Source organism: Neltuma alba, unplaced genomic scaffold (genome assembly GCF_004799145.2).
Source record: "Neltuma alba isolate B1F8T4 unplaced genomic scaffold, ASM479914v2 tig00011972_pilon, whole genome shotgun sequence".
Classification (NCBI taxonomy): domain Eukaryota; kingdom Viridiplantae; phylum Streptophyta; class Magnoliopsida; order Fabales; family Fabaceae; genus Neltuma; species Neltuma alba.
In genome coordinates, this window is record NW_021636547.1 from 478860 (window position 1) to 540927 (window position 62068).

The window sequence follows — 62068 nt, forward strand, 5'->3', positions numbered from 1 at the left end:
TCTAAGAACATCTAAAATATTTATTAACAAGATAACAACATCCAAAAGTTTTATCTATAGTGTAATAATGCAATAAATAAACACTATCATTAATCTTTTGAAACTTCATCATCACTATAATCAATTACTCTTCTTCATAAATATGCTTTTCTTTCGTAACAAAAATATCAAGTTTTTCTTCTTTATAGAAATTTTACTTTTAAATTTTGTTGCAATTTAGCTATTATTTTACTTTAAAGTGAGAAACATTGTTGTTGAAACTCATGAATTTCTAATTCAAATTATAGAATCACAAGTTATATAAGTATAAAAATACTCTATTATCAAATATATATATATAGTTTCAAAATATCAATGTATATAGTATAAATCAAATCATTATTAAAGTCCAAATTAACCTATTTTTTAAAAATTTAATTGGATAAATTATTGTTTAAAACTAAATAAATCAAATCATTCTGTAAAATTTAATTATAAAATGATAATAATAACTAAATATTTGAAATATTATTAACAATGTAAAAAATTAATAATATTAGAATTATATAAAAAATTTAAAAAAAACAAAAAAAATTATAAAAGAGCATAAACGGCCCAGCCCTCAGCCCTCCAGGGCTGGCCCTTTTAAGCCCTCGGCCTTTCAGGGCCAGCCCTCCAGGGCTTATTTCCTATTTGAAGGGAAAAATTTCAAACCCGGTCCTCATAATTTCAGGGTCTACGTGTTCAGCCCGTTTTTCTGGCTCTAATAGGAAAACACAGACATATCACTGCCATTGATTGTATCCTATTATAGACTTCAGAAAAACCTGTGGCTATCAAAGGAGAACACAAAAACATGTCCCTGCCATTGATTATATCTTCTTGTAGACTTCAGAAAACTTGTGGTTATGTTTTCTTTTCTGTTTTGTTTATGTTTTTTTTTTTTGGGACATCCAACTTGACATGATGAAACATAGCATTTATATTTCCCTCGCTGAAAATCCTTGACAACATGGATCTAACATCTAAATTTTTATAACTTTTTCCAAATTTCTCCTCCATGATTGGTGCAATTACGTTGCAGGAAAAAAGATCCAACAACCCAAAACACAGTGCACCAATAAACAAACTAGTTTAATACAGGCTTCAAAATTGGGATATAAAATAAATAAATGAAGGTAGAAATTCATTTTCATTTTTTTTTGAAAAAATTTACTCCTTCAGCCCTAAATATATGAGTTATGTAATTAAGGAGTTGATTTTGATATTACATGTAAGACCTTCATTCATTTGATTTTTCATATTTAATTATTTATCATTTTGATCTCAAAATAATTTATTTAATTTATAGGGTTAATATAATGTTTGGTCCTTATAGTTTATATTCATTTTGGTTTTGGTCTTTATACTTTCAAGCAATAGGTTTTGGTCCCTCAAGTTTTATTATGTTTATAATGTTAGTCCTTGTAGTTTAATAAGAACATAAATGGTGTTAAATTTGCTAATGTGTCACTAACACAATTTATTCCACTGACATGGCATGCTAACTAAGCAAGAAGACTGGATATGTGATTTTAATTATATATATATATAAAAAGCCATCATCTTCTTCTCACTGTACATCGGCGTCATCATCAGAATTGCATTAAGCATTTCCTCTGCTAGCTCTAATGGCGTTCTCCTCCCCTCTCCTGATTAAAACTCACTCCTTCGATGGTGCCCTCCACAGATCACGTTGTCAAACCTCTAGTGAAGAAGAGGATTCAGTCTAGTCAACAGCGTCTCTGTCTAGCTCTTCCCAGCTTTCTCTCCCTCCTCTTGATGAAGAAGACGATCCCCCGTGACTCCTCAACCCTCCTTCACTGTTTCACTTATAAAAGGGGAAGCCAGAACAGAGAAGAGAGCAGACGTGGAAAAGAATCGGTTACTTGGGGAGGGAAGTGGAAAAGGGTAAAGAATGTTTATGCTTTGAAGATATCACCATTGTTTTGAAATCATATGTTCATATGAGGCGTTTTTTGCGAGTTGGAGGCGGAGACTACAGAATTTGTTTGAAATTTATTATTTTATATGAAATATATGTCACCTAGCTGGGAAAAAAAATCAATCAATTGGGAAAGCCAAAATCACGTGGCACATAGATATCTTATCTAAGTTATCATTAATTTATAAGAGTAATATTATTGGGAAAAAATAAACAGAATTGAAGAATACGAGGACCACAAGGTCCAATTGCTCTGCCATTGTAAAGATCTTTAGGCTTGCAACTTTCAGATTCATGGCTATGTTAATCTCTGTTTTTTGAACAAAAAACAAAGGTGGCTCATGGAGCAAGTACTTGTCTTTCTAAATTTTTCCCTTTAAATTATTGATCATTTAGAGATTGAGTAATTAAGAATGTTCATGTTACATTACTAATCATCATAAAGATGCATATAAAAAGCCTGAAAGCAGATTTGATCTTGAACAGGACAGCGGAGGAGCACATTGTAGAATCAGCCAATGATGAGGTAGAGATCATGCATGAGTCTGAGATTGAGCTTACACTTGGCTCCTCAAGTTATTACAACTGTACAAGAAAAAAGCGAGATGATGACAATGAATCAATGGTTTGCAGTGAGAATGCCCCATTACACGAAGAAGATGATGGCCTTTATATATATATATATATATATATATATATAAATATATATAATTAAAATCGCATATCCAGTCATCTTGCTTAGTTAGCATGCCATGTCAGTAGAATAAACGGTGTTAGTGACACATCAGCAAACTTAATACCGTTTAGGTCCTTATTAAACTATAGGGACTAACGTTATAAACGGAATAAAACTTGAGTGACCAAAACCTATTGCTTGAAAGTATAGGGACCAAAACCAAAATGAATATAAACTATAAGGACCAAATATTATATGAACCCTAATTTATAAATCGATATATTACTTCTGGTCCTAATTATACGACCTCATTTGTAGTCTATAAATAAGATTTATTAAATAGGACCGGAGGTAGTAGTAATAATCTAACATCACATAGGAATATCTTAGGGATATCATGTCATGTTTGCTAAAATTAAATAATTTATATAGCTTTTTTAATTTACTAGAATTAGTTAAATACCCGTTATATTAAGTATTGAAAGAATATAACTTGGCAGTAGAATCACCTTGAATGAGATTGATAAGAAGGGGGGGGGGGAGACATTTAGATATTTTATTAATTAATCGTACTATCCAATCAAAGTTCAAATTGCTTCATCGTGATCTCTCCTGTCTCTTTCCTAAATAGATGTTTATTAATTTCTGATTGAGGCGATAGGTGAGATGAAGACTAGTATAAATGGCAAGGCACATAAGTAACATCTTCAAACTAGGCCAAAGAAAAAAGCATTCGCAGTTTTATACCCAAAAATGTCTTCCGCAAGTCAAACATCTCAAATTATGCGTCCCATGGCCCATTTTAGTCCCAATATTTGGGGATACTATTTCTTCAATTCTGCCTCTCTTCCTCTCCTGGTATTTCTTTTACTTTCACTATTTTCTTTCTTTTGCTTAATATTTACGATCCATGAAATCATTTTACGTACTTTGACCCAAGTGTTGGGTGTCGGTATATATGAGTGAAATTTGAAATAACTTTCGTATCTATATGAAATAGAATTGAGTTACAGGAAGGATATATATATATATATATATATATATATATATAAACCAAAAAGAAAACTATTAACTTCAAAAAAAAAAAAAGGAACAGAAATATTTTCTTCTTTTCGGTGCATAGAAGACCCTCATTAATTTTTGAAGGTGCAGAATAGAGAACCGGAAGTCCTACAGCGATCACAACGTCTGACGGGGAAAGTTCGAAAATTGATAGTAGCACCAGTTGATCAGGATCTTACGGAAAAGCTGAACTTGATCGACAACATCAGACGTTTAGGTGTGTCTTATCATTTCGAAGGTGAGATTGAAGAGATATTACAGAATATGCACAACAACCCTTCACCTTCCTCCACCTTTCAAAGGCAAAGATCTTCATACCATTTCCCTCTGGTTTCGGTTGCTTAGGCAACAAGGTTTTCACGCACCATGTGGTACGTTAACTGACTAATGCTGTTCATATTTTGTTTAAGTTCTTATCCACTCTATCAGACCTTCTCATTTCTAAAAGTGTATGCAGATATATTTGGCATCCATGGAGAAGATGTTCTTGACCAGGCTATACATTTCACTTCCTATCACCTCAAGTCAAGGTTGGGTGCCATGAGCCCAAACCTCGAACGAAGAGTTAGTCGTGCGCTGAACTTCCCCATTCGGAAAGGAATCCCACGATTGGAATCCAGGTATTACATTCCCATGTACTCAGCAGCGGCTTCTCCAAACTACCAACTGCTAGAATTGGCCGTCCTGGACTTTCATATTGTGCAGCTTCTGCACAAAGAGGAACTTCAACGTGTGACAGACCTACTTTCTGAATCATATCTAGGCAAAGTCAGATATCATGTTATTAAAAAGAACTGGAAAGCTTAACATGCATATATTATATTGCATTGCAGGTGGTGGAAGAAGTTAGACTGTGTGACCAAGGTGCCATATGCAAGGGACAGAGTAGTTGAAGCATATTTTTGGCCCTTGGGCGTATATTATGAGCCTCAGTATATAATTGGAAGGACAATAGTCGGCAAATTAATTGCGGTTATTTCTGCCGTTGATGATACATGTGCATATGGCACCCTTGAAGCACTTGAACTCTTCACTGAAGCAGTCCTGAGGTTAAATTAATTGATCAATAATTTTAATTTTTCTTGAAAAATTAAATCCTTCAAATGCTATTTTTCTCATTTGTTGTTAATTAACAAAGCTAATATTGTTAATTCAAACTGTTTCTCAGATGGGATGCTAGTCCTTTGGATCCTGTTCCAGAATGTATGAAAGTGGTGTTTCATGCCCTGTTAGATCTATTCAATGAAATGGAGTTGCTGACTGAAAAGGAAGGAAAATCATGCTTTGTTCCATTTGTTAAAAAAACTGTAGGATATTTACTGCCAATATCAAATTCTACATATTATGTTTAAACTGAATTGGAAAGTTTGACTAATGAAGTTAATGTATATGTTAGTAGTTTCAAAAACTTGCAGAAGCCTATCTGGTTGAAGCCAAGTGTTGCAACCAAGGTTACACCCCAACATACGAAGAGTACGGAGTAGTGACATCTTGTTACCCTTTGCTCGAGATGGCTTCTTTCCTTGGTCTCGGGAACTTGGCAGCCGAACATGTGTTTGATTGGGTTTCCAGTGTTCCCAAAATTGTGAGAGCCTCAGCTATTATCGGCAGATTAACAGGTGACATGAGTTCTCACAAGGTACAGCATTAACAATTCAAATTATAGATCGTGATTAATTTTTATGATGCTCTTATAGGTACTGAGTTTATTGTCTTCTTGAATTGGTAGTTTGAGCGGAAGAGAGTACATGTTGCTTCTGCAGTGGAATATAATGTTTGATGAATCAACATGGGATTTCAGAAGAAGAGGCCTATCAAATTCTGCAAAAGGATTTAGATAATGCATGGAAAGATATAAACGAAGAATACTTGAAGCCAGATGTTGTTCCAAAGGTTGTGCTCGATTGTGTTGTGAATTTCACAAGCATAATAGAGCTTGTGTATGGAAACTTTGCAGACAGATACACACATGCTGAACTGCTGAAAGATCATGTTGCAGCATTAGTGGTGGGCCCCATTGATAATTTACAGTAATACAAATGGATATGCTTTAGAGACGCATGGCTTGCAAGTAGTTATTAAGGTTTATGTGGTGTGTGTATCAACAAGTGGGAACCATAATGCTGTGTGATGGCCGGAGGATTAAGATTTTCTTTTAATAGTTGAGTATGGAACTATATTTAAATACAAGGTATCGAGATCGAGAGTTCTGTGAGCATTTCGCAGCACTTAAAAGTAATTTTCTCAAATTATGTGTCTCAATGTGCAACTAAATCATGATTAAGGGCCTACTTAGAATATTTTATATGTAGCTTTTAATCATAATTTACGAAATACGAGATGAATATGTCAAAAAAATTTCATCTCGACTTACATAAAATGAGAACCAGTTTCGATGCTTATCATTGTGATAAGCACCCTAAACTTATCAGATCTAAGTCATCCATATCTTATGTGGATGGTCCAAATTTAATTTATTTTTATTTTTATTTATTTAAAATAATTATTTTAATATGTATAGAATTTAAAAAAAAAAGAAAAATTTCTTAACTATCATTCTTTCAAAAAATAATTTTTTCTATTTAAAAATAATTAATAAAAAATTTTAAATTTGGACTCTTAAACAATCGAGATTTAATAACTCTGATGAGTAACAAAACTGGTCCATATAAAATGTGAATACAAGCACTTTTCAACGCCATTCTAAACAGTCCCTAAAAAGGAAAGGATAATGCGGTGCGCCTTTGGAAGCTTTAAAGCCATCCAAATGCGCAGTGCCTTCCGTTGGGTCTCTGTCTCCCATCGTGCCGCAAGGCCCCACAAAGCCCTACTTGGATTTCGCTTTTCATTTCTCCAAATATCTAGAGATCCATCCTCCGTCATTGTCTCCACCAGCACGTCAAACCCATAATTCCTTGGTCAATTCTCCACACACACACGCACGCACATATTATGCATGATAACACTGGTGGAAAAAAATGACAAGATGAAAAAATGCAAGTGAAAATGATTAAGCGTAATTTGGCGTAGTTGCCTCAGTTGGAAATTAAGCAAAAAAAGACGTTGAATATAGAAAAATTGTAAAAAGACAACTATTACCATATTACCATAGGTTTTGATGACAATTAATAAGCAAATGACAATAATTTTTATGAAGGAGTTCCTATATGTAATTTTTTAATTTTCAAAATCTTTTTTAGTGATTTTCGCAGTATAATAAGTTGCCTTGGGAATAAAGCACAGTGTGTTTTTCCTTTAGGATTTCCTTTAGTAAGAAGCGTGCAACTTTCTATATATGTCAATTATTCCTTAGTCCTCAATAATGTTTAAGAAATTTGCATTGGAGCTTAATATAAATTGCGTGGGAGGTAACAACTAACAACATCACTTATATAAGGTGACAACAAAATGTTTGTGCCAGCTTAAAAATTCTATTGCTTATGTATATATTTTGCCACCAATTCCTTTAGGGTATTTTATTCACATTTGTTCCAAGTAAATCTTCTTTTGTCCTCTTATTTTCTTTTCTTTTTAAATTTTAATTTTATCCACTTCCATTGATATTGAGTGTCTTTTTTTTTTTTGCTCAATATTTTTATTGTTTTCAGCAGCTATATATAATTATGTGATTATGAGTACGATTCTAAAGGAGTATTATTTCTTTCTGGCCAGGTTCTGAAGAAGTCTTTAAAGTAGAAATGGCAAATCTGGGATGAAGGCACATGTCCGACGATTTCCTTTGGGAAATTTGGGACGAAATTTTCCGCAGTCTACCCATATCATATGCATCTCTGTTTGCAAAGCTTAAACTAACGATTTCTGGGGAATATCATTTTTTAGGTGGGATATAAGGTGCTCAGAATTCTTGGCAGAATAGGCGAGATTTTGTTACCAAGCACTGTTGGATGTTTACGATGAAATCAAGCAAGAAATGGTCAAGGAAGGAAGACAATTTTGCATCGAGTGCGCCAAAGAAGAGGTAAGACGTGATGATGTTCATTTTTGAAGACGTGATGATGAACAACGAAGATAAAGAACTCAATCTCTTTAATTATGGTAGGAGGCGCAGATGAAAAGCTTAGTGCAAGCGTACTTGGTTGAAGCCAAATGGTACAACAGCAATTACACACTAACAGTAGTGGAGGAGTGCATGTGCAATCGTTTGGTCATAGCCATAAGTTTCATTGGTATAGGTCCTATTGCTACTGAGCAAACCTTCCGGTGGTTATCAGATAACCCCAAAATTGTTACAGCGTCACAGACCATCAGCAGGCTTATGGATGACATTGTTTCCAACGAGGCACCCACAATATTGTTGGAAATCTAAATCATTTAAATGTTTGATATATATATATATATATATAGAGGCAAATAATATATAATTTGTGTTTGTGGCGTATGTAATTGGTTAGGATGAGCAGAAGAGAGGGGATGCTTCTTCGGCCGTAGAGTACTCCGTGAAGGAACATGGGATGATGAAGAGAGAAAAAGCGATTGGGGAGGCCGAGAGGGGGGGGGGAGCCTGACGGGCGGATGAACTATCTAGTTTCTCTTGGTGCAAACAATCTAGTTTCTTGAGCGAACCCAATACGGGCCGATGCATTTGGGCTTTCGTTATTATCAGCTTTTCTTAACGTGAAGGTATCATAAGCTTGATCCAACATAGCACGTGAAATCATCACCCCTTGCGTTTGTTCGGAGCCGGATCTTCTCAGAAGCCATTTTCTCAGCGTCCTAAAATCCAGTCCGTTTAGATGATCTAAAAGCTTACAGTGCGCCAAGTCATCAAGCTGTCCGGTCCCACAAACTCTAGCACTGCGTCTTCAATTTCTCTCTTCTCCTTCGACCCCCTAACTTTTGGCTGCTCTCTCCTCAGTGGCCACATGAACTATATAGCTTTCTTACGAATTTCTCATTGAGTTGAAGCATCCCCTGAATTATTTGCATTGCCCATAATACATAACATGATGGGAAGATGAAACCACGGCATGTGGGAGACTCTAGTACATGCGTTTGGGTTCCTATATCAGAGACAAGACTTTTGTTGAGGGTCAAATTCGGCTGGTGAAAGAGAACCATGCAAATGCAATGTTTCTACATTTCGTGACCCCTCAAGTCCTGTACTTAGATATCCTAAAGACAAGTTTTGTGTTAAGACCTGATTCTTTGAGAGCGAATTGTTGTCCGTATCATGCTTGCGAGGGACTTTTTCACATCTGTAAACCAAACTTCATTCTCTATTTCTTTTTTTTTTTGTCCGCTTAGCTTTCAGCTTATGTAAATTTTTTTTTGGCCGGATCAGCTTATGTAAGTTAACTCCTAATCTATATATGAATACGGTTGATAGCATCACCATGAAACAGTACTGAGATTTTCCAGCGGTGTCATGGCGTAATAATTTGACGCATGAATTCATGACCCATCACTGAGTGTTGATGATTAACACCAATTATGGCAAATCCTCACTATATAATTGAGATTAATTCTTGTCAGAATGTTTCTATTTTTCTTGTTACGTTAGAATAGAATGTTTCTATGTTGTTCAGTGAGAGTTACGGACTGGATTTTAGGATGCTGAGAAAATTGATTCTGAGAGGATCTGGTTCCCGTTTGTTCGACTTTCAATCCTATAAATACCGCCGCCGCCGCCGCCATGCCCTTGGTGGCCATGGAAACCCCCGGTGGCTAGGTGTACGAGATCTCTGAGGCCAACTCGGCCTACACCACGGGCAAAATTCACGGTCTCAAGGCTTTCTGTGCTCAGTTCAGCCCTTCCCAGGCATCAGAATCACCTTCACTGCTTCCATCGCCATGCCCATTCAAACCGCCGTTCTCAACGAATGCCTTATAAAAGATTAATTTGTTCGACCAGTTTGAGTATTTTTAGATTAATTTCTTTATTTGGTTAAGGAAAAAAATTCAAAGACATGAGCAAACTGGGAAAGAATCAAGAGGCATTCGGGAGAATGGAGAAACGAGGAGGATGGATGTCGTTGTACACAATACAGATGGATCAGTCTCCATCAGGAAGCTGTCAATCATCCTCGTCACTATTGGCATAATGAAGCTGACCCACCACCTCTCCAACTTCATTCGCCAATAACTGCTTCATTCACTAATAATTAGTGCTGATCCTTAATAAAAAAAAATTAATAGACTAATTTGAGTATATTATGAGAGTTTGTTAAGTTAGTGTATGTAATAAATATGTGTTGTTTTTCTTAAAATACTTTTAGTAATCATGTGTATCACCTAAAACTACTATTTGATGAAATCTTTAATGGGTCTTCATCCAGTGCTAATCAGCATTATGTGCTCATTACTGTAATGCAATTTAAAACCATTTAAAATTGACATAGATGGTTCATATTTAAAATTTTTAACATACAATTTTTTCAATAATAAATTTATTTTTTAAAGATATGTTAGTTGTGATATTATATTAATTTTAAATTTTGTATCTATTGAAACAAAAAGTCGATTGAGATATATAAAAAATTTAAATTCAATTTGAACTATCTAAAATAAATATGGATGGTCCAAATTATGATGAGCATGAAATGTACTCTCATCTTTGATATGTGTATTTGCTATAAAGACTACTTTAAGAAAAATGAATAAATATAAGAGATAAAGTGCATTTAGATCTTATATTTAGAATCAAATTAGAAATCAAACTAGTTCTTATAATAAGTACAGAAGGTAGTAGGTAGCACGCAAGAGCACGCATTTGTTAAGTTCAAACCTACCTGTCATCTATGATCACATTTTTAAAGGGGAAAATCGTGTACGAATAAAGCAGAGATGAGATGTTTAGTTGAGTTTGTGGAATGAGTGTAGCCATCAGAATCCTTGTAAAGCACATCTATTACGCGACTCAGGTTCAGAATTCGCATCAACAAAGGCCTTGGCACTTGCGTAGGTTCACGCAGTTCCTCATTTAAATGCTTCCACGCGCTCACCACCTGCCTCTTCAACTCCTCAATCGCATTTTCTCTCTTCATCACCCCATGTTCCTTCATGTAGCACTCTATGGCCGAAGCTACATCCCCTCTCTTCTGCTCATCCTAACCAATTACATACGCCACAAACACATAAATTATATATTATTTGCCTCTCTCTCTCTATATATATATAAATCAAACATCTAAATGATTCAGAATTCTAACAATGTCGGTACCTCGTTGGAAACAATGTCATCCATCAGCCTGCTAATGGTCTGTGACGCTGTAACAATTTTGGGGTTATCTGATAACTTCCGGAAGGTTTGCTCGGTAGCTATAGGACCCATCCCAATGAAACTTATGGCTATGACCAGGCCGTATCCTGAAGAGACAAGTGCGTTGCCCATGTACTCCTCCATCGTCGGTGTGTTATTGCTATTATACCATTTGGCTTCAACCAAGTAAGCTTGGGCCAATCTTCTCATCTGTGCGTGGGTCGTACCATGATTAACAACTTGTGGTAGTAGAGTAAGAAGAAGTAGTGATAAACTCTTGCAATATATATACCGACTTTAAAGAGACTGGGTTCTTCACTCTTCATTAGTCACGTTTCTTCATATTATTTATTATATTAATTTGTAGACAATTATTCATTCACTAACATTTGATTGACCATGGAATAAGAAGAATCAGACAAATTATGTTCACATTAATTATTATAAAATAATCAATAATCTAAGTGTTCAAAATAGAAAAAAAGTGGGTGAGTTATTTAGTATAAAAGTATGTCTTACTTCATCTTTGGCATACTTAATGCAAAATTCTCTTCCTTCTTTGGTCATTTCTTGCTTGATTTCATCATAAACATCCAATAGTGCTCGGTACCAAAATCTCATGTACTCCGGCAACAATTCCAGACAGCTTATATCCCACCTGAAAAATGATATTCCCGATAAATCGTTGGCTATTTTGACAGTAGAATTTCTAATTTTAAAATAAAATTTCTTAATGGGATGGTAATTTAGACTCAAGTGAACTTAAACCTCTCAATTGTTGCCGTGAGAAGCTGTAGTTCTTCAAGTGTGCCATGAACATCATATATATCATCAAGGACCGAGGCCAAACATATCACTTTGGTGGTTATCCTTCTCGCCAAAGCATAGCAAGGTTCGTAGAACACTCCCGACATCCACAAGTAACATTCCACCAACCGGTCGCGAGCAAAAGGCAACTTGCTCCTAAAACCCAATTCTTTCCACCACCTATAGATTAAAACAAAGTTCAAAAACAATATGACTTGGGCGAGTCACTTGGATACAACGTAAATATATATATATAGAGAGACTATTAGTATAATTTAGAAAAACATACTTGGAAATATTTCCGAGTTCATTTTGGTGCATCTTTTGAAGCATATTGAAATCTAACTTTGCCAGGGCAAGTAGAGTTTCATCGTGGGAAGGATCACCGTGGTAAGAAGATATGTAATGCCAAGCTTCTAGCCTAGGAAGATTCTTGCGAAGTGGGTGCCTTAAGCTGTGCTTGACTTTTGCGGCAAGAGAACGATTCAAATGGACGATCATAGACTCCAGATGAGTGGAAGTGAAAGCAAGAGCTTCATCTAATATATCTTCTCCGTGAACTCTAAGATGGGCAGCTTCATATAAGCTCAGCATTCCTTCTACATCAGTGGTTAGTCCTTCACTGATATTACCTTGCTGATCCTTGAACTTTTCAAACACATCTGGTTTATATGAAACAAGGTGATCAGATGTTTTAATTTATCATGTCACGTTGATTATGTATGTTGGGTGGTTGAGAGAGCAAAATGGTGTTTGAAGTGGCTAGGCAGAGAGGCTGAGACATACCAGGTGAGATGCGATGGCCATGTTGCCTTAGTAACCTAAAGAGAAGTGCAAGAGTATGGAGATCTTCTTCCAAAGTGATTTGACCATTTTCAACGTAACTATCATGAATCCACTGCAATATATCATCAATCTCAAGTTCAAAATGGTAGTTAACTCCTAAACGTTGGATTGCGTCGATCGAGTGCATTTTTGCTACGAGATTTTCGGTTGGAAGGATGAGCATCTTTCTCACTTCTTCCTTGAGCGTTTTGATATGCTCCTCCATTTTGTCAGTAACTTTCTGCAGATTCAACTTTGTGTTATTACTCTTGATAACATAAAAATGCCGGGGAACTATACATGCATATTGTCTTTCATACATGTTGTGTATATATCGATCTCTAATAATAGGCTACTTAGATACTAATGAATATATTTATATCCTGCGTTCAAAAAGCATTAGATTCGTTTCTTTCATAATGATCGCTATACGTGGGGAATAAAGCTGAAAAGACATAGTGGCAAGATACCAAAGATTCGGAGGCATATGGAATGAAATGATCTCCCCAAATGCTGGGAGGATAATTAGCAGAGCGCCGAGGGAGCTGGGATAAAGCGACGGGTGGCGAAGCTGCCAAAGACATGATGGATGCGGAGTTGCCTAAATGCCTCTCTTCAGTTACGTTTTCGACTAATTAAAGGGCTTTGAGTGATAAAACCTTAAAGCCTGTCTTCAAATTTATAAGACTTTTTCAGTGAGGAAATACCAACGGCATGTTTCATTATGTGAGTATAAGTGAAACACGTCAGTTCCGGTTATCAGGAAATATCAATATGTTGGATAAGTTTCATTCAGAACCAGTTTCAATGTTTATCTCTTTGATGAACACTCTAAACTTATCAGATCTGGATAATTTATATCTCGTTTGAACAGTCCAGATTTAAAATTTTTAATTAATTATTTTTAGATAAAAAAATTAACTATTTTTTTAATAGAATAATAGTTAAGAGATTATCTCTATTTTGGATTATATATATATTAAAATAATTATTTTGAATAAATAAAAATAAAAAAGAAATCAAATCTGAATTATCCAAATGAGATATAGATGATTCAGATCTAATGAATTTAGGATACTTATCAAAGTTATGAGTACTGGAATTGTTTCCATTTCATCATGCGTGTATAATTAAAACACGTCAGGTTCACGTTTTCTTTGCTTATTATGTTGGGTGTCAAAAAAAAAAAAAAAAGAGAGAATGGCCGGTGTCGGACTTACGTTTCCTTTCTTTGAGTGCGTCATAGGTTGAAGAGGCATTTGATCAAAAAGCAAAGTTCATGATAACAAGGCTATTTTCAGCCAGGGTCAACTAAATTTTTTTCAGAATAAAGTAGCATCAAACACCTTAATCTTATTTATCAGGTGTATTTAATGCTTTTATTTTTTTTGATGATGCAGTTTTACTCATAATCTTTTAATTTACTTATATTTGGCAATTGATTCAGGCTTTTTCACATGCTCGCTCTTTCATCTTAAGGTGGAAAGCTTATCGTTTTGTGGCAGCGGACGGCAACATAGATGAGAGTGATAAAGATGAGAAGCCGGACGCATATTCTTTACGCATGCTTGCTGTCAAAATTCAGCTTGGCCATGATAACAACTGGCTTCACTGATCTATTTTATTTTTTGTACCTCAGACCCAAATTATTTTGAATTAGAGACTATGATTTGTTATTACTAAGTGGGGACTCGTGTTTCTTACTATAAATGTTCTTCTATATAGACCATCAATTGATATTAGTCACTCAGTGGCTGCTATAGGTTGAAGATCTGACTTCAATAGGAAATCGGCCCATATACTGATATAAGATGGGTGAGTACGGGCACTGATATCAGCATAGCTGGCACCCGTAATAATATGATGTTCCTATCCCCAGCCTGGATTATTCAGAATTGTGTACAGCAAATTATCCTCCACGTATAATCCCTGCATCAGTCTTGTCGAATACTTCATGGCGGAAAATCACAGTGGGGTCCAAAGGCAGAGGGGGGAAGGTGACAGTGCAAGTGTGTGATTAATATTCTTGTCTCTAACACAAGGCTTCGCTGTTAAATCATGCAATGAAAAAAGTTCGAGAGTGGGAGTAAAAAGCTGATCATACAAACCAGACTGTAAAGATGGGCTGATCCGATGGACGCACGCATTGGGTAATGATAAACCTGATGAGGACTTTCAAAAGTTTGGGGGTCGCTCATTGGCATCCCTCTGGAGGATACGTGTGTGTGTGGTCATATGGCTACTTCTTTTGTGTCGATGAATAGGAGGCCCCTTCACAGTTCACAGCAGTGGTTTGGTTTTGATCACAGTTGTGTTTTAACAAGATGAGCATCACAGAATACAAGAGGGCCTCATCTAGAGGGGGTCCAACTATATATATGGGCTGTTGGATCTTAAAAGTGTTAGGCTGAGTCTGTGCTTGAGGAGCATCTGAGGCCCAATAATGATTCGAAATTGGAATTACGGCCATGGAGGTGCAGTGTGGGAAGATTTCATATTTTTCAAATCAGGGACAGGCATTAATAATGGTCCGAGTTTATAAGGGGGGTTGGATTCGCTGTCTGGGACTTACAGAGAGTTTCAATACTAGTAATTACTAAACTACAAGGCCATTAGCGGAAGATTGGATGATTAGAATATGTGGTCTCACGGCAGATTTCTTCCCCATGGTGGCGTTTGCGGCCTATATGTGGTTCGGTGCTTGGCAGCGCGTCAGCTTCTCTCTCAGGCAAAGCGATGAAGGTGGCATGTGGGACGTACAAGTTGATGTGTGTTCATGTATGGTTTGCTCTGTTTCAGAATCAGATATGTACAAACTTAGTACCCCCTCTCTGGCACAGGCCAAGGTATCACCCACTTCTTTCATTCCATGTCTTTTGTCTTTTACAAGCTAAATAAGAGCCAGATAACTAAATTTGATCATATTAAAAAAATTAATTATTTATAATAAAGATGTGTTTACTTTTCTAAACTATCCTATTTTGAATCATAATGTATTGGTGTGAATTACTTACAATCATTAAGATATTTTGAAGAAAAAAGATATAAATTTGGGAGATAAAATATATTAAAATCTTATATTTAAGATCAAATTCAATCTCTTAATCAGTTTTTATATTAAGGATAGAAGTAGTTTTTTATTTATTTTTAAACGTCCTTCTTTCCGTTTAAATGCTTTACCCCCCCCCCCCACACACACACACCCCAAATAGTACCGTTAGATTTTTTAGGCCAAATTATACTTGGTTGTCAACCAACGTCTGGGAACACGCATGTTGCTGGCCCTTGACCCCATTGTTACAACCTAGTTTTATATGTTGTTTTCTCTTCTCTATCTTTACGGGCATTCTGTCCTTAAAAACAATCATGCGTACTTCAGCATCAAATTTTGATACTATAATCTGGTGGATAACCGAAATCATCAGTCTCAAAATCTAATTTTAGCAACAAACAACAAGAAAATTCTCAAAATCTAAGACGTCAACATTATATCTTCCCCCATTGCCTCTTATTACCATACTGTACTCCCTAGTCCAGCTCGTTCGCCTCTTCCCCTCCTGAACGTTTCTTCAACTTCCTGGCTCTCCCTCCTTGTTAATTAGATTTTTATGTTTTGCTTGATTATATTATAGGGTGTGATTGAACTTTTTCTTGCGTTTGACATCTTAATTTAATTGTTGAACCAATGATGTATTCTTTTACACATCACACGTATATATTCAAGGCGACTTAATATGTTTTCAAAGAAAAAATCTGAATGAATATCGTAAACTAACGTATTAGCTTGTAGTTCAGCTATTTGGGATGCCTATCAGTGTAATGAAGCAGTGGAACATCTTTTCCTGTATTTTATTATATTTTCCTCCCACGGTTTTTAACTTAAAAGTCATTGAAAATTAAAGGCAGGAAATTAGGCAGACAGGAGAGGAAGAAATTAAAGGGGCTTCATCATCAATTATTCATTTACAAAGGAAAGAGCAACAATAATGAATGATAGAAGCTCATGGTCTCTATCTCACAATAATAATTAAGCCACCACACTGAAAGCTATGCATCATTTATTTATCTATACTCTCTCCTAATCCAACAACAAAATATTGTGTTGTTATATATACATTTTTTGCTTTCCTTTATATATAAATATATATATATATATATATAATGTCCAAATTTGACTCTCAGAACATGAACGGCGTCGGAGAAAACGCTGGCATCACCGTCGCAACAGCAACTCGCCTGCAATTATTCCAATCATTAATTACGTATTTCGTTATCAGGCCAAAAAAAAAATCCAGACATGAATTAGAAAAAATAAGACATACATAGAACTGCAGAGCTTTCCTTTCTTCTAAAGGGGAAGCACAAAGAAAGAAAGAAAGAAATCTGTAAAAGTGGTCCCTTAATTTTGGTTACTGATACATATCATTTTAGAATTCCCTTTTTCCAATCACACAAACAAATCCTCAGTATCTCTGGATCTTCACGATATTTATAGCAGCAAAAGTTTTCTGATCGAGCTGCACAAAGAGAGAAATTCCTACATATCTTGTTGCATGATTGCGACTATATATCAGTATGATGCATCATGAATTATGAATTTCTTGAATGGAAGTCAACTCAACTCAGCAAATGAGTGACCTCAAGCGAATGGAAGTCAACTCAACTCAGCAAATGAGTGACCTCATGCGAAAAGGAACGCACACCTAATCTTTGAAATAGGCACGTCTCATAAATTCTTCCCAAATACCAATTATAAATGCTTCCGTAAGGTTAATATTTCTGCGTTTTTTTTATCCTTTTTTTGTGTGTGTTGTTGCAGATGGGGAAAAATCAAACGCCTTGCCAACAAACCGATCACTATTACTATCACTAATTTAATTATAACGTGTTTCTTATAAGTTACTGACTAAAAAAAGAGGAGAGATTAATTACTTGTGATCGTCGCCGTAATTACGGTGGCGGGCCTTGGAAGCGGCACCAGAACCGTCGGCGTTCCTCCTCTTAACCTCCCTTTCCGGTTCCACCTTGCGGTTCCGCGCGTTGCTTCTCTCCCTCTGCTGCACCATATTGTCCTCCGAAATAGATCCCAGCGATGGCCTCCATTCCGTTGCGGCTGTTGCCGTTATCAACCTTCCGCGTTTCTTACGGTGGCGCGTCCCGGCAGACAGAGGCACTAACGACCCCTCATCCTCTGCGAAAGGCTGCGAGGAGGTTGCAGTCTGAGCTTCGGAACGTTGGGTGGGGTACCCACACCAGAAAACGAATTCTAAGAACCTCATCGGCCAAATTACGCAGTATATGCAACTATATCTAAATTGAATTATATTCTTTCGTTGAGAAAACTAAGAGGAGGAAAGAAGAGTCGCCGGAGATGGGATTTTCAAATTCCTCGGCGAGTTCCAACTTACAGAGTCAGAGAGTGATGTCATTGAAGAAGGGAGAGGAGCGCTTCATTCTCGTTGATGCGAGAAAACGAGGAAGTAGGGAAGGAAGAAGGAGGCAAGGAGATAGCCGTGTGTGTGAGTTTTCGACTGTTGCTATGGGACGCAGATATATAAGCGAGAAACGGAACGGACGTAACTCCCAGAAATTTGTCAGTATCTGGTGCCCATTCATTCATTTTATTACAAGTTTGCCCTTCCATGACTGAGCGGGTAGTGATTAGTGAAATAGTAATTGATCTGGTGGTGGGCCTAGTGGGCTCATGTGGCCCACTCCACGTGCTCGGTTTTATGAGGTTTGGTATTATCTTCTCCACTAAATAAATTCTTTCTTTCGCCCCCCAAAAAAAGGCATTAATTTCCTCCTTTCCTTCTTTCTCTTTGTGGTCAGTTTCATATTCTAACTTAATAATAATAATTGATTTTTTGAAAAATGGCAATATTATGACATGAAAAATCACATTCTGCCCATTGGGCACTAAAAATATCTTCGATATTGACGCTAGTTTAGTTTAATTAGCCGGAATTTGTAATTTATATATTTTCCGTACTCGTAAACTAAAATATATTATTTTCATCCGTATAATTGAGTTTTAAGATAATATTTTCGGAAATAATAAGTGAAAATGGCTAGTCTTCGAATTTTGTCCTGTGTGTTTATGCAACATACTTAGATTATCTTCGTATATTTGGTTAGATTGATCCTAATGACTCTCTCTAATATGACACACGTAAAGTTAAGATCATTGTTATCAACGTTAAACTAATTATCATGCCATCACCTACAACACTAAAAAAATTGATTAATTATGATTATTAGTACTAGTGTTATTATCTCTAGAGCTCTGGTCCCCCATACAAATATCAAGTTGAAAATACAAGTTAATGGAGGCCACTCGTTTATCTATAAGTGATTTTAACTTATTTGCTTCAATGGTTCTAAATTGACCTTTTCCTTTCCTTCTATTTTTATGTACATGGGTAGTTCTATATAGTCATATATAGGTAGGTGACATAATAATTTCTCCCGCCTAATAAGGGGATCAGTGAATAAATTTTTTTTATATAAGTTTATTATGGAGATCGTGCAATATGTGATTCTGTGTGTTCTTAAATTGTGTAATTAATAGAGAACTAAAATACTCATACGTCTTGAATTTCATTAGTCTATCCCTTTTCCGATAATTGGGGGGAACCCATGCGCAATTAAAATTAAATATAAACAAGAAGAGGAATTTAAAATGCAGGTAAGATACAAAAGAAGCAGCCTGATCGTATCGAGTATTTTATTGATGGCTGCTTTAGTTTCCGTTTAATTATGTTAGAGATATATTAATTATAAGTACAAGTGGGTTTTGAAGTAGTCAATTAGGTAGTTAAATAATACTAATGAAGGATAATTAATGGGGTGTGATTAGTGATGGGTTGATAGTGGAGTTTAGCTCCGATGAATTAGCCTTAATTTACACATATATATATTTTGTCTTCTTCACAAAAGGCACTTTAATTATCTATCCTTCAAAATGCCATTATTTCCTCATTATCTCATTCTGCTGGACACATTTGGACGGCAATCATAATGATCTCTTTGGAGATTCAATTTTATGTATTTATCAAAAGATTTTAGGGAGGTAACAGCAAATTAAATTAGCAATATTGATTACTGAATGACAATGTTTCATTCATTTATTTTGTTTTTGTTAAGGAGGGAGAGAGAAGAGAAAATGGAAGTCCACTGAATATAATCTTAAGACAAATCAAACACAACAAAAATAAAAGAAAAGTTTAATTAGAGAATATTTCAGCGACACTGATTTGTCCTCACAAACAAACAAATAAAAATAATTGGTGTGCCCTTCCTTTTATAGTGGTTGCCGATCAAGACATAGTTCTGCGAGGCATAACTACATATATATCGAAACATATTATCGCTAATTATAGCCGACATGGGACATAGAATATGCGTATAAATGTCTATACATTATAAGAGTTATTTTCTAAAAATAAGATCTTAATATACTTTATCTCTGAAATTTATAGTTTTTTTTTTCATTTGAAATCTAATCTATTTTTTGTAAGGGCTCCTATCAAAAGGTCTAATATAAATGATTAAAGATGATAGTTTTAAAAAATTAACACATATTTGTGACAGATAACTAGTTAATTAATTTTTTTAAATTTAAATTAATTATCTAATTCTTATATTATGACTAGTAGAAGTGGTATCTGAATAGGTATCCACCACGTAGCCATGTATATTCTTTAGGCAATGAATATCTCTTTCATAGAAGTGTGATTCCGTTTCCTGACTCAGATGTGAACATCTGGGGGACCCAGAGGCCAGAGACAAATATTAACAATATATAACTACTAACCGATTAATTGCACACTCAAATTAAAATCCATTTGCCACCACAATCTCCCTATAGCAACTTGCATCTTCTTCTTCTTTCTTCTCTGTCACTTTCCATATCTCGTTCCTTGCCTCTATCTGTCCAGAAGAAAAAGAGCCTAGAAGGTCCCATAAACTGTTGCAGAAAATTAAAAATTGTCTGGTTTGGAGAAAAAGTTAAAGCTGCTGAGAAACGAGAACGCACACCTGCACAGAAAACTAACAACAACAACAACAACCATATCATTGTCGAAATACGTTGACAAGCCACATAGACATGAAAATATCCAGTGTTTGGTTTCCTTCTGTGTCATAAATTTAGTTGAGGTTGCCTGAGAGACAGGGAATTGGTCTCGCACCATTTGTTCATTGGTGTGAAGGGAATTGAGGGTTTCATGGGGCATTCTTGAATAGAGGCCATGTGTGTAATAGGAGAATCAAGCATGTGTGTGTCTGTGAAAGTGCATTGAGTCGCTTTACATAATAGTGTGGGGAACTTCTCATTTAGACGTTTTGAGTCTCTCACAATTATATGGCTCCATCTCAAGGAATAGTCAGGAGCCACACCAGTCACATCAGAAAGCAACAATTATGTTGCATGCAATTAACTTTGTGACGTGGAGACGGATTCAATTCATTCAGCACAAAAAAGTCTCAGTTTGTTTTTTTATCTGTTTGTCCACTTTTCATTGGATCTTGTACTCCTGTGAGTCTTATCAACTAACACTTTATATACGCAATATTTGGGCTTCTTTCTCTACAGCATCATGACTGGTGAAGAGCGTGGATGTTCTGCTTTGAGTTTCAGTTTCTAGTTTTAGCTTATGTTAGTTTTATGGGTCAACTGATTTTAAAAGTCTTATATTTTTGTCTGGGTCTATTTATGTGGCTTCAAATTGTCAGGTTATTTGTATTGCTTCCTCTACATTAGACTTGTGTGATTTGTATTAGTTACCCTTTCTTGTAAAAGTCTAACATTTATTATGTATCCTTTTGGCTTTATTTGAATAAAATTGTCCCTTTACATATGCACATAGATACATATATTTGCCATTATTTCTCCTCTGCGAAAGCTAGGTGTTCAGGGAATCACCAGATGTCATGACTTAACAAGTAGTGACTTGGATTATCCTCTATTTTCCATAATTACACCAATTCATCATGACACTCGTGATCTTCCTATGAATGCTTTTTATACCATTAAGGGTATTAAAAAATTATCCATATTTAATTGTTTCAGTCGCACAAAATTGTTATTATTTTTTGCTCGATATGTTTTTCTTATGATGGGAATGAAATTAAAGCATGCTATGTGCCGACGCACTTCTTATAAAAAAAAATTAGAATATTTTATTGTTGCAAAAATCATTCTGGAATTTAGAATCAGGTTGAGCGTATTTATTTATTTTTTACTGGGATTAATGTAATATTGCAATTGGAGAGTTAATAACAAACATTAAGAAATGTTTTTGAAACGTATATTTTAAGTGTGAAGAAAATAAGTCTTATTTTTAAGACAAGATACTCCTCTGGTCCTTAATATAAAATCCATTTAATTAATTTGATTAGATTAATAAAGTTAGGTAAGTTAGTTAATTATAAGAAACGTGATATGTTTTTCTTAAAACATCATAATCATTTTTCTTAATACTCCGTTTCTTTCTTCTACTTAATTATAGTTGAGGAAGTATCCATAGGGGTAATTTAGAAAAAAAATTGATAAATATGAGAAATAAGTTCTATATTTAAGACCAAAACTAACTGAACAATTGGATCCTATATTAAGGACCGGAGGAGTATATCATAAATAACACAGTCAAATATGGGTTTGTTTGGGATCACGTTGAAAATCACTCATAAACATATTTCATGCCAGTTGAGCAAAACTCCTTTCATAAGTTTGTATTTTACAAATCATAATTGAAAAGCTACTTATAAGCTATTTTAAATAAACCCTATCTCATCTAACAATACTCCTAGTCTTTCATGAGTTCGTTTGAGCTTGATTTATGAAGTGAAAAAAATTGGTTATGAAAATTGGATTGACTATTTTTTAGCGTAAATAATAAAAGTGATAAAAAAACTAAAAAATGAAAATAAAAATGAGCCAATGTAAACATGGGCTAAAAGAAAGGGTGGGCTAAAAGAGAGAAAAGGGCAAAAACGAAAAGGTCTAAAAGCCCAACTTTTTGGGCTCATTTTTTTTTGCCAACGTTTTGGGCTGGTTTAAAGGATTGTGCGGGTTGCGTGTGAAAGTAAGGTAAGAGTAGGTGGCCCAAAAGATAGTGAAGTTCAATCAATGACCATCATAAAAACTTCCAAGCATTGTGCCGCTTTCATGCATCGCCACACGTGGCCTTCACTTTGGACAAAACATACCAATTAAAATATATATATGTATATTCAATCAATAATTTGTTCCTAGATTAATTAATGATATTTTTTTAATATAAAACATATATCGGCAAAGTAACATAATAAAATATAAAAAAAATTAATAACACTTTAATTTTTTTCTTAGCTTTATTGATGACGAGCCCTTTACGCCCAATTCTTAGGCAGGTCGAAAAGATACATAAACATACTATTCCGAAAAAAGAGTTAAACAAACCATTTCTGAAGCCGTAGCACTTTTTGTTTTGAATAAGTATATGATATCATACAAACTGTAAAAAGTCGGAACTGTACTTTCAATGTTACTTTGAACAAAGAGAACCGTAATATTTTAGCTTCCAATCCTCTTGTTTAGTATCCTCTTATTAGCGTACTAATGTCATTTATTAGCGTACCAATGAATAATGACGTGGCGTGTTCGTTTTAGCTTTCCAAGCCTTCTTAGACAACAAATTCGCAAAGGACAGCTTTTTCATTGTGAAAAATCAATATACCTCTTTATAAGCTAAGCACCGACAAGATTTTTGACTCTTCAGTTGCATAGTGTTATCAATTTTTAAATTTCCTTGTAGTGTATTAATAGGGAGCTATTTATATTCAAAGCATTATATTCTACGCGGATATAAGAGTACAGGTAAATAGAATATCATATCATTTTTGGTTCTTAAAATTTGATCTCAGTTTTATTTTGATCCTTAAAATTTGATACCAGCAGTTTTGGTTACTCTGAAAATTTTTTGCTCCCAAAACAATGCTTTTTTTTGGGCCAAATAAAACAATGTTTTTGACACCCGAAGATTTCAGTAACCAAAACAATAGTTTCAAGGATCAAAATATAAATGAGATAATTTTTAGGGAGTAAAGATTAAAACTTTTAAGAAAACATAAATTTTAGGATCAAAGTGCAAATAGTTGTTTGGAAGGCATCCGATGTTTGTAATCTGGACATGCATGCTGACATGTAGGCGTGATCTGTTTTAACTAAAAAACAATAAAAGAAATAGTTTTGTTTAATTGTGGTAACTTGCAAGCTGCAGAGCTGATATAAGAAATGCTGACACATAAGAATCCAAAATATTATCCAAATTCCGGACTCAGCACTTTGCTTTTGCGGGATGGTTTGAACTTTCAGTCCGAATACTTCGGTGTTTGGACAAACTTTGGTAGGTGGCTTGAGTTTATCAGAATTGTTTTGCCAACCAAACACACATTGCCATTTCTTATTCTTATCTCCAACAAATTTATTTATTCCAAAACAAATTCTTTCTTTCTTTCTTGCTAGCCTCCTTAATGATCACATCCCTTTCAATTCCTTTTCTTTTACTTATTTCACTTGTTCTCTGCGGCTTATACAATTAAAGTACTCCATGTTGAACTCATACTCCACAGCCTTGTTGGTTTTATGATCAGAGTTTTTTTTACCCCCTCATTTTTTAATTATTGTTAATCATGTTTTGCGTTTGATAGGATCTGAGAATCTAATTGAAAAGGGTATGTAAATGTAATTTATTATTTGATGAATGATTAATCAATATTCAATAATTCATAGCCCTCAGTTTGAGTGTCTTTTCCTCAAAAGAAAACAGACGCCCCAAGAAAACAGAGAAATTCAGAATAGGAAGGTTCCACCTCTCTTATGTGTCACTTGAGAAAGGCAGACAAGAGATGTCTCTTCCCCGCAACTAGAACCTACAATTGATGTAGATAGCGCCATTTCCTGATGTTTAAGTTTCCCATATAGCTTTTTCGTCTCTCTTCACACCTACACACACTTCCCCACCATGTTTTCTGCAACAAGAAAGCAGGAAAAAAGAAATAAAAGAAAATATCTCTTTCTTGTCAAATGTGCCATCCCAATTCCTCCATGATCCTCTGTTTTCCTCTGCCACTATGGGGTTTCCTCTGTTTCTGGTAGTACTGCAAATTCCTATATGAACAAAATATAGGGTTAGCCCGCATCAATTGTCAGTTTCTTAGTAAGCTCATGGTTGCTTCTGGTTTTGTCTATTTCTTCTTCAGCCTTAACCTTTACAACGAAGTTAGCCGAGCATGCCAACCGTGTATATATTCCAAGTTGTACAGCCTGAAACCACAGAGAAGTAGCAAGTAGTATAGCTTTTCAACCTCAAGCACCATGAGGATTTGTATTGCTTTCCTTCTCATAATTCAGTTCTTTGCAAAGGCAGAATCAATTAGCAGAGGAGATTTTCCAGACGGGTTTATCTTTGGAACTGCTTCTTCAGCTTACCAGGTAATTTAGAATCTTACTTTTCCTTGCAATGTTCAATCCAGATAATGAAATAGTATTCATCACTTGGGAATGCTGTGCTGCATAGTTTGAAGGAGCTGTTAACGAAGGAAATAGAGGAGATAGCATATGGGATACTTTCACCAGGCTTCCTGGTAAGATCAAAGGGCAAACCAAAATATATCATCAAAATCAATACATTCAATAAATATTGATCTCTGCAGAGAAGTTTCTGATTTCCAGTTTTGCATTCTGATAGGGAGAATTTTGGACTTCAGTAATGCAGACATGACCGTGGATCAGTATCACCGATTTAAGGTAAAAAGAAGGATACTCTGGGACTTCAATTTAGATTACTTGCCCAACTTTTCTTTTTCTGTCTCAATTAAATTTCAAGTGGCCCATTCAAGGAGAGCATGCTCATATGAATGGGAAAAGAAAGTATAAACAATTTAGGGTGAGATGACTCGCCAATTATAAAATGAGAGAATATTGAAATGATGACGCCGACATGTCACCCGCTTTAAGCAATAGACAATCAGACTGTAAAGAAAACAAATGCCAAGAAGTTTCTCACGGTGAAAAGAGTTTTTAAACTTATATGCTGATGTGACATTACTCAAGTTTTTGTTTTTTCGTTCTTTGTTTCTTCCCATTTTACTTGACCTTTGTGATTAAAATATTTAACGTCAACTGAAGCATTAATAATATTCCACTTTACGCAGAATGACATAGAATTGATGAAAGATATGGGGATGGATTTTTACAGATTTTCCATATCATGGTCAAGAATTTTTCCAAGTAAGTTGTAAACCTTTCAAAAAGCTGTTTTTTTTCTTTCCATACAATAAAATCCATGTTAGCGGCTAACTGCGTATGTAATAATCGTGAACAGATGGAACAGGGGAACCTTGTGCTGAAGGAATAAAGTATTACAACTGTCTCATAGATGCTTTACTGGAAAAAGGTTACAAAGATTTTCTCTAGGAATCTTTCTTTTACAAACAGCACAAAATAGCATTAAAAGTTTAGTTCTTCTCTTCAATCAGGAATCCAGCCTTTTGTAACCCTATATCATTGGGATCTTCCACAGATGCTAGAAGATCAGCATGAAGGATGGCTAAGCACACAAGTCATGTAAGTTCAAAAGCAATGACGTGTTATGGATCTTCCTGAGATAAAGTGGTGACCTTTGTATTAATTCACTTGCAGAAAAGACTTCGAGCACTATGCCCATACGTGCTTCAAAACTTTTGGAGATAGAGTAAAGTACTGGGTCACCTTCAATGAACCACATAACTTCGCCCTCCATGGTTACGATTTAGGCATTCAAGCCCCTGGAAGATGTTCCATTCTGGGTCATTTTTTATGTAGAAAGGGAAAATCATCCACTGAACCATACATCGTAGCTCACCACATTCTCTTATCTCATGCTGCTGCATACCGCACTTATCGACAACATTTCAAGGTCCTAAACAAGTCATCTCTATTCCTGAAACATACACAGTTCAATTATTCAATCCTTGATTCGTACTTCTGCAAGTCACAAGTTCTCTATTAGTGAAGAAAACAGCGCCAATTTACGTACTCCAAGAACTAACACGTTCGGCATTTTAATTCTGGTATTGATGTTAATAATCAGGAAAGACAAGGGGGTCAAATAGGGATAGCTCTAGATGCTGTATGGTACGAACCCATAACTGATCTTGACGAGGACAAAGATGCAGCAGCCAGAGCTATGGATTTTTCGGTTGGATGGTAATTCTTTTGGCGACTAAGATGATATATTATAAATATAGCTTATTTGCATTTACGGAAACCTGAACATTCCTTTTCCATAATAGGTTCCTTGACCCTCTTTTTTTTGGGAAATATCCTCTTTCAATGGAACAACTTGTAGCTGAAAGATTACCAGAGATCTCAGATGCAACCTCCAAAATGCTTGTGGGATCCTTGGATTTTGTTGGCATAAATCATTACACCTCACTTTATACTCGTAACGACAGGACTAGGATTCGGAAACTAGTTTTGCAGGATGCTTCATCTGATGCTGCTGTCATTACTACCCGTAAGCCTTCAATGGAAATTATGACCCTTTTCTCCCTTCTTCCATTTTCTTCTTCTATGTCTCATTCATTGTCCTACTTTGTAGCATACAGAAAAGGGGCTGTAATTGGAGAAAGGGTACGATTAAGAAACTCTATTAGGCTTAAACTTCGTGTATAGACTTTGTTCTGAAGCAACTCTTCTTACTTCTCCAGGCAGCTTCACGCTGGCTTCACATTGTCCCATGGGGAATCCGAAAAACGGTGAATCATGTGAAGAACAAGTATGGGAATCCCCCAATGATTATAACAGAAAATGGTGAGGGAGGAGTTTTCTGATCATAAGCTAATCAAAATAATTCACAAAAGTGTTCACGTTGTTTAGATTTACTATGGCAGGAATGGATGACCCAACCGGCCCTTTCATAACCTCAGAAAAGGCTCTGCAGGATGATAAGAGGATAAGATTCCATAGGGACTATCTCTCAAACCTCTCTGCCGCTATAAGGTATTAAAAAACCAGGTCCCTTAAATTCAGTATAACATGGGTTTTCAGTTATTGCAATTGAACAGAATTAAAGTAATACATGTCTAACACAGGGAAGACGGTTGCGATGTTCGAGGTTACTTTGTGTGGTCGTTGCTTGACAACTGGGAGTGGAATATGGGCTATACTGTTCGGTTTGGACTCTACTATGTGGATTTTAAGAATAACCTTACGAGGATTCCCAAAGCTTCTGTACAATGGTTCAAAAAGATGCTCACATTAAAAACAGATATGTGGAGCGACATTTGATTTGGTTTTGTTTTCTTTCTCTTGTAAAGAATACAATACACAGAGTCACCCACAATGTAATTGTACAGTGCTTCAAAAATTAATGAAACAAAAGCAACAAGGGAATGAAATATCCACGAACATGTTAAAAATGGTGACAACTTGTCTCTCTCTGCTTCGTCCCCTTCCCCTGCCCTCGAATCAAAATTAAGATGAAGCAAATGTGATTGAGACTAGAATTGCTTGGTCTATACTCCATATAACCAAACAAAAGTGCGAAGAAAAAGATTGGCGGCAAAATCTGACAGAAGATCGAAAAGTAACAAGAGGGGGGGGGGGAGTAAAGCAGTCCATCTTTCAATCCTACTAAGTTAATACTTAATATAAAAGATTTGATTCTAAATATAACATCAATTTATTTTGTTTTTTATATTTATTTACTTCTTCGATCCTAAATATAAAACCCTTTTTATAGTATAATTTATAATTTTACATAAAGAGATTTTATATTTAAAGCTGGAGGGAGTATTTTTTTTTATAAAAAATAACCTTTTTGGTAGTTGCATATGTTAAATTATCTATCAAATTGTAACTGTAACTAATATATATGATTATCAATTATATTTTAAAAAAGATGACATCTATTTATAACAAATAACTAATTTAACAAACTTTCTTAATCTACTTAAGTTAGTTTATTAACTTTTGTATTAGGTACCAGAAGCAGTATATATTGAAAGAGAAATGAAAAACAAATGCCACATTTTTGCTGCTCAGTTTCATTTTAATCCATTATGCCATTACGTTGGAAAGCACCCAACAGTATACAGAGGCCAAAAATAATATTTGAACTTTGGTGTTAAATTTGAGATGATCTTAACCATTAAAATAGTCATTCTTTGTTGGCAACCAAAAAAATAAAGTCATTCCTTAACTTATTTATTCTCTTTAGTGTTTGAACCCTTGAATTGAGAGGAGTTTCGGCTAGGTTGAAAGACAATTTTTTGTATATTCTTTCAGCTGTAAACCTTTTTTCTTTTGTTTTTCATGTGAACAAGAATAATATTAAAATTTCGCCTTGTAAGGGATTAATGTATAAATCCTCGTTTATGACTTGCGAGAACAGAAGTGCATGAATTTATTTTATTTTATTGAGTAATAAAAACAACAATAAGAACAGAGAATAATTAGCGTCGTTTTTAATATCAAGGATTTTCGCCCTTCCTCCCGTGCCTAGAGTGAAATTATTGGAGATAACCACAAATGAAATCAGGGGCAGGTGTTTCTGGGGGCGATGTTCTACTGTGACTGGGGATTGTTGCTCGTTGGTCCTTTGAGCTACGAAAGCTGATACAAGCACATATACAATCACATAGTTGTTCTCTGATTCTTTTGGAGAAAGATGCCTGTTTCAGATGTTACGCAGACCACCATTCTTCGCTGTTCTCCACCTATCACTCTTTGCTAGATGCCCTTCTCGCTTCCAGCTGCACAGCAAGCATAAGATCTCCGGGAGACAGCAATTTATGTTCCCCTCCGCGCTTTATTCAACTTGAATGTTGATTATTTCCGCCTGATCGAACTCGACGACAAAAATATCAAAACGGCCTGTCTTTGTTAAGATCCCAAAATTAACGGTTTTTATTTCTTAAAGCATCGAGGTAGAGTTGTGCTGACTTTCTGATTGTTCCCCATGAAACGTGGATACCAGGAATCTCCTTCAACCTCTTTCGGGCCACCTCAATCCAAAACTAGATATAACCCAGAAGGTGACTTTATGCTGGTGCCCTTTCTTCGATTTGTTTTGCCGTATAGTTGTTCACAGTTATAAGGGGTAATTTGGTGTTTCATGGATCTGGGGGATGTGGTTAAAGTTTTAGGCTTGGTATGGTTCCTGATAAACGCATGAGGAGCCAGTGGGGAAATCTTCTCTGCAATTCTGAATGAAAAAAAGAATGAGAATGAGAGTTCTCCTTAACTTTGTTAACACAAGGTTATGCTGAATAGAGTTCACCTTAACGTAATTAATCAATTGTGGGAAGGGTTTGACAAAAAAAGCGTAGGCTTTATACTTCCCCACCGTGTAATGAAGAACCACAATGGCAAACTTGTGTATTCCCGTTCCATTCGTTGCTTTTGTTGTAGAAAGCTCTGAAGGTTCTGGCTAGTGTGCTTATTTGCATTTAGTGAATTGTGTTTAGGTGACTCACATTTTCTGGAGGATGAGAGCACGAAGATATTTGCTCGGAAAGTGGCTGATCATTATAGTGCAAGAACTAACCAGACCCTGGAAGAGCGGGAGGCTAGTCCAATTATTCATTTAAAGAAACTCAACAATTGGGTATGCCTTATGTTTTGTAACGCATAAATTCTTTTGAGCAGAATATTACATCATTGTTGGTTGATTAATTGTTGTGTGTATGCTTTATTGAACAGATTAAAAGTGTCTTAATTCAGCTTTATGCACGTCGAGGAGATGCAGTCCTTGACCTCGCCTGTGGCAAGGTGCTAATGGATTATAGTCCATGTTCAATATAGAAAAAGCTTCTCTCCTTCCTTAGCTAAGCCTCTTTATGTAATTCATTTGTTTTCTTAGGGTGGCGATCTTATTAAATGGGACAAGGCCAAAGTTGGATATTACGTTGGTATTGACATTGCTGAAGGCTCGGTGAGTGAATTGTCAACTTATTAGTCTTATCTGAATTCTGAAATCGTGGTAAATATGCTCATCAAATTGTGATGAGGTGAAGTTGGAGGGTTTGAACAAATTATTCATATCTCCTGGCAACTTCTATTTCTATATCATATATAACTCTCGTGGATTATTTCATGCACAAAACTCCTCTTCTGTCTATCTCTTGCAGTTTAACTTCCCCCACCCTACCCCCCCCCCCAAAAAAAAAAAAATTACAGAATTCTGTTTTTGGCTGTTATGTGCTTAGGGTATGACCTTGAAGCAGGTGTTCTCCATGAATAAATTAATTGTTTATTCCTTGTACACTTCAAGCTATACTAATTTTGATTTCAAATTATTCATAAACGTACACTTAATGGCGGTAAATTTTTTCATTGAAACTTTGTATTTTCCCTCATTCCAGGTGATGAATTTCTTATATGTTATACCTCAAGTCCTTGCTATTAGATGGTGAAAGATTACATGCCTTGTTGTGTCAAAATATTTGCAATTGTTATATGTTTGTCATCATCAGCAGCAGCTCACTGATTCCAACAATCTTCCAGATTGAAGATTGTCGAACACGGTACAATGGTGATGCTGACCACCATCAGCGACGTAAAAAGTTCACATTTCCTGCTCGCCTCTTTTGTGGAGATTGTTATGAGGTGACTAAACCTGCAATGTTGATCTCATGAGGATACTTTCTGTTCTCTTGTTGCTTGATGAACATTGAGAATGTAGAGTGTATTAAAATTTTACTGAAGATACTTGAAAGAAGGAAGACAAAGAGAAATAATATAAATAATAAATTTATAATCAAGGCTCAAGGAAACAGTTAAAATCAGACTATGACTATTTTTTTTTTTCTCCCTCATATGAGCATCAAGAGAATAAATTTGTAGGGAGAAATAAAAGTTGAACCTGAAAGGATAAGAGGTTACACTTCTAACCAGAAAGAACTGAGTGCATTGTTTTGGCAAAAACGGTGGTTGGTTAGCCAGAAAGATGAGAAAGGAGAGGCTGCCATGTGAGATTATGATTGCAGCCACTGCAGCTACTTTAGTAGTATTATAACTTCTATAAATTGATTCTTAAATCCCTTGTGTTGTCCAAATGACTTTATCTGTGGTTGAATAGTTTGATAACATATAGGTCATTGATGTTGATATAATAAGCTAACCCAAAATTTGCCTTCTTCCATGAAAACTTTCCTCCCCTTCTTTTATTAGCAATTTCTGTATTCTATTTTTCAGATAATGCAACTTTGTTCTCTTATTCATGACAATTGTTGATCATCAGGTTCGCTTGGATAAGGTTCTTGCAGAAGATGCGCCCTTTGATATTTGTAGTTGTCAGGTGAATTAATCACTTAAGCTAATTACTGCAAGGGATCTTTGAATCCCACCAAAAAAAGAGAAGAATTGGCTTTTACTACTACAATAAAGTACAATATCCTTCATCTTTAAAATCACCCTTGCACAGCAATCAGCTTGTTTTTGGATAAATCGTTGGTTCATGTATTATTGTTAATAACAATGGTGTTCTCCTTTAAATACACTCAATTTTGGTTTTTTGGGTGTCTAACTCTACTATTTTTTATTATCTTAACAGTTAGTTTTTGATAAAGCCCAATGGCATTATGTGATATATGTAGCTGCCTCACCATGCGATAAGGCTTATGGCTGTTGCCTTAATAGAAAAAATTTAGAAAACATATCACTATCATTTACGATAAGGCTGTATATTCTTAATAATTGCCATTTCCCCCTGCCAAGTGTTACTACTTTTTTATCCCATGTCATGCAAATTTCATTTACGGGCTACTTTCAATTTTGAAGGTGTATCTTCATTTCTAATCCGTCAAACCTTTTGAATTCTGCAGTTTGCGTTGCATTACTCTTGGTCTACAGAAGCTCGTGCTCGGCGAGCCTTGGCTAATGTGTCAGCATTACTTCGTCCTGGAGGCATTTTTATTGGAACAATGCCTGATGCAAATGTCCTTGTTAAAAAGCTGAGAGAAGGTTTTGGATGTACCTGCAATGTTTACAAAAATTAAGAAAATGACTGAATTTGATGTTTTGTGATTTAGTATTATTTTGTTCGTCAAACTTAAGACATAAGCATATGCAAGGATCTGATCTCTGTTTGCAATCTATCTCTAGTTTACTAAAAGACGAATTTTGATTAGCTAAACCACGCATTCAAGTGTGATGAGTTTGATGAAACTATTGCATGCTGGATGTATCTAAATGAGAAGAAATAATCTATACTACTAATGGTGCTTTTGCTGTCTTTCCATGATTTCTCGTTCTGAAGTGAATCCTCAGGTATAGTCTTCAGTGTTCACTGTGTGTGAAGGCTGTATGACGGTATACTCAAATTGTCACGAACTGTTCTTGTTCCCAGTAGATATGATTACTCATTGTTCTCCTTGAACAGAATAATGACATGTTGGTCCTTCTGGTACATTAGCATAATGTCATTGCTTTTGCAATTCTTGAACTTGATTGGAGATGCTGTTTTCATTTTATTAAATATGCAGCTGAAGAGTTGTCTTTTGGAAATAGCGTCTACTGGGTGCATTTTGATGAAGAATTTTCTGACAAGGTGAACCTGTTCTCCTCATGTTTACATCTTCCTAATTATGTTTTTTGGGTGGAAATTCATTATCTTACTAATGAATTTCATGCAATTTATAGAACAGTATCTTAACCTGATATTCTCTTCGTTATCCAGAAATTTAAATCTTCCAGCCCCTTTGGCATAAAGTACAAGTTCCATCTAGAGGTATTGTTCCAGTAGTTGTTGACTTGTTTCCAGGAAAAGAAGCTTGTTAGTATTTTAACATCAGACTATTTGTTAGGTCATAGATGTGGCTCAGGAATGCTATTTACACTTCTGTCGCTTACCATGCCACTTCTGTTGCAGGATGCTGTTGATTGTCCTGAATGGATTGTCCCCTTCCATGTATTTAAGACATTGGCTGAAGAGGTATCACATATTTCAAAAGAGTCAGTTAACTCATTCTTTATATTTCCCTCCAAGCAATAGATAAGGCAAGGTTGACATTATCCTTCACACTTTACAGTACGATTTTGAGCTTGTCTTTGCAAAGAACTCCCATGAGTTCGTGCATGAGTACATGAAAAAACCAGAATTTATTGAGCTCATGCGAAGACTTGGTGCCTTGGGTGATGGCAACCAAGATCAGAGTAAGTCTTCCTTGGCCTTTTGCTCATGCATTTAGTTTTCTCAGTCCCATGAGCCATGATCACTCGTTGAAGCTGAACATCCATTCTCAGTACTTTCATCTTTGTTAACATGCTGCTGCTTATAACACGAAATGCCATATTCCTCTTCTATTTTCAGGCACACTCTCGCCAGATGAATGGGAAGTAGCTTACTTATACTTGGCGTTTGTGTTGAAGAAGGTAAGTGCCATGTTTAAACAAGTACCAACAGTCACCCGGTTCCAGAAATTTCTCTTTAAAATTGTTCAATTTTTTTTTTTTTAATTTCCTTCCCATGATATTCCAGCGAGGCCAACCGGACCGATCACAAGCCAGTGGCAGAAGAGACAGAGGTTTGATGCATATATCAAAGGAAGACATCATGTATATTAGCAATGATTAACATGAATAAAACAGCCGGTGGCTAGATTTCCCAAGTTGATGATCAAACAAGGCGTGTTGCGGCGGAGGAAAAAGAACTTCTGCTCACGTAATTTTAGCATTGCATGATACGCAGAATTTTGTACTTCTAGGTTCGCAATAATTTGCTGAGAAATATTTTTTGCTTTAGTATTTATTTTGTACTCCCTTCTGGATAACGAACCTATACAAATCCACCTACTTATGACCTGGCCAAAACTCATTACTTGACATGAGTCCACAAATTTCATATTCAACACCTTGTGCTCGTCTGTAAATGCCCTTTCTGTTTTCCTAAGAAGAAATAAATATATTTACAGATTATTTGTTCAATATAGAACTTGTAAATGCACTTAGGCAAGAGGAAAAACAGAAGAAAGAAATAGATATCAGAGTTTATTAGAAGGCTCCGCGAATTAATGATGGCAAGAGTTTAAGCCCGCTTGAGCGGGGCCACCATAATCACAGTATTATCAATCCCATAGGACTTCCTCCCATGGCAAAATGATCCATGAAGTTTGTTCTCGTGCTTCCATTAGCACCAGACGACGCTTTCTCCGCTTCAGATAACCCAAAAAAGTTAAACTATGCCGACTCACTGCTTACCATTTCAGCCACTGTTACCTTAAAATTCTGCATTATCTCCATGAAATCCACAAACCCACCTCCTTGGCTGTCCTTTTCGTTGGAGGGGTGTACCTTCTCCAAAATTTCAGGAGATTCCCCTGGTTCAACCCCAGCAACTGCAGAACAATTAGTATAGATATGAAATCCACAGTGCAAGAGCCTTATAGAAGAGGAATTAAAATGTGACATGAAATACCTGTTCGGTGAGATTTGAGGAAGTCCTTCAACGAGGGGTTTTGCATGATTGCATTCCATACGTTCGGATCAGAAGCAACAGACGCTAAAATGGTCTGGTTGAGCTAAAGATAAGTGAATAACAGGACTTGGCCATAAATTTATGATGCATTTCATTCATTATTATCCCACCTTCCATGGTATTATAAGCATTTTTTTTAAATAAGCTAATTAAGCACTGCATAAAGAGAACTCCAATGGATTAGATAACTCACGTACCCAGGCCTCAGAGTTTGTGCTCAGAAATTTGAAGGCCTGAAGGGTATGCTTCGGCATTGAAATAGCCTCGATCACACAAGATTTGGTCACCATCCCAGAGAGAAGAGGGGACTGAACCCAATAGAACAACTGCACACAGAAGAATCAGCGGACAAGTATACCTTGAGAATTGGTAAATAAGATATGGTCTAAGCATGAAGAGAAGTAGCATAAGATAGAAGATAAATCATATTTATGATGCATAGAAACACATGATCTCTCCACCAGCATTAGTTTCAGAATAAGTTTCACTAGTTTTAATGTTTTATAAAAACATGAATGTTTAAACTTAAAGTGAAATATATAATTTTTTTTTAAGAAAATAAGAACACATTTATAAGAAGAATAATGAACTTAAAAAACACTTGAAAATAAATACTGCTCTGATCCTTAATATAAGACCCATTTAACTAATTTGATTAGATTAAGGAAGTTAGGTAAGTTAGTTAATTATAAGAAATGTGACATTTTTTTTTCTAAAACACCATAATCATCTTTCTTAATACTCATTCTCCCTCTTCTATTTAATTATAGTTGGGGGAGTATCTATAGGAGTAATTTAGAGAAAATTGATAAATATGAGAAATGTGTCTTATATTTGGGACTAAAACCAATTCAACAATCGGGTCCTATATTAAGGACCGGAGGAGTAGTAATTATTAACAGCTAGTATAATTTTTAAATTTCAAATTTTATAATTATTACTAGTAATTACTATATTATATAGAGATATCAATATAAATATTTTAATCTTTTTCAGCGATGTAAATAGTTTGATTGAAGTGAACTAGTTGGCAAAAAAAAAAAAGAAGTTAGTAATAGTATGAACTAAATTGAATGGTTTCAAAAATGAATTAAAGTTAGTGGGAATTAATAATTACAAGGTCTTAATAAAAAAATTTAATTATAAAAAAAATCTCAATGAGAAGCGATCAATTTAAATGTGTGGTCATTTTTTATACTTTTTTAATTAAATTATTATTTTTATACTATAATTTATTATTACAAACTTTTCAGTTTTTAACCAATTTTTAGATAATTAAATATGTTGTTTGGAAATAATTCCCCTTTAAAGTTATCCGCGGTAAAGGGCGCGTCGTTCGATGGGAAAGCATGAGGGTGCCACGTGTGCGTGATGTCCAAAGTCGGGGATCAATAACTAGGGAGAATGAAAACCAAATCTTACAGAAGAGAAATAATTATTGAAAGGTCCTAATAACAATCTCAACAGCCTATAATGACAAGTTTTATAGTGAGAATGACAACATCTGAGATTTGTTTTTTAATTGTTTTTCTGGTTTAAAACCTCATTATAATTCTCCTATAATACTAGTAATCAAATTACTAATGCGTCTTGCTCATGGGAGGGATTTAAAATTGGGAGTCTCGAGAATATTCCGATGTGGGTTCCATCATCCAATTTCGTCCTTACTTACGTGCGAAGCAAACCCGCGTTCTTCCATTATCTTACATCCATCGCTCTTTTACCATATCAGTCTTTTATTTATCAAATTGATATTTATCCAACTTTTATATTTATCTATATGGGTGATTCAATATACAATGTATCCATTCTTTGGTTGTTGGGAAAATTTTGCCTTTTTTGTAAGGGTTGTTGGTTCGAAGAATGACTTTCTAATTGGTTACTCCCTAATATTTATAGTTTGTTTGGATTGACTTATAAATAGTTTTTCAGATGTGATTTGCGAAATACGATGCATATATGTGAGAAGAGTTTTATCTCGACTTATGTGACATTACTTAAAAATCTATTTTGGACAGAGCTTCAAACAAGCCCTTACTCTCATTTTGATTTAGCCCTTAAAATTTGAAACAGTGGTCGTGATCTTTAGAATTTTTTTTTTTATACTTATTTCAAGACCAAAATACTGTTTCAACTTTCAAGGATAAAAATTTTTTAGGCGGATCAAAATAAAGTTAAATTTTAAAAATCAAATTAATTGATTTCAAATTTCAGAAATCAAAATCAAAATGATGGCAAATTTCAAGAGCCAAAACTACTAGTTTTTAATATTAGAGATCAAGATCAAAACAATGTCAAATTTGAATGACTAAAAATGGGATTTGCCCTTTCAATTATATATCAAGTATAATATTATTTCATGTACTTTCTTGGAAAGTTTTAATTTCTTCCAAAGGCGTGTGTGAGCGAAACAAAAGATTAATCTAATTATCAAAATTTTGGAAGTTTGGTGTTCCCACCATATCTAACATTGCAATTTGCATGATATGTATTGCAGATCCTGAGAGGTTCAGGGTTATGAGCGAGACAACATTTGGAAGAGGGCATATGAATATGTGGACTTGTTCTCCCATTCACCATGCAAAGAAATCCCACGAGTTCGTGAGAATTTATTGAGCTCATGCGAAGACTTGGTGCCATGGGTGATGGCAATCAAGATCAGAGTAAGTCTTTCTTCCCCTGTATCCTCTTCTGGACAACAAACTTGTACAAATCCACCATGGTTTTCCTTTCAGCTACAATTTACAGTGATATTGGAGAATGGAGAACACTAAATGAATGAATCTCCCGGACACGACGGATGTGAACCGTTCCATGTGGTGGGGAAAAGAGAGAGGAAAAGATCAATCCATCTTTAGTTTCTGGCACTCGCCTTTTGTTTGTATTAAACTAGAACATCTTTCATGAATATAACCGGGTCTTAACTAACGGAAATAACATGCGCAGGAGCTTGTTAGACAACATGATATCATCACAACTTAGACGATAAGGGTCTGGTTAAAACTCATTCCTTGACATAAGTTACAAGTTTCACATTCAACACCTTGTGCTGCTCTGTAAACGCCCTTCTGTTTTCCTCAGGATAAATAAATACATTTACAGATTATTTGTGAATATAAAACTTGAAAATGCACGTGCGCAAAAGGAAAAACAGGCAAGAAAGAAAGATATCAGAGTTTATTAGAAGGGTCGGCCATAGTAAGAGTTTACACCCGCTTGAACAGGACCAACATATCACCAGCATTACCAACCTCAGAATTATCTCCGCTTCTGATGACCCAAACAATTTGTTGAAGTATTTTGACCCAAACTTGAACTTTGTTTCCGTGTTTCCATTTGCACCAGACGACGTATTCTCTGCTTCTGATGACCCAAACAAGTTGTTAAAGTACTTTGACCCAAACATGAAGTTTGCTCTCGTGTTTCCATTAGCACTGGACGACGTGTTCTCCGCTTCTGATGACCCAAACAAGCGGTTAGTAAGTACTTTGACACATTGCTTACCTTTCCAGTCGCTGCCCCCATAAAATTCTGCATTCTCTCCTTCATGGAAGCCACAAAACCCATTCGTTTGTTGTCTTTTTGGTCAGAGTGGTGTAACTTCTCCAAAGTTTCAGGAGATTCCTCTGATTCAATCCTAGCAGCTGCAGAACAATTTTTATCAACATGAGATCCACAGTGCTAGACCTTGTAGAAGAGGAATTAATGTGCGACATGAAAGAGAGCATGACCGGTAAATTATTAAATACCTGGTTGGTGAGATTGGAGGCAGTCCTTCAGCAAAGGATCTTGCATGATGGCGTCCAATACTTTCGGATTAGAAGCAAGAGACGCTATAATGTCCTGGTTCAGCCAAAGATAAGTGAATAGCAGGACTTGACCATAAATTTATAAGGCGTTTCATTCATTATTATCCCACTTTGCATGGTATTTTATGGTTTTAAGCACTGCACAAAGAGATCTCCATTTTGTTGAAAAACTTATGAATTACCAGGGCCTTCTGATTTGTGCTCAGAAGTTCACAGGCCTGACGGACTAGATGCTTCGGCATCAAAGGATTTGAAATAGCCTCGATCAGCCAAGATTTGGTCTCCGTCCCAGGAAGAAGAGGGGACTGAACAGGGACTTCACTACCAGTAGAACCCTCGCACACAGAAGACTCAGAGGACGGGTAAACCCTGACAATTGATAAATAAGTTATGGTCTTATAGCATGAAGAGAGGTGCCCTCAGCTAGAAGATAAATAATATTTATGCTGCATAGGAACACATGATCTCCACCAGCATTAGTTTCAGAATAAATTTCATTAGTTTTAACCAACATCATTATATCTGTGCTGAAATAAAATAATTTCATTTACAAATTTCATATTTGAAGCATCATGAATATTATTATCATTATCCGAACAAACTACTTAGATTTTTAAACTGGGACTACAGGAAACATTCACAGGTCTAGCACAAAGTAACTGCGACGGGCACCTTCAAGTAACACATGCCTGGTTTATTAAGAAGGCCGAAATGCAATCTTTAGGGGCGAACCGGGGAAGTTGCCATTTTCACACTATGGAACTAAGAAAACAATATCTACAATCACCCGCATTAAATAATTTGAAGCAGACGAATTTAAAATTGCCTACAGACTTATCATCCACGAATATTGATATATAAAACCAAGATATTCAGAGATAAGGGCGAAACAATATATATATACCCATCAAAGGCGTTTTTTAATTCCAAGGTAGCAGCCTTGGCCTCCTCAAAGCTGGGTACGTAGCCAAACACTTGCCTGGGCGTGGGCTCGCCGGCCTCCGTAACGAGTGCATCATCATGGTCAAAATCGCATTCATCCAAGTCCCCGAACGCCTGATGGACATGCTTCGGCATCAAAGGATTTGAAATAGCCTCGATCAGCTGAGATTTGGTCTCCGTCCCAGGAAGAAGAGGGGACTGAACAGAGACTTCACTACGAGTAGAACCCTCGCACACAGAAGAATTAGAGGACGGGTAAACCCTGACAATTGATAAATAAGTTATGCTCTTACAGCATGAAGAAAGGTGCCCTCAGCTAGAAGATAAATAATATTTATGCTGCATAGGAACACATGATCTCCACCAGCATTAGTTTTAGAATAAATTTCATTAGTTTTAACTAACATCATTACACCCTACCAGAAATTTTGTCAGCACTTATCTGTGCTGAAATAAAATAATTTCATCTACAAATTTCATATTTGAAGCATCATGAATATTATTATCATTATCCGAACAAACTACTCAGATTTTTAAACTGGGACTGCAGGAAACATTCACAGGTCTTGCACAACATAACTGCACCGGGCACTTTCGAGTAACACATGCCTGATTTATTAAGAAGGCCGAAATGCAATCTTTAGGGGCGAACCGGGGAAGTTGACATTTTCACACCATGGAACTAAGAAAACAATATCTACAATCACCCGCATTAAATAATTTGAAGCAGACGAATTTAAAATTGCCTACAGACTTATCATCAGCGAATATTGAAATATAAAACCAAGATATTCAGAGATAAGGGCGAAACAATATATACATACCCATCAAAGGCGTTTTTCAATTCCAAGGTAGCAGCCTTGGCCTCCTCAAGGCTGGGTACCTTGCCAAACACTAGCCTGGGCGTGGGCTCGCGGGCCTCCGTAACGAGTGCATCATCGTGGAAGAAATCGCATTCATCCAAGTCCCAGAACGCCGCGGTGTGCAGCGGCGCAGCATCAGCGGATTTCGCTCCCTCGGCGGGCGGTACAACTGGCTCGCCACTTAGCCCGTAGCAGGCCATCATCGCTGCGGTCGTCAAAACTTCTCCGCCTCCCATGATCACTCCTTGACGCTGTTCCAGTCACAGAAATCTCGGCTTAGTGATATTGAGGAAGTGCGAAGAGTATATGGTCTCATGCGGTTTTTATCTTCGAAGCCGAGCGTAAAGTGGTGGGACGCGAATATATTGCCCGTTGACTGTTGAGTGAAAATAACGCTAAATTCAGTTACTTACATGCGAAGCAAACCCACGTCCTCATTTCCATGACCCCACATCCTTCTTCTTTAACGGCAACCAAATCAAATAGATAGCAAAGCAATGTAGTGAAGTGAAGTGAAGCCAATGCTGTTTTTTGTTTTTTTTGGCCTGAAGCGAACCCAAAAGCCGCTCTGACAAAATATCATCGTACACTGGCATCTTGTCCTTGTCTCTATGCTTTTGAGGTGGAGAGAGGCTCTCTTTTTAACCTTTTTACGCAGAAATGCCGTCTCATGCGCTTAATCGTATCTATTTATTATTTGTTCACATTGCACATAGTCAGCAACAGTAGCATCCTGTCCTTGTCTCGTATTCTTTCAACACAGAAATACTAGTAACACGAAGCAGACAGTCCGCATATTTCTTAAGCAACGTTTCATATATTACATAAATATTTTTTTTTTAAAAACCTTTATATATGAATTATTTAATGCACCCTAGCTTCCTCCGACAATCCCTGATCCCATTCTGCGCCCAAGAAAAGACAATTTCTGGCTGTCTTTAAATTTACGTGAATTTATCAAATTTTTTATAATAATCTTTAATATAAAAAACTAATTTAATATTTAATTTAATTTTAAATATAAAATTTTAATATATTTTATCTTTTGTATTTATTTATTTTTTAAGATAATACTTATAATAGATATACATATTAAAAGTTTTATAAAATAATAATTTCAATTAATACACGTGTTTAACAGAATATTTAAAAATAATAATACTTATTTATTATTTATAACTAATTTAATTAATTTTTTTAATTTATTCAAATTAATAGTTATTGTATTATATTAAGTGCCGAACGTAGCATGACTTTATCTACCCACCGCACCCCTCGAAGACTTGGATGATTTCATTTTCAAGAAATCACCTAGTTCTGGAAATTCTCTGTAAAACTTGCTCCCGGGCCCCCCTCCCCCGGGGGGGGGGGGTTCCCTAAGCTTCCTCCCTGTGATGTTCCAGCGAGGTCAACCAAGTGGCAGAAGAGACAGAGGTTTGATGCAAATATCAAAGGACGGCACCGTGGGTGCTAGCGGTTATTAACATGAATACAGCAGACCGAGGCTGGATTTTCCAAGATTTGGTCACCATCCCAGAAGGAAGAGGGGACTGAACCCAATAGAACAATCGCACACAGAAGAATCAGAGGACAAGTATACCTTGATAATTGATAAATAAGATATGGTCTAAGAAGTACCATCAGATAGAAGATAAATCATATTTATGATGCATAGAAACACATGATCTCTCCCCCATTAGTTTCAGAATAAGTCTCACTAGTTCTAATGTTTTATAAAAACGCGAATGTTTAAACTTAAAGTGAAATATATAATTTTTTTAAAGAAAATAAGAACACATTTATAAGAAGAATAATGAACTTAAAAAACACTTGAAAATAAATAGTAATTATTAACAGCAGATCAATAGTATAATTTTAAATTTCAAATTTTATAATTATTACTAGTAATTACTATATTATAGAGATATCAATATAAATATTTTAATCTTTTGCAGCGATGTAAATAGTTTGATTGAAGTGAACTAGTTGGAAAAAAAGAAGAAGTTAGTAATAGTATGAACTAAATTGAATGGTTTCAAAAATGAATTAAAGTTAGGGAGAATCAATTATTATAAGATCTTAATAAAGAAATTTAATTGTCAAAAAAATCTCAATGAGAAGGGAATGTGTTGTCATTTTCTATACTTTTTTATTAAATTATTTTTTATACTGTAATTTGTTATTACAAACTCTTCAGTTTTTAACCAATTTTTAGATAATTAAAAATGTTGTTTGGAAATAATTCCCCTTTCCTGGTGAAAAAAAAGAGCGGAAATAATTCCCCTTTAAAGTTATCGAATGCGGGGAAGCCGCGGGAAAAGGGGCGTCGTTGGATGGGACAGCATGAGGGTGCCACGTGTGCGTGACGTCCGAAGGAGGGGATCAATAATAATCAAATTACTAATGCGCCTTATTCATGGGAGGGATTTAAAATTGGGAGTCTCGGGAATATTCCGATTTGGGCTTCATCGTGCAATTTCGTCCTTCCTTACATGCGAAGCAAACCCGCGTCCTTCCATCATCTTACATCCATCGCTCTTTTATCATATCAGTCTCTTATTTATCAAATTGATATTTACCCAACTTTTATATTTATCTATATGAGTGATTCAATATACAATGTATCCATTCTTTGGTTGTTGGGAAAATTTTGCTTTTTCTGTAAGGGTTGATGGTTCGAAGAATGAATTTCTAATTAATTACTCCCTAAAATTTAATCTCATTTTCATTTTAGTTCATGAAATTTGAAGTTATTAGTTTTGATCTTTAAAATTTTGTTTTGATACTTATTTCAAGACCAAAATACTGTTTCAAGGATAAAAAAATTTTAGGTGGATCAAAATAAGGTCAAATTTTAAAAATCAAAATCATGGATTTCAAATTTCAAAAATCATAACTAGAATGATGACAAATTTCAGAAGCCAAAACTACTAGTTTTTAATATTAGAGATCAAGATCAAAACGAGATCAAATTTTAACGACTAACAATAGTATTTGCCCTTTCATTTATATATTAAGTATAGTATTATTTCATGTGTTTTCTTGGAAAGCTTTAATTTCGTCCAAAGGCGCGCGTGAGCGAAACAAAAGATGAATCTAATTATCAAAATTTTGGAAGTTTGGTGATCGCACCATATCTGACTTTGCAATTTGCATGATGTGTATTACCGATCCTGAGAGGTTAAGGTTTACGAGGGAGACAACATTTAGAAGAAGGCATATGAATATGTGGACTCGTTCTCCCATTTCACCATGGATTGTAAGTTCAAAAATTGCATGCATTACGTAGTCAGATTAGAATGAGCTCTACTTCGCACATTAGCTTACTCTGTAAAATTGATGACTAATTATCTGAGTTTAAAAACCATAATAATATAATTAAGCACGACTATTGTCGTCTTTCCATGATTTCTCATGCTGAAGTGAATCCTCACGTATCATGTACTGCACTGTCCCCACTAGTTATGATTACTCATTGTTCTCCTTGAGCAGGATAAAGACTTTTTAGTCCTTCTGGTAGGTTAGCATAATGTCGTTGAGTAAGCAGTAGGTTAAGCACGTCTATTCTGTGCCCTTGTTAACGAAACAAGAAGGGTTTGTTTAATCCCGGGAGTGCCACTTCCTGAGTCACAGAGAAATTATGAAATATCTCTTAAATACAGTGTATTTCTACCACGATTCAACCCATTACGTTTTCTGATTTCCTCAACAAAACAAGCTTGTGCTTTCTTGATGACATTCTCCTTACCACTATACAGCACGATTTTGAGATTGCTTTTGCAAAGAACTCCCATGAGTTCGTGAGAATTTTTTGAGCTCATGCGAAGACTTGGGGCCCTGGTTGATGGCAACCAAGATCAGATAAAGTGTTTCTTCCCCTGTTGCCCATGCATTTCGATCGTTTTCTTAGTTCCATTAACCATGATCACTCGTTGAAGCTGAACATCCATTTTCGTTACTTTCATCTTTGTTAACATGCTGCTTCTTATAACACGAAATGCTGTGTTCCTTTTTTATTTTCAGGCAAACTCTCGCCAGATGAATGGGAAGTAGCTTACCTGTACTTGGCGTTTGTGTTGAAGAAGATAAATGCCATGTGTGAACAAGTACCGGCGGTCACCTCGCTGCAGAAATTCTCTTTAAAACTTGTTCGCGAGTTCCCCCCCCCCCCTCCCTGTGATGTTCCAGTGAGGCCAACCGGACCGAACGCAAGCAAGAGGCACAAGCGACAGAGGTTCGACGTATATATCAAACTATCAAAGTAGGACATCATGTATATTTATTATTTGTATCCTCTTCTCGACAACATACTTATACAAATCAACCATGTTTTTCCTTTTGGCTGCAATTTACAGTGATATAGGAGAACGGAGAATACTACATGAATGTGCCTCCCGGACACGGCGGGTGTAATCCGTTCCATGTGGTGGGGGAAAAAAGAGAGGAAAAGATCGCCATTTTTAGTTTCTGGCGCTCGCCTTTTGTCTGTATTAAACTAAAACATCTTTTCATGAATATAACCGGGTCTTAACTAACGGAAATAACATGCGCAGGAGCTTGTTAGACAACTTGATATCATCACAACTTAAACCATAAGGGTCTAATTAAAACTCACTCCTCGACATAAGTTACAAGTTTCACATTCAACAACTTGTGCTGCTCTGTAAATGCCCTTCTGTTTTTCTCAGGAGAATAAATACATTACAGATTATTTGTGAATATAAAACTTGTAAAAGCACTAGCGCAAAAGGAAAAACAGGCAAGAAAGAAACATATCAGAGTTTATTAGAAGGGTCGGCGATAGTAAGAGTTTACACCCGCTTGAACAGGACCACCATAATCACCAGCATTACCAACCTCAGAATTATCTCCGCTTCTGATGACCCAAACAATTTGTTGAAGTATTTTGACCCAAACATGAACTTTGTTCCCGTGTTTCCATTTGCACCAGACGACGTATTCTCTGCTTCTGATGACCCAAACAATTTGTTGAAGTATTTTGACCCAAACATGAAGTTTGCTCTCGTGTTTCCCTTAGCACCAGACGACGTATTCTCTGCTTCTGATGACCCAAACAAGTTGTTAAAGTACTTTGACCCAAACATGAAGTTTGCTCTCGTGTTTCCATTAGCACTGGACGACGTGTTCTCCTCTTCTGATGACCCAAACAAGCGGTTAGTAAAGTACTTTGACACATTGCTTACCTTTCCAGTCGCTGCCCCCATAAAATTCTGCACTCTCTCCTTCATGGAAGCCACAGACCCAATTGGTTTGTTGTCTTTTTGGTCAGAGTGGTGTAACTTCTCCAAAGTTTCAGGAGATTCCTCTGATTCAATCCTAGCAGCTGCAGAACAATTTTTATCAACATGAGATCCACAGTGCAAGACCTTGTAGAAGAGGAATTAATGTGCGACATGAAAGAGAGAATGACCGGTAAATTATTAAATACCTGGTTGGTGAGATTGGAGGCAGTCCTTCATCCAAGGATCTTGCATGATGGCGTCCAATACGTTCGGATTAGAAGCAAGAGACGCTATAATGTTCTGGTTCAGCCAAAGATAAGTGAATAGCAGGACTTGACCATAAATTTATAAGGCGTTTCATTCATTATTATCCCACTTTGCATGGTATTTTATGGTTTTAAGCACTGCACAAAGAGATCTCCATTTTGTTGAAAAACTTATGAATTACCTGGGCCTTCGGATTTGTGCTCAGAAGTTCACAGGCCTGACGGACTAGATGCTTCGGCATCAAAGGATTTGAAATAGCCTCGATCAGCCAAGATTTGGCCTCCGTCCCAGGAAGAAGAGGGGACTGAACAGGGACTTCACTACCAGTAGAACCCTCGCACACAGAAGACTCAGAGGACGGGTAAACCCTGACAATTGATAAATAAGTTATGGTCTTATAGCATGAAGAGAGGTGCCCTCAGCTAGGAGACAAATAATATTTATGCTGCATAGGAACACATGATCTCCACCAGCATTAGTTTCAGAATAAATTTCATTAGTTTTGACCAACATCATTATATCTGTGCTGAAATAAAATAATTTCATTTACAAATTTCATATTTCAAGCATCATGAATATTATTATCATTATCCGAACAAACTACTCAGATTTTTAAACTGGGACTACAGGAAACATTCACAGGTCTAGCACAAAGTAACTGCAACGGGCACCTTCAAGTAACACATGCCTGATTTATTAAGAAGGCCGAAATGCAATCTTTAGGGGCGAACCGGGGAAGTTGCCATTTTCACACTATGGAACTAAGAAAACAATATCTACAATCACCCGCATTAAATAATTTTAAATAAGCAGACAGACGAATTAAAATTGCCTACAGACTTATCATCCACGAATATTGAAATATAAACCAAGATATTCAGAGACAAGGGCGAAAACAATATATATAATATATATATATACCCATCAATGGTGTTTTTCAATTCCAAGGTAGCAGCCTTGGCCTCCTCAAAGCTGGGTACCTGGCCAAACACTAGCCTGGGCGTGGGCTCGCCGGCCTCCGTAAAGAGTGCATCATCATGGTCGAAATAGCATTCATCCGAGTCCCGGAACGCCGCCGTGTGCAGCGACGCAGCATCAGCGGATTTCGCTCCCCCGGCGGGCGGTGCAACTGGCTCGCCACGTTGCCCGTAGTAGGCATCATCGCTGCGGTCATCAAAAGTCCTCCGCCTCCCATGATCACTCCTTGACGTTGTTGCAGTCACAGGAATCTGCTTAGTGATATTGAAGAAGTGCAAAGAGTATATGGTCTCAGCTGGCTTTTATCTTCGAAGCCGAGCGTAAAGTGGTGGGTGGGACGCGAATATATTGCCTGTTGACTGTTGAGTGAAAATAACGCCTAATTCAGTTACTTACATGCGAAGCAAACCCACGTCCTTACTTCCATCATCCTACATCCTTCTTCTTTAGCGGCAACCAAATCAAAGAGATAGTAAAGCAATCATGGGAATGTTTGGATGGAAAACAATTATAATTTTAAAAATAATTTTACTGTCTATAAAATAAATACGTGGAGGAGTTTATCTCAATTTATAAAAAAAACACTTTTAAAAAACACTTCTTCTAATTTCCAAACATAAGTGAAGCCAATGTTTTTTTTTTGGCCTGAAGCGAAGCCATGCTAGTGGTCGCTTCTAGTCTAATATACCCGCGCGTGAACCCAAAAGCCGCGATCTCATGCCCAACATTGACCAAAACATCATCGTACACTGGCTTACACCTCTAAACTATCCTGCTTTGAGGAAAATACCTATCGTCAGTATGCTTTTGAGGTAGAGAGAGGCCCTCTTTTTAACCTTTTTATGCAGGACTGCCGTCTCATTCGCTTAATCGTATCTATTTATTATTGTTCACAATGCACATAGTTAGCAACAGTAGCATCTTGTCCGTCTCGTATCTTTCGCACAGCACAGAAATAACACGAAGCAGACAGTCCGCATATTTTCCCCCATCTTCTTAAGCAAGGTTTTACTAACAGCGCAAATGATTAATATATTACATAAATATATAAAAAAAAACCTTTATATATGAATTATTTAATGCCACTAGCCACTCCGACAATTCCTGATCCAATTCTGCGCCCAAGAGAAGACAATTTCTGAGCTGTCCTTAAATTTCTGTGAATTTATCAAATTTTTATCACAACTCTTGATATAAAAACTAGTTTGGATTTTATTTAATTTTAAATATAAAATTTTAATATATCTTATTTTTTATATTTATTTATTTTTTTTAAATAGTTTTTATAATAAATACACATATTAAAAGTTTTTAAAATATTGATTTTAGTTAATACACATGCTTCATAAAAGTATTTTAGAAAAACAATATTCTTTATTATTATTAACAACTAATTTAACTAATTTTTTTAATCTATTCAAATTAATTAATCAGTTGTTATTTTATACTCCTCCGGTCCTAATTATAAGACCCAATTGACTTATTTGAAGAGATTAAGGAAGTAAGTTAAGTTGGTTATTTATAATAAATAAGTATTGTTATTCCTAAAATATTCTTGCAATTAAGTATATTGACTAAAACTATCATATTAGAAGAATTATCTTTGAAAAAAATGTATAAATATAAGAGAGAAAATGGATTGGGTCTTATAATTAGGACCAAATAAAAAGTCAAATTGGGTCTTATAATAAGGATCGGAGGAGTATTTAAGTACCGAAGGTAGCAGACTATATTTACTCACAGCACTCCTCGAAGATTTGGATGATTTCATTTATTTTCAACAAATCACCTAGTTGTAGAAATTCTCCGTAAAACTTGCCCACGAGCACACCCCCCCTTCCCCCGAGGCGGGGGGTTTGTTTTTTTCAAACTTCCTCCCTCTGATGTTCCAGCGAGGTCAACCAAGTGGCAGAAGAGACAGGGGTTTGATGCATATATCAAAGGAAGACATCGTGTATGCGAGCAGTGATTAACATGAATAAAGCACACCGAGGATGGATTTTCCAAAGTGATGATGAAACAACAGTGTTACAGTAAAGTGATAAAGAACTTCTGCTCACGAATTTTAGCATTGCATATTACGCAAAGAATTTGTACTTCTAGTTCTAGGTTTCGCAATAATTTGCTGAGAAATATTTTTCTTTAGTATTTATTTCGTATCCTCATTTTCTTTTTCTTTTTAACCAGAATTTTGTATCCTTTTCTGGATAGCGAACTTGTACAAGTCCAATAACCAAGTTTTTCCTTTTAGCACCAACTTAAGGATCAGTTTGATATGGGGGAAACGGAGAGAAGAGGAAAGGAAGAAAAATTTTAACAAACTCAATTTTTTAAATTGGAGAAGTGGGATTAAAAATTGTAAGTTAATTTAACTTGTTCTTTAATCTTTTTTTTTTTTTAATTTTTTAAATCGAGTTCGTTACAATTTTTCTTTCCATCTTTTTCCCTCCAATTTCCTCGTAAATGAGTTAATCTCCCGGACACGGCGGATGTAATCTGGTCCAGGCCGTGGGTTAACAAAGGAAAAATATATCAATCCATTTTTAGCCTCTGGCACTCGCCTTTTATTTGCTTTAAACTGAAACATCTTGCATGAACAAAACCAAGTCTTAACTAACGGAAATAATATCTACAAGAGCTTGTTAGAGAACCTGATATCATCACAACTTAAACGATGAAGATTCAAAGACTGCACATTCATTACTTTATTTTTAGATAATCTTTTTAACCTGGTCAAAGCTCATTCTTTCACATCTCAGACTCAACATCTGGGGCTTGTCTGTAAAAGCCATTCTGGTTTCCCAAGAAGAAATAAATACATTTACAGACTGTGTTGAATATAGAACTTGTAAATGCACTTAGATAAAAGGAAAAACAGACAAGAAAGAAACATATCATACTATCAGAGTTTATTAGAAGAATCGGCGAATTAACGAAGATAGAGTCTAAGCCCGCTTGAGCAGGACCACCATGATCACCAGTACTGCCAACCCCATAAGAGTTCCTCCCATGGCGAAAGGATCCATGAAGCTTGTTCTCGTGTTTCCATTAGCACCAGACGACGTTTTCTCCGCTTCTGATAACCCAAACAAGTTGTTGAAGTATGTTGACACATTGCTTACCATTTCAGTCACCGTCACCTTAAAATTCTGCATTATCTCCATGAAATCCAAAAACCCATTTCCTTGGTTGTCCTTTTGATCGGAGGCGGTGTAACTTCTCCAAAATTTCAGGAGATTCCCTCTGACTCAACCCCAGTAGCTGCAGAACAATTTGTATCCACATGAAATACACAGTGCAAGCACCTCATAGAAGAAGAACTAGTATGCGATACGACATGGGACAGGCCCGGTAAAATATTAAGTACCTGTTTGGTTGGATTGGAGGAAGTCCTTCAACGAAGGATTTTGCATGATTGCACTCCATACGTTCGGATCACAGAAGCAACAGAAGCTACAAGGTTCTGGCCAAGCCAAAGAACAAGTGAATTAGCAAGACTTGACCATAAATTTAGGAGGCGTTTCATTCATTATTATCCCAATTCTCATGGTATTAAATATGCTCTTTAAGCACTGCACAAAGAGACCTCCAATGGATTAGAAAAGTTATGAATTACCTGGGCCTCAGAATTTGTGCTCAGAAGTTTAAAGGCCTGAAGGCCATGCTTCGGCATTGAAGGAGTTGAAATAGCCTCGACCACACAAGATTTGGTCTCCGTCCTAGAAAGAACAGGGGATCGGACAGAAACTTCACTATCAGTAGAACCCTCGCACACAGAAGAATCGGACGACAGGTATACCCTGACAATTGATAAACAAGATATGGTCTTAGCACGAACATAAGTGCTCTCAGATAGAAGATAAATCACATTTATGATGATCTCTACCAGTACTAGTTTCAGAATAAATCTCGTTAGTTTCAACACCAGCATTCCTTACACCCCACACAGAACTTTGTTAGCACTTATCTATCACTTTTTTTTTTTGGTTTTTTTGGGGGGGGGTGGTTAAAGGGATAGGTAAAAGTGGGACTGCTGAAAACATTCACAGGTGTTGCATAGAGTAACAGCAACGGCCACCTTCAAGTGACACATGCCTGATTTATAAAGAAGGACAAAATGCAATCTTTAGGGGGGAACCGGGGCTTAGAAACTACATAAAGCACAATAACATCGAGGAATCTGCCATTTTGACTTGAAACTTAAAAAGAAAAAATATTTACAATCACCCTCGTTTATTAATTTGAAACGGACGAATTTAAAATTTCCTGTAGACTTATCATCGACGAATAATTGAAATGAAAAATCAAGATATTCAGAAATAAGGGGGGAAAAACAATATACTCATCAATGGCGTTTTTCAATTCCGAGGCAGCAGCCTTGGCCTCCTGAAAGCTGGGGACCTCGCCAAACACCACCCGGGCGTAGGCTCGCCGGCCTCCATGACGAGTCCATCATTATGGGCGAAATCCCATTCATCCGAGTCCCAGGACTCCACCGCGCGCAGCGGCGCAGCGGCAGCAGATTTCGCTCCTCGGAAGACAAGACCGCCGACGCAGGTCTCGACGCTTTCCGAATCGACTGCTCAGCAGGCGGGGCAACGGGCACGCCCCTTAGACCGGAGGAGGCCACGCCGACTCCGGCCACCTTCGCCGCGGTCCTCAAAACTCCTCCGCCTCCCATGATCACTCTCTGACTCTGTTCCCGTCACAAGAATCTCGGCTCAGTGGAATTAAAGAAGTGCAAAGAATATAAACGGTCTGTTTTTTTTTTTAATCTTGGGGGGGAAGCGTAAGGGGCGGGTCGCGAGTTTAATGCCCGTAGAGTAAAAATTGCGTTCCATTCAGTCTGGTACCAGGTATCTTCCGTATAATTCAGCTTGGTACCGTGTCATCAATATAAATATTTTAATGTTAAACATGAACTAAATTAAATGGTTTTAAAGGTGAAATAAAAATGTATATTTAATCGGGTAAGAAGGCCCCGGGAAAAGGCGCGGGCGCTCGGGTACGTCGTCGGATGGGAAAAGCATGAGGGTGCCACGTGTGGCCGTGACGTCTGATTGAGGGATCAATAATCAAATACGGACGCGTCTTATTGATGGCGGAGTTAAAAATTGGGAATTGCGGGAATTTTCCGATTTGCGTTTCATCATCCAATTTCGTCCTTCCTTACATGCGAAGCAAACCCCCGAGGCTCAGACTGAGACTCACCCGGCCCGTCCATAACTCTCAACATCATCTTGCATATCCATCGCTCTTTTATCATATCTACCATTCATCAATCAAATTATTAATACCTGCCAAACTTTTATATCCTTCCGGTCTTAAATATAAGACACTTGTGTATAAAAATCTTATACTTAGGACCGGAAGAGTATTTTATATATGGATGATTCAATGTCTAATTTATCCAGATTCAGGGTGCCAAAATACAAGATTTATTTTAATTAATTTATCAACACTTTGTAATATTAAATGGCAATCCGATGAGAGCAGTGCCCCTATATTAACACTGTTAGTGGAGTCGTTACCAATACAACCACACAAGGGAAGCTGCGTCTTTCAGGTGTCATTGGGGAAGAATCCAAAAATAAGGTAATTTCGTATGATTGGCTGTTCTTTTTAGGGCCCAAATTAACACCCACACCCTTCTTCTTTAGAGGCAACAAGACCAAAGAGAAAGTAAAGTGGGGAGGGCGAGGCAGTGAAGCGAAGCCAATGCCAGAGGTCGCTTCTAATCTAATAAACTCAGAGACCACACCCGTGACTGCTCCCCATTCCACGCGTGAACCCAAAAGCACCAATTCTCATTCCCCAACATTGACAACACAAAGACCAAACGTTAAAAACATCGTACACTGGCTGGCCTACACCACACCTTAATACGTGCTACGTGGAATAACTCTCAGTATACTTTTGAGGTAGAGAGAGAGGCCCTCTTTTTACCCTTAAATATGCAGGCGTAGAGAGAGAGAGAGAGAGGCTTTCATATGTTCTTATCTTTTCCACGCCATCAGGTTCAAGAATAATTCGAAATGGCATCTAATCCACCTAATCGTATCCAGTTATTCGCATTGTACAAAGTAAGGAACAAATACATCTACTTCTTGTCTCATATTTTTTCAACAGGTAAAAACACGAAGCAGACAGTCCGCATATTTTCCCCATGTTATTAAGCAGGGCTTTACTTATTGCTTTATCAAAACTCAGTATAGATATATACTTGATTCTTTGCTTTCTTACTCATCTCCACTCATATCACAGCAACTGAACATCCAACACAACCATGAAGATCAGAACTTATAATTTGATTAGGACATTGGGAATCCGGCGTTTTGCCTCTCTCTCTCTCTCTTTTTTTTTTTCTTACAAGCTCTCGGCTTTCTCTGCTGCTATATAACACCAAACCTACTCTCACACTGAAAACTCAAAGGTGAAAACTATATATGAACAAGACAGAGAAAAAGACAATAACCGATTCCTCAAGCCAGAGTGGTCTGCATCTTTTCTATCTCACCGCCTCGAATCCTTTCTCCTTCCTCACATGATTCCTCAACTCACCTGCACAGCCACATAATTAGCCTCAGAAATCAGAATACCGAAAATCAACGCCCAAAAGCGTTGCCTTTTATTTCTTTGCAAACTTGATAAATGTGTAGAAAGTTGAAACGGGCGACAGGGAAAAAAAAACACTGTGAAACGAGCAGAAAACCATTAATCAAACAAAATCTGAAACTGCTTCTGGCTGGACAACACACTGATGCTCCAGACACCTCTCTGCCCAATACAGACTTGATGGGTAGAACAATTTCTATATCAGAGGGAACTTCCTTTGATCCCCCCCCCAAAAAAAAAAAAACCAAATATAACAAAAGTTTTTATATTTTTGGGGAATTCTAGCTAAAAACAAAAGGACGAGTCGATGTTTGTCACCGTGTTAGTCTTGTTTTCTCGGGTAGATATTAGTACTAAAAGATTAAGAGCCATGAATGTAGCTACAGTTATCAGATACCAGAATTATATTATAGAGATCTCCAAAAGCTGTTTTGTTCATACGAAATAAGAGCTACAGAGCATTATGAATCGTGGTTAATACAAAAGCCACAATATGTTTTATATTTTCTCCACCTAACAGATGAGGAAATTGCGAAAAGAAATTGAGGAACCTTGTCACTCCAATTGGAACAAATTGAACGGTATCAAGTTTGACCGAAGATCGTGTATAGTAAATTCTGCGCAGTTCCGAGTGCGATATCAATTAAAACATTAGGAAGAAAAAATGGGAGAGAAAATTAAGGTCGTTTGACGAGAGAAAGAAAAAGCCGTTACCTTGGGGCTTGCAGTGAGGTGGATCTTCGAAGAGAGAGAGGGAGAGCTGTTTGTGAGCGACCCCAATGTCGAAGAGAATCAAACCTGACTTGGGATCATCCACTATGATATCTTTAACAGGTAGCCACAGAAAAAGCTCTTCCTGAGACAGACCCTCGACTCCAATAAGGCTGCCATAAGTGAGGTTAGCTCTCACCACGCTTTCGAAGAGGACTCTGTTCTCGTATTTCGTCAAGCAGGGACCCTGGAGAAAGACCTCTAATAGTCCGTCCTCCGATAAGGTGTAGGACTTTACCTCCTCCGGCAGGAGACCCGCCGGCAAACCCTTGGACCGGAGGAGATCGTGAATGGAAGGGGAGGATGAGAAGGAGGAGGAGGAAGAAGAGAGAGAGGCGAGAGAAATGAAGAGCAACACTGCGAAGAGTAGAGTGTTAAAGAAAGCCATACCTGCTGGCCACCAAATAAAAAAAGAGAAACGAGGGAATTTGAGGTTTAAGCGAAGTTTATTTGGGGCCGCCGGAGAGGAAAGGGGGTGAGAGAGACAGAGTGTGAGTGGGAGGGGAAATCGGAGCACGGAAAGACAGTGTGAGCAAATTAGAAAAGGAAGATGCAAGTATGAATTGTCAATATTACCCCCATCGTTGGTGACTACGAATGATGATGTGCAGGGTCCACGAAGCCTTTAATTGAAGCTTGTTCCCACATTACGTACCGCATCCACCCAAAAAATGTGCCTCAATTGCATCTTACGTTGGTTTGTTTCTACGCTTGTAAAATGTTGTTAGTTTTCTTTTCTTTGGGTTGGTTAATAGAGAAAAATTAGTTATTTGATGGATGTATTTATGACAGTAATAGTGGTAGTTCTCAATAACCTTTCCCCTTTCCTCCAAGTGAAAGCAAGATGCTGGCATCATATATTATCATCAACTTTACAAGTGGCCATAAAAACGATTATTTATACATACGAAATGGTTATAATCAAGTGTAGTCAAAGCGAAGCAGCTCCAAAATATGGTAGTTTAGTGTACAAGAGTGGCCCAATTAGCTCAACCAGCTAATCACTCTTTGCTCAATTTTCTTTTGTTTTAATTGGAAGGTTGTAACCCATAAGAAAGGTGGTTAAGTACACTAAAGAGCATAATCATATACGCGTGTGTATGAAAAGAGAGACATAATGATGATGAAATCTAACCTGGGTTAAGAATGCTGGGCATTTTGGTAAAATCAGCAACGCCAGATGAAAAGGGCCTGGATTATTCAGACCCATGTAAGGGTGAAACTGTAATTTAGGAACATACTTCGTTGAGTAAAGATTCCTCGGTCATTGAGGCTTAGATTGGGGCTCGGAATTAGTAAAATCTGAAACGGTAAGAGCACCTGAGTAATACCTGACGTGGCCTGAAATTATGGTTATACGCATGGGGCCATGTCTTCTATATATATAATTTTTTCAACCAAAAATGAGGAAAAGTAAAGATTTAAAAATACGTTATAATATTCCGGTAAAAAAAAAAAAAAACGTATAATATCAAGGTTGTGCCCTATTACGAGCAAGGGTTGGGAAGGAAGAAACATGGTCTCATTCAATACAAAACATTAAAAATAAGAAATAAAAACCGGGATTATAATTAAAAAAATTATTAAAAAATATTTAATATGAAAGATTGTTTATCACAAGAGATTACACAAACCTATGAAGGTCAGATTGGGAAATATCACTTTCATATTTTCTAATACCCCATACATAGGCTTATATAATTTTATGTGGCAAACAATCTCTTTGTACTAAATATTTTTTTTAATTATAGTCTCAGTTTTTATTTCTTATTTTTAATTAATACTCTGCGGTTAAAACGTCCGGCGGAGAGAAGCATGATGGCGCCGAGAGGGGACCGAGACTCATGCCGCCTGACTTAAAACACGTGCATAAACAGTGAAGGACGACCGGGAAGATTAAGTTTCCCTGCTGGGTGCCGGATGCTTATTAGGAAGTGGCTAGGACTGTCATAGCAGGTTGCCGGTGAGAGTAGTGGCCAACGTACGTGCGAGCGGCCCCCACCTTAGCCCTTCCTCGAAAACCTTGACCGTCAACCCAACGCATCGTCTGGATATCACGCCCCACCTTAAATAACGAACAAATTAAATGTTATTCTTATATTTCATGGGGGAAAAAACAGAGAAGGAGAAAGCATAGACAGAAATTAGTGGATTTGATCTGGGTCGCACGAGCCACCCTTCTCGCCTTAATCTCATGTATTTTTTACTCCGTTACTTTCAGGTGGGTCTCTATACATGAATCCCAATGCACTCTTTATTTATTTTATTACCACCGGAAAGAGTTTCAAATGTGTTGTTTGTATAAAAGTTGATGCCTGATAATATAATAATAACATAACAACAAAGAGAGTCATAAACTGAGGGCATTTTTTTGGGGGAGAGAATCGGAGCGGCTGAAACTCCCAAAGTAACCCCATGAAGAGATGCGAAGTTTGATTAACTATTAATATAAGGATTGATTGGATCACAGTAAGGCTTTTCCATAATCCTCCATCTCCAGGGATCTTTTTCCAATGTACGTGGCTGGGATTATGACGAGGACCATGTCATGTATAGTTCTTTCCTAGTGGTCGTGAAACATGGCTCCTGGAAATGAAATCCCAGACATCGAGGGATTATTGGAAAATACGCTTCCATTACCGGAACACAGGTATCAAGCACCATGCATGAACAAGAGTAAGAAATAACGTCCAAGTATGGATCCTCGGAGCTGAGTATTCTCCAGTTATCCTGCACATAATCATGCGTCATCTTTACACATCGCAAGGGCCCCGACAAGCTTGTGCCGTGCATAACGGGGCTGTTTTGAATGTGGAGGCAGAGTTGTTGGAAGGGGCCGGCTGGTGTTTTAGATGAGAAAGAGCAGGCCCACAAGTTCAGAAGCAGAACCCAATTGTGGCCGCGTATTGATGATATTGCATTTTGCCAGGTTTGGATCGGACCCATGAACGAGAATAGGAATCCAACAAGCGTCAAATCTAGTACTATCCAACAAATTTACTGTTCTGATAATAACCCCAGTAATCAACTGAACTACCACAAACCTGACGAGGCCTGGCATTTGGCGCAATCAACTAAACTCGGAGCATCGACTCGAAACTGTCTCCTGTGGTTTTATTTCATTACATTTTTTCACTTCGGAAGTCCTTAACACACCGATAATGGTGAGCTTGTTATCAGTGACAATGTGTTACAGAATCAGAATTGATCTGCTCGTATATTCCCACCCGGAAAACTGATTTATCTGCTATAGGTTTTTAGTTTTAAAAAATCTGGCGGCGAAACACCTTAGGAAAAATACTCTAATTTAAAAAGTGTTTACGTAGAAACAAACCATGATTTTGTAAAAACGCTTTTAGAAGCACTTTTTCGCAAATTGAGACAAATCTCCTCCACATATTTACTTCGTATACTGTAAAAGTACTTTTAAAACCATGTTTTGTTCTTACCTAAACATCTCCTCATTATTTAACATTTGAAAATCGACATTTTGTTAAAAAAAAGAAAACAAAACAAACCCATACTTAATAAAAATTATTAGGAAATGAGAAATAATGGGCAGATGATATACTTCTTCCGTCCCTAATTAATATCCTTTTTTTGAATGTATTTGTCCTTTTTATAAAGTCTTTTTTGAGTTTGTTTGAATATTTAATACATTGTTATCTATTTTACCCCTCATAAATTTCATATATTGCATTCTCTCTCCATACATTCTCTCTCTATTTATCCTATTATTACTTTATTAGCAGTATATTTAGAAAAAATACTTTTATTACATATTAATTGCTTTTTAACTAATTTAACTGTTTTTTTTTAAAAAACGTAATTGACTAAAAGATTCTTATAATTAAGAGACGGAGTAATATGTTATAAAAATATATATATATACACAAATTATGTAAAATATACGTTTATATGAATTATTTAAGGGACCATGGCTTCCCACGGCAACTCCTAATCCAATACTGGGCCCAAAAAGACAATTTCTGATCTGTCCTTAAATTTCACTCGCAGCATTCCTTCTCGAAGATTTGCCCAGACGTCGCTTCACACACGTGACTTTGCTTGCCCAGCGAAATAAAATTCGTAAAGTTTAATATCTTTTGACTGTTAGGTAACATTTGGCGCGCGCGTGAGCCATTCATAAACTGCCAACGAGAAAGGACATTGACTCGCTGTGCCATCCATCAATGTGGGTGTTGAATTTTGTGTCCCCGTGAGTAGGAAATTTTCGCTCAATATTCACCGACACGTCTCGGTTCATCAGGGCGTCGCTGATTCAGAATCCATTTTCATCATTCACACCTCTTGCGCAATCTGTAGAATTCCATGGCCATTCTTTCTTTCCTGGCTCTCCTTTCCTATGTACTTGTCATTTCTCTTCGAGCTTCCATGGCAGTTGATTCCATCCTTCAACCTCGTTCTCAGATGAGTGGTGGCAAGAGATTAGGGTCCAAAGGCGGAAGCTTTGAACTTGGCTTCTTCACTCCTGGAAACTCTGGTAAACACTATCTGGGAATTTGGTACAAGAACATCCCAATTCAGACAGTAGTTTGGGTAGCAAACAGAGTCAACCCAGTCAACGATTCCTCTGCTGCAACCTTAACGCTAAACACTACAGGCAGTCTTGTCCTCACTCCAAACGAGACTGTGGTTTGTACTCAATTCCTGTGAAATTAGTGCAGAATCCGGTAGCTGAGCTCCTAGATTCTGGGAATCTTGTGGTGAGAGATAAGGAAAGAAGCAGACCCAGAAGCCTATTTGTGGCAAAGTTTCGACTTTCCAACTGACACACTATTACCAGAGATGAAATTAGGATGCGACCTAACCACAGGTTTGAATAGGCGTCTTACAGCTTGGAAGAGTCTGGACGATCCATCTCCAGGAGACATCTCTATGACTGTGGCCCTCAATAGTTATCCTGACTTTTATATGCTGAGAGGAGATTCAAAAATCTTCAGAACTGGTCCGTGGAATGGCATGGGATTTAGTGGCTCCCCAGAATTAAAGCCAAATCCTGTGTTTAGTTACACGTTCGTGTCCAACAAAAGCGGGGTCTACTATTCGTACAGTCTCAAGGATGACTCTGTAATCACAAGACTAACGATGAACCAATCCAAATCTGTTCGTTATCGTTATGTGTGGACAGAGACTGAGAAACCCTGGAGGATTTATTCAACCATTCCACAAGACTATTGTGACACTTACGGGTTATGTGGACCCCAATGGAAATTGTATCCTTTCTGATTCACCAGTGTGTCCAATGCTTAAGGGGTTCGAGCCCAAGTCACCGCAAAAATGGAACTCAATAGACTGGTCTGATGGTTGTGTCAGGAAAGTAAAACTGAATTGTGAGGACAAAAAGAAGGTTGGGTTTCTCAAAGTGAGTGGGATGAAATTGCCAGATACTACTCATACTTGGTTGGATGAGACAATAGGCCTGGGAGAATGCAGACAAAAGTGCTTGAACAAACTGTTCTTGTATGGCCTACGCAAATTCAGATATAAGAGGACAAGGTGGTGGTTGTGCCATGTGGTTTGGAGATCTGATTGACATCAGACAATTTTCTGCTGGGGGACAGGATCTGTATATTCGGATGGACGCTTCAGAACTAGGTAGGGTCTATATCTTTCCCTTATCATGGCTTCCTTTTTAAAAATTTTTTTATTTATGAAATCTCAAGTTCATTCTTACAACGTGTAGTTTAGCCCTTGCTTCTTCTTCTGATGTTCCTCCTCCTCGTCTTTTTTGGCCTCATCTTTTCTCCTGTTTGTTGAAGGCTCACAAAATGAGGGCAGGAAGAAGATGACAATAGCAGCCGCTACCATTATACCCGTTGTTGTTTTTGGGATGCTTTTATTTGGGATGTGTTATATCAGAAATGCGAAAAGAAAATGAATGGTAAGATCACTTGCTCATTTTTAAGGCTGCATTTTCTTTCTGGCTTTTCATTGAGTTTTGATGACTTACATTCTAGGAAACTAGTTGAAACAGAAAACATCTCTCCTAATCAAATTAGAGTAATCTATAGGACAAGAAATTTTTCAGTAATCTAAGTACTGTACATATAACTTTTTCCCGTGTTATTTATCTATATTTATCTTAAACTTATTTCCCCAAGTGATTCACCTCTTAGAATGCTTGCTCTGCATATGAAAATGAAGATGTTTTCCATTTGAACCCCAAGAAAGATAGAGGATGTTGGAAGAGTTACAAAGTTTTACCCTCGGCAGGAAAAACTGTTTAAGCTTAATATTCATTTAAATCATCTTGTCATGGTTGTATGTTTAACAAAGGTAAATTTGTCAATTTTGCCAGAGGAACCAAAAAATTTAGGAGCGCAAGTAGTGAAGGACAAGAGGAAGATCTGGACCTCCCATTGCTTGACATATCTGAAATATCTACAGCGACTGATAACTTCTCGATGAAAAGAAGATTGGTGAAGGCGGCTTGGACCTGTATACAGGGTAAGATTCTGGATGAAATATAAGAAACAAGTAACAACCTATAAAAACTATATCTAGCTCCCATGTATTGAAAAATTATTCATGTGCAGGGACGATTGGAAAATAAGCAAGAAATTGCAGTGAAAAGGCTTTCAAAAATTTCAGGACAAGGAGTCAATGAGTTCAAGAATGAAGTGAAACTGATTGCAAAACTTCAACACCGAAATCTTGTCAATTGCTTGGATGCTGCATACAAGAGCAAGAGAAAATGCTAGTCTATGAATACATGCCTAATAGTAGCTTAGACTCCTTCATATTTGGTATGAGTACTGCAAAATGGTTGACATTAGGATGCCTGTTATTTTGAATATAATGCATTTGAAACTTATGAAACTTGAGCTTCTAAAAATAAACAATCAACATGGATGAACAGATAACGATAGAAGTAAAGTGCTCAATTGGTGTAAGCGGTTTAGCATTATTTGTGGGATTGCTCGAGGTCTCTCTATATCTTCATCAAGATTCTAGATTAAGGATTATTCATAGGGATCTCAAAGCAAGCAACATTTTACTAGATGATGAGTTGAATCCCAAAATATCAGACTTTGGGTTAGCTAGATCTTTGGAGGCGACCAGATTGAGGGAAGCACAAACAGAGTAGTAGGGACTTAGTGAGTACTTCAAAGCAATCATACTATATAATTTTTATCATATATCTAGTATGTACTAACAATTTTTATTGTGAATGTGTTTTTTGTAGTGGCTACATGTCACCAGATATGCTGCCGACGGTTGTTTTCAATAAAATCTGATGTTTTCAGTTTTGGTGTTTTGTTGTTAGAGATAATAACTGGTAGAAAAAGTAAAGGCTTCTATCATGCAGACAATACTAATAACCTTGTTGGTCATGTAAGTACCTTGTATAAATTTTTTGTCTACCGTTGCAAAGTTGATATGGACAAGTAAATTTCTGTGTTTCAGGCATGGACACAATGGAAAGAAGGAAGGGTTCTAGAACTCATTGACAAAAATATTGAAGACTCATGTAATGAACCGGAAGTATTGCGTTGTAA

At 36.7% G+C, this 62068-nt stretch overlaps 5 protein-coding genes and 3 pseudogenes across 8 annotated transcripts; 4 read left to right on the forward strand and 4 right to left on the reverse strand.

The window, feature by feature from the left end:
• Positions 1 to 3392: 3392 nt before the first annotated feature.
• LOC114720287 (probable sesquiterpene synthase) lies at positions 3393 to 5735 on the forward strand (annotated as a pseudogene).
• A 4704-nt stretch (positions 5736 to 10439) lies between these two features.
• Positions 10440 to 13136, reverse strand: LOC114720289 ((-)-germacrene D synthase-like). The gene is made up of 7 exons (XM_028905925.1): positions 13023 to 13136; positions 12514 to 12793; positions 12017 to 12389; positions 11689 to 11907; positions 11440 to 11578; positions 10882 to 11130; positions 10440 to 10768 (listed from the first exon to the last, which is right to left on the reverse strand). Exons 1-7 carry the CDS (start codon positions 13134 to 13136, stop codon positions 10472 to 10474), a joined length of 1671 nt encoding a protein of 556 aa, XP_028761758.1. The 3' UTR covers positions 10440 to 10471.
• Positions 13137 to 16480: 3344 nt separating this feature from the next.
• LOC114720297 (uncharacterized) lies at positions 16481 to 31736 on the reverse strand. 3 transcript variants are annotated; one of them, XM_028905932.1, is made up of 3 exons: positions 31732 to 31736; positions 17485 to 17862; positions 16481 to 16788 (listed from the first exon to the last, which is right to left on the reverse strand). In XM_028905932.1, the coding sequence occupies exons 2-3, from the start codon at positions 17829 to 17831 to the stop codon at positions 16731 to 16733; spliced, it is 405 nt and encodes a 134-aa protein (XP_028761765.1). In that variant the 5' UTR covers positions 17832 to 17862; positions 31732 to 31736; the 3' UTR covers positions 16481 to 16730. The 3 variants fall into 3 exon arrangements, with proteins under 3 accessions (XP_028761765.1, XP_028761766.1, XP_028761764.1); XM_028905933.1 differs by lacking the exon at positions 31732 to 31736 and adding an exon at positions 17961 to 18056 and having other exon boundaries at positions 17485 to 17771; XM_028905931.1 differs by lacking the exon at positions 31732 to 31736 and having other exon boundaries at positions 17485 to 18056.
• On the forward strand, positions 24634 to 28005 carry LOC114720295 (putative beta-glucosidase 41). Of its 2 annotated transcripts, XM_028905929.1 has the most exons (14): positions 24634 to 24690; positions 24799 to 25030; positions 25116 to 25182; positions 25287 to 25345; positions 25753 to 25828; positions 25923 to 25994; positions 26077 to 26164; positions 26240 to 26495; positions 26670 to 26785; positions 26872 to 27095; positions 27180 to 27211; positions 27289 to 27391; positions 27472 to 27580; positions 27673 to 28005. In XM_028905929.1, exons 2-14 carry the CDS (start codon positions 24914 to 24916, stop codon positions 27866 to 27868), a joined length of 1515 nt encoding a protein of 504 aa, XP_028761762.1. In that variant the 5' UTR covers positions 24634 to 24690; positions 24799 to 24913; the 3' UTR covers positions 27869 to 28005. The 2 variants fall into 2 exon arrangements, with proteins under 2 accessions (XP_028761762.1, XP_028761761.1); XM_028905928.1 differs by having other exon boundaries at positions 24656 to 25030.
• On the forward strand, positions 29105 to 34498 carry LOC114720296 (mRNA cap guanine-N7 methyltransferase 1). Its single transcript, XM_028905930.1, has 13 exons — positions 29105 to 29616; positions 30049 to 30188; positions 30284 to 30352; positions 30444 to 30515; positions 31088 to 31189; positions 31824 to 31880; positions 32407 to 32545; positions 33067 to 33131; positions 33261 to 33311; positions 33453 to 33515; positions 33613 to 33736; positions 33894 to 33955; positions 34062 to 34498. Exons 1-13 carry the CDS (start codon positions 29541 to 29543, stop codon positions 34155 to 34157), a joined length of 1116 nt encoding a protein of 371 aa, XP_028761763.1. The 5' UTR covers positions 29105 to 29540; the 3' UTR covers positions 34158 to 34498.
• A 109-nt stretch (positions 34499 to 34607) lies between these two features.
• On the reverse strand, positions 34608 to 51852 carry LOC114720290 (uncharacterized; annotated as a pseudogene).
• Positions 51853 to 53371: 1519 nt separating this feature from the next.
• LOC114720322 (uncharacterized) lies at positions 53372 to 54941 on the reverse strand. Its single transcript, XM_028905964.1, has 2 exons — positions 54489 to 54941; positions 53372 to 53720 (listed from the first exon to the last, which is right to left on the reverse strand). The coding sequence occupies exons 1-2, from the start codon at positions 54931 to 54933 to the stop codon at positions 53668 to 53670; spliced, it is 498 nt and encodes a 165-aa protein (XP_028761797.1). The 5' UTR covers positions 54934 to 54941; the 3' UTR covers positions 53372 to 53667.
• Positions 54942 to 58837: 3896 nt separating this feature from the next.
• On the forward strand, positions 58838 to 60447 carry LOC114720291 (G-type lectin S-receptor-like serine/threonine-protein kinase At4g27290; annotated as a pseudogene).
• The last annotated feature ends 1621 nt before the right edge of the window (positions 60448 to 62068 follow it).

Coding starts and splice junctions, on each gene's coding strand:
- LOC114720297 (XM_028905932.1), bottom strand. CDS start 17,831: ATGAGGTTCTTAGAATTCGTTTTCTGGTGTGGGTACCCCACCCAACGT. Junction 16,789..17,484: donor AATTACGGCGACGATCACAA/GTAATTAATCTC, acceptor GAATAATTGCAG/GCGAGTTGCTGTTGCGACGG.
- LOC114720295 (XM_028905929.1), top strand. CDS start 24,914: ATGAGGATTTGTATTGCTTTCCTTCTCATAATTCAGTTCTTTGCAAAG. Junction 27,096..27,179: donor TGCTGCTGTCATTACTACCC/GTAAGCCTTCAA, acceptor CCTACTTTGTAG/CATACAGAAAAGGGGCTGTA. Junction 27,392..27,471: donor AATGATTATAACAGAAAATG/GTGAGGGAGGAG, acceptor TTACTATGGCAG/GAATGGATGACCCAACCGGC.
- LOC114720289 (XM_028905925.1), bottom strand. CDS start 13,136: ATGTCTTTGGCAGCTTCGCCACCCGTCGCTTTATCCCAGCTCCCTCGG. Junction 12,794..13,022: donor CATATGCCTCCGAATCTTTG/GTATCTTGCCAC, acceptor TTGAATCTGCAG/AAAGTTACTGACAAAATGGA. Junction 11,908..12,016: donor GAACTCGGAAATATTTCCAA/GTATGTTTTTCT, acceptor TTTAATCTATAG/GTGGTGGAAAGAATTGGGTT.
- LOC114720322 (XM_028905964.1), bottom strand. CDS start 54,933: ATGGCTTTCTTTAACACTCTACTCTTCGCAGTGTTGCTCTTCATTTCT. Junction 53,721..54,488: donor ACCTCACTGCAAGCCCCAAG/GTAACGGCTTTT, acceptor GTGGCTGTGCAG/GTGAGTTGAGGAATCATGTG.
- LOC114720296 (XM_028905930.1), top strand. CDS start 29,541: ATGAAACGTGGATACCAGGAATCTCCTTCAACCTCTTTCGGGCCACCT. Junction 29,617..30,048: donor AACTAGATATAACCCAGAAG/GTGACTTTATGC, acceptor AATTGTGTTTAG/GTGACTCACATTTTCTGGAG. Junction 30,353..30,443: donor TTGACCTCGCCTGTGGCAAG/GTGCTAATGGAT, acceptor TTGTTTTCTTAG/GGTGGCGATCTTATTAAATG.